The 60,177-nt window shown below is 33.0% G+C and overlaps 5 protein-coding genes across 10 annotated transcripts; all 5 read right to left on the reverse strand.

Annotated features, from left to right (window-relative positions):
• Positions 1 to 930: 930 nt before the first annotated feature.
• On the reverse strand, positions 931 to 4,848 carry LOC132275896 (probable caffeoyl-CoA O-methyltransferase At4g26220). Of its 5 annotated transcripts, none has more exons than XM_059777088.1 (7): positions 4,695 to 4,848; positions 3,412 to 3,483; positions 2,933 to 3,043; positions 2,741 to 2,820; positions 2,002 to 2,146; positions 1,746 to 1,877; positions 931 to 1,384 (listed from the first exon to the last, which is right to left on the reverse strand). In XM_059777088.1, exons 3-7 carry the CDS (start codon positions 2,999 to 3,001, stop codon positions 1,094 to 1,096), a joined length of 717 nt encoding a protein of 238 aa, XP_059633071.1. In that variant the 5' UTR covers positions 3,002 to 3,043; positions 3,412 to 3,483; positions 4,695 to 4,848; the 3' UTR covers positions 931 to 1,093. The 5 variants fall into 5 exon arrangements, with proteins under 5 accessions (XP_059633071.1, XP_059633070.1, XP_059633068.1 ...); XM_059777087.1 differs by having other exon boundaries at positions 2,933 to 3,056; XM_059777085.1 differs by having other exon boundaries at positions 2,933 to 3,007; positions 4,695 to 4,846.
• A 6,247-nt stretch (positions 4,849 to 11,095) lies between these two features.
• On the reverse strand, positions 11,096 to 13,010 carry LOC132275899 (probable caffeoyl-CoA O-methyltransferase At4g26220). Of its 2 annotated transcripts, none has more exons than XM_059777092.1 (6): positions 12,786 to 13,010; positions 12,484 to 12,574; positions 12,276 to 12,355; positions 11,906 to 12,050; positions 11,700 to 11,831; positions 11,096 to 11,560 (listed from the first exon to the last, which is right to left on the reverse strand). In XM_059777092.1, exons 2-6 carry the CDS (start codon positions 12,550 to 12,552, stop codon positions 11,270 to 11,272), a joined length of 717 nt encoding a protein of 238 aa, XP_059633075.1. In that variant the 5' UTR covers positions 12,553 to 12,574; positions 12,786 to 13,010; the 3' UTR covers positions 11,096 to 11,269. The 2 variants fall into 2 exon arrangements, with proteins under 2 accessions (XP_059633075.1, XP_059633073.1); XM_059777090.1 differs by having other exon boundaries at positions 12,736 to 13,010.
• Positions 13,011 to 16,901: 3,891 nt separating this feature from the next.
• LOC132275898 (uncharacterized) lies at positions 16,902 to 24,837 on the reverse strand. Its single transcript, XM_059777089.1, has 7 exons — positions 24,330 to 24,837; positions 24,026 to 24,158; positions 22,629 to 22,732; positions 20,833 to 21,004; positions 20,569 to 20,709; positions 20,230 to 20,455; positions 16,902 to 20,148 (listed from the first exon to the last, which is right to left on the reverse strand). Exons 1-7 carry the CDS (start codon positions 24,653 to 24,655, stop codon positions 17,261 to 17,263), a joined length of 3,990 nt encoding a protein of 1,329 aa, XP_059633072.1. The 5' UTR covers positions 24,656 to 24,837; the 3' UTR covers positions 16,902 to 17,260.
• A 7,381-nt stretch (positions 24,838 to 32,218) lies between these two features.
• Positions 32,219 to 42,063, reverse strand: LOC132275900 (uncharacterized). The gene is made up of 3 exons (XM_059777093.1): positions 41,797 to 42,063; positions 40,788 to 40,986; positions 32,219 to 32,621 (listed from the first exon to the last, which is right to left on the reverse strand). Exons 2-3 carry the CDS (start codon positions 40,967 to 40,969, stop codon positions 32,435 to 32,437), a joined length of 369 nt encoding a protein of 122 aa, XP_059633076.1. The 5' UTR covers positions 40,970 to 40,986; positions 41,797 to 42,063; the 3' UTR covers positions 32,219 to 32,434.
• Positions 42,064 to 55,788: 13,725 nt separating this feature from the next.
• Positions 55,789 to 57,411, reverse strand: LOC132275901 (uncharacterized). The gene is made up of 2 exons (XM_059777094.1): positions 57,122 to 57,411; positions 55,789 to 56,594 (listed from the first exon to the last, which is right to left on the reverse strand). The coding sequence occupies exon 2, from the start codon at positions 56,570 to 56,572 to the stop codon at positions 56,168 to 56,170; it is 405 nt and encodes a 134-aa protein (XP_059633077.1). The 5' UTR covers positions 56,573 to 56,594; positions 57,122 to 57,411; the 3' UTR covers positions 55,789 to 56,167.
• Positions 57,412 to 60,177: the final 2,766 nt, after the last annotated feature.

Genomic DNA, 60,177 nt, shown 5'->3' on the forward strand with positions numbered 1-60,177 from the left:
TCTCTCCTTATCTTCTCATTTTTTAGGAATAAGTAGCTATCCCTCTCTATCTCTTCCTATTACTCCCAAACACACTTAAGTCATATCATTTCTCTTCTTTTCTTTCCCTATCCCTCCAAACATCCCATCCAAACGCACTCTTAAAGCAAATTATATATATATATATATGAACAAGGTTTACAGAAGATTCAGCTCAAGCTGAACTGAATATGGCAGCCCGGACTAGCTGTTACAACAAAACATAGATACAAAACATAGGCCCAATCCATTCAGACGGACCCTAACTAAGTGGGATACATATGACTAAAGCCATAAACCTTGACATAAACTCAAACAATATTAAGGGCAAATAGTAAAGTTCAAATGGACCATGGCTCATGGTGATGGAATTCATAAAGCTCAAAATCATTCACTGAAGGCAAAATTCAAGACCGCAGATAGCACAAGCTTTTAATTTCTTATCATGCACTTTAATTGACCTGTTATTTGATTTTTTCTATTTTTTTTTATCAGGTTCAAAGTTTTCATTATAGGCTTCGTTCAGCTGCATGGATGTAGAATTTTAAAACTCGAATAGGTGGAAATGGGAAAAATAAATAAATAAATAAATAGTTTAATTTTGTGAATTGTTTTTCTTGAATTTCACAAATTCCAATTCTCATGCTCCAAACATACCCTACAAACACAAAGACGGCACTTTCCTTCTAATTCATCCTCCTCGACCCATCCCTTTTTTTCCTGAAACGGCAAGAAAGGAGGAGGAATGAAAGAGGAATATGCAGGTGTAGAAGAAGCTCAGCCCCATCTGGTGAAGGTAAGTGAGCAGAGGTAACACAATTCCGCTGAAGGAAGTTTTATTGGTGTTTGTCAGCGGCTTCGTGCCGCACTGGAGTTTTTCCTTCAGGATATTAAATTAAATTAAACACAAACTTAAAAGACACAAAATACAAAGTTATAAATAACCATGGTAGATACACAAGAAGTAGTCTAAGAGTCCAAAAGCCAATTTTCAAAACAACTGGACTTTCGGCTAGGCTACGTAGTCACCAACGTGGTGTGGTGTTGACAATGGCTGCCACTTCTGAGATTGGCATCAAGATATGCGCCTGCAAATCATGACACCATCACCCAAAGGAGCAAGAGAGACTTCAACGCGAGGGTCTGCAGTTATGGATTGATTGAACTCTATCGTACTCAACCTTAACTTTCTCTTGGCCGCCGGTACAGACTCTTCAGCCCAAGCAACCATTCCACCCCACAGCGTATTGTCGTAGATGATTATTGCACCAATCTTGCAGAGTTTCATCAGCCTCTCATGGTAATTCCAGTAATTGTCCTTATCGGCATCCACAAATGCAAAGTCAAAGCTCCCTTCGTTCTCTTGCTACAAAAAATTAATTAAACAGTAAGAATTTGAATCCTCACAAGTACATTGTTCTGCATAGGAAAGGATAGAGATCATTTCCGCGGTAAAGTAGGGTCCTCTCCGTTTGTGACGACCACACCTCATGTTGGTAATCTGCACCTTTTCCCTATGCACAACTTCCTAATAGGATCCTAATTCAATTTGTGGGGACCACACCTTTCCCCTATCACAATGAAGTGGGGTCCTCTCCATCTATGGGGGACCACATCTCATGTGTGTAATCTCTACCTTTTTCCCCATGCATAACTTGGTGATAGGATCCTAATTCCATAGTATAACGTCTACCATCAAAGCGAAGCTTAGAAGATTTAATACTTACATTTTCTAAGAGTTTATCAAGATATGGTAGAGCTTTAGACTCGATGAAGTTGATTTTGTGCTCAACACCAGCCTCTTGAATAGTCGGCAACCCTATCTCATATGATTTTCGGTTCACGTCTATAGCTATAATCTGCAAAAAAATGTATGTCGAACCGATGAATGATACATAAGACAAACACACACACACACACATATATATATGTGAATGTACGTATTAGTTAACAGACTAGAGATGGATGTTTGGCAGTGAGAACCTTGCCATCATCAGGAATGTTCAGAGCAGTAGTGAGAAGTGAGTATCCAGTAAAAACACCAATTTCAATGGTCTTTTTGGCATTCACCAACTTCAAAAGCATGGCCATTAACTGAGCTGCATCTGGTGAAGTACCAAAGAAGGCCCTGAACAATATTTAAACAAAGGTAAAGTTATTAAACCAGATGCAAAAATTTGCATACATATACATATATAAAGTCCAGTCTTCACAACTCATGTATATATGATGCCAAATGACCGGGATTGTGGTTTCTGCATCTTTTTTCAATCATCGTTTGAACCTTAATTTATTATAAAGCACATATTATTTTCATCTTATGTGAAATGCGGCATTTATATATATATTTGTGTGTGTGTATTGTAAGATTTGTTAAGCAATAACCAGATGCAAAAACTTGAACCTCAATATATTAGAAAGCACATATTATTCATATCATGTGAAATGCAGCAGTTAGATTTATACTTGTGTGCGTAAAACTTGTTAAGCAATATGCAGTTTTTCATAATTGCAAAGAATGACCTCCGATTTTTCTTTTCTCCCAAATTTTCTCAATAATTCAAAATATATATATAAATTGGGATCATTTTATTCTCTTTGGAGTTCCAAATAACCACCACTAAACGATATTTGTTAAATATCAGACAGAATATTAAGGGAAATACATGACTATGTTGGTGAAGCAATTGAGTAAATTGAAGTTAGAAAGAAGAATAATTACAAAGGGTGGCTTGCACTAGCATCCCTCAGGTCCTTGAGAGGCTTCGGCTCTCGCGGGTACACACTGGTCTCCAATATATACTGCTATGCCATAAGTGGAAGATTAGATTAAAAAAATTAATAATGATAGGAAAATAAATATTCAACAAGCATGAAGAAAATGTATATCTAGATAATGGACACAGAACAGTACCTCATATAAGTCCTCGCTTTGCAACAATATGGGGTTAGGCTTAATTGCTTCCTTTGGAGTGTGTTCCATTACTCTCTGATGTACAAGAATTCCGACAGGCGTAAAAAGGAGCTATTATATGCAGCTATTTCAAAACAACTTACAGGAAATCATTTTCGAATTTGCAAATTCAAACATGCTTTAGAAGGCACATCTAATAATAGTATCAATATATATCAACATAAATTCTTGGATTTTATTTAATTTAGTTCGCTATGATTGATTTTGATGTGGAGGTGATCTCCATGACAAATCTGTATCACTATTTTCTTTCCTGAATTGAAATGTTTCTCCAACAAAGAAGCTCGTAGTTAACAATACAAACGCAAATAGTCAAAGCCAAGGACAAGACAACTACAAATGTATATGCATATATGTTTGTGATCTGTGTGTATGTATACGTATATATCATGGGAAAAAGAAAATGGTATAAGATTTACCTTTGGTGTTCTGGAGTTGAAGAACTGGATCAAAACTATACTGGTTTTGCTTTAAGCTGCTGGCAAAAAGCCCTGGATGAACACCACTCGAGTTATTTTTTCAACCACAACTAGTATAGCTTCCATTATATTACCCAATTATTTCATGATAGTAAATTCATATTTTAATATCATCTATCATTCAACAAATACTTTATCATCTATCATTCAACTGATATCTTTGTTGATGGTCAAAACCAATTGGTGTATAATCAACAATTTCCTTTCTTCATATGAAGACTCACTAGTGTAATCTCATCCATATTTCAATGGTCTAATTCTTCAATAACGATATATAAATCTGTTTCCTTCTCTTTGAAACACAAGCTATTGTAACTTTAATATTTAAATCATTCAACAAATCTTGTACTAACACATAGTTTGCTTTATTGCATCCGGACTCCCCACTAGTACATTACATTCAACTCCGTAAGTGAAACCTAAGGCTCGTTTGGCAACTGTTTATGTTTTGTGTTTTTAGTTTTATATGATAAAGTATTTCCTTTTTTTTCATTTTTAGATTTGAGCTCTTTTTTTTTTTTAATGCAAATGTGGTAGTGTAAAAAAAATAAACAAACACTATCAAACATTATTTTAGCCATTTATTTATATCCTTTACTGATTTGACAAAAAAAAAAAAAAAAGAAAAATAAATGAAACAAAAATAGTTTGAGCCCTAATTTAGCAATATTCATGGTTTGGAGTGGCAAAACTTAAAGTATGTTATAGATTTTTAGTGAAGAGGTCTTTCTGACTTCTAAATTCGGGATGGTCCCCCAAACACTACCCAAACAGAAAGTGACGACGTTCTATTCACTTTTGGTAATTACGTGAAAGCGATGACGTTTCTGGTGGGATATAAATTATAATAGTTGGCTGTGTATAATTTCATAATTGACCCTATGAGGCGGGGTATACCGTGGACCCGTGAGATACATCCTCTTTCTTTCTCTCTCTATACATATTATACATATATATAATATATAGCATATGACAACATTAAAATTGTGCAAAAATTTAAAACTACGATTTTTTTCTTTCTTTCTTTTTTGATGTTAGAGCTTCTATAATTAAGTTTATATTTTCATTAAATATAATTAAGTTAATTTCAATATCAGAACTATGAATCTAAATCATTCAATGAATATATATATATATATATATATGAATGTAAATCTAAAAATTGAATATATATAGTGATCGATTATACTGAAAGGTAAAAGTAGTGATTGAGAGCAGCCTACCTTGGCATGTGGAACACTTCAAATCTGCCACAATTTCTCTCTCTAACCACAAATCATCTCTTAAACCCCCTCTCTCTCTATATCTATCTATCTCGACGAATTCTGAGTTTCTTCTAATCGGGAAATAGGAAATACGCAATCTGATTGTCCAATGGCACTCGGATTAAGTGGAGAGCATCGATATAAAGAGAGTGTTTCAATATAAATGGGTTGAACTTTGAAGAGGCCGAGCCAATTCTAAGAACATTGTGGGCTTGATCTCGGGCATACGGGTCACGGGTGGGCTGGTCCTTTAAACAAATTTGGGCTCAATTCATTGCCTACTTTCCACCACATTCTAGGTTCAAATTCTGTTTAAGATTAAAAAATAATAATAAGATAAAAAAATAAAAATTGAGTGTAACAGTTTCTTGCATGGTAATTAAAACATTTAAAAAATAAAAATAAAAAATTCAACAATGGAATTTAATTGGTGTGTGTCCATATATATACAATATTTGATATTAAATCTATTTGAATCACTTACCGTCATCTCCTGCTATAATGATACCATATTACACTTGAGAAAATTAGAGATAGTAGACTATTTAGAGACGTCAAGTAAGTAGAGAATATTAGTTGTAGGTAAAAGAAAAAGGACGAATAAAAGTAAAATGGAATGAAATTATTAAAAATAATTTTAAAAAGATATACACGACATTAAAATTAATATATAATAAATAGAGTGGAGAAATAATTCATGTAACCGAACCATATGAATGATTAAGAAACACTTGTTTAACATGGGACGAGGTTATATAATAGCATTATTGGTCTAATAAGCACTTGTCTCAATCCTATAAGAATTAATATGATTTATAGTTAACTTAATGTTATGAACATCATGGGAATGAAAATTGTACTAACAAGGCCGGCCAACCATCATTCTTCAACTAACTGAGGTTCTTTTTTCAGAAGTCCTATGAAAACTTATATATGTTGAGAAATATAATATACCCAAAAGAATTCTAATAAATTAGGTGTGGGTTGATCAGTCTTTATGTAATCTTCATCAAGCCAATTCAATATATAATTTCTTTATATTTAACAATGTTAGTACATATTATTAAAAAAATATTGTCCGATTATAAAAATTACAAACATGCACGGACTCATAATAGAACTAGTGGGAGCGAATGCGTGGATTTTTTAGAATGATTAACGAGTGAATTGTTTGGTTTGACTCTATAATGTGGAATCCTAAATCAATTTTTGCTTTCAAAATCTCTATTTTCCTCATTCTTGAAAATTCACATCTCCGTTTCTCTAGGCCATCATCAAGCAGATTTTTTATGTTTTTTTCTTTTCAAAATAAACTTTTTTTTTTCCTTTCTAAAACCAATGTTTTCTTCATTTTATAAAAATCATTTTTTCATTTCCCTAAACCGTTGTAAATGCCGAAATTGCCACATTGGCTCTAAAATTCTTAATTTCTTCATTTTTTTTTATAAATCTATTTTTCATATCGAAACTTTCTTAGCCTAAAATAAAATTAAAATTGATGAAATTTCCACTAAAATCATTTTAAACCAATTTTCAAAGTCAACAACTACCTATTCTTAATGTAGTCCTTTTTTTTTTATCTAATATAAATCTCAATTTTAAATAAAAATAAAATTTAAAACTTATCCTGCTCTAATATCATATTAAGTACCATCCGGGCCATCCAGTCTCTAAAACCTCCTCTTACTCACATGCATTATTGAATTTTAACATTATAAGGTGCATAAGATGTGTGTCCAAAGTCACAGGTCACATGTTCTTTCAATGCCCCTCTTTCCAATTCATAGATACTACTATATATATATATATATATATATTCGGAATTCCAATTCATATATTGATGTTGCGTCTCGAGGGAAAAGCATGTTCGTGCATAATGTTAAGCAGGTCCTCCAAAAGTTGTCTTGGTTGCAAAGAGAGTGGGCCTTTCTATGAGTGCTTGGGATATGTCATGTGATGTGGTCTTCAAGTGGGGGTGTTCCATTTATTGGTAAAAGGATGGCACGCTTCCCACTAAAAGCTACCTGACAATTAAAATAAATATTGGGACTAGGTATTCGGTGCACATCAGAACCGTCCATTCATTACACTCGGGGACGCGTGAAAACAAACGACTTTTTTAATGAATTTGTGCACAGTGCATTAAACACCCGAATATATATATTCTCTAATATTAGGTGAAAACTTTATTTATAATAATTTATTTAGTCAAATTAAGAAGGAGGAAGAGAAAAACGTCCATGTCTATATATATTTGGAGGACTGCTAAATGTAAATTAATGCTACTCCATGCACTATGAGGTTGAGAGTAAAATAAAACTAGGGGCAATTTAAATGCTTTAAATAAAACTAGGGGCAATTTCAGTACTTCACTAAAATTCTGTCAATGACTTGATGGGTGCTTAATAAATTAGAAGGAATATTTTTTGACAATTAATTAGGTGTCTGGTGCTACGTATTATATATATATATATATATATATGGCAAAGTACAAAAATAAATAAATAAATAAAAATCTCTTGACTTGTAGTCAAAAAAAATAAAAAATTCTCGGCTTGTAGTCATTCTCAGTAAATTTTTTTTATCTATTTTTTTACTAAAGAATTCCACTTGACTTGTATCATTTTTTCAATAAATTCTCTTGTCTAATTTTTTTATCAAATAACCCCCCTCAACTATGTGAGGAAGGTAAAAGAGTTAATATTTGGACCAAAATAACTTTTTATTTAAATCTTAATTCTCCTGTACTTTAAAAATTCATATCTCACAAACCATAAATTTAAAAATTGTAAATAATATACGGAAAGTTTATGAAATAAGAATTCCATAAATATAAGGTTTGTGCAACAAAACTTCATAACTAGAGAGAAATAGGCGATCTAAAAATCTACTCTAACAATTTTATTTTATTTTTACTCAATATATTTACAAGAAAATTTTAAGAATTATTCATTTATATATGGAGCAGAATATATAAAAAATTTAGTCTCAACAAAGATCGATTTCATGATATATCATATTTTGCGTCAAAATATTTTCATTCTTTTATAACCTCACCATTTAAAAAAAAAAAAATCAAAATGAATATTCGGTCTCTATTGGGGCAAATTTTTTTATATGTTATGCTCTATATGAAAATGAATAATTCTAAAAATTTTCTTGCAAATAACCCAAATATTTTTTAAAAATAAAATAAAATAAGATTGTTGCTGTACATTTTTAGATTGTCTATTTCTATCTGATTATTAAGTTTTGTTAAACAAATCTTATATTTCTGTACTCTTTGTTTTATAAGTTTTCCATACATATATTATTTGCAATATCTGGATGTACGATTTGTGAGATATAAATTTTTGAAGTTCGAAAAAATTAAAATTTAAAAAAAATTGTATTTTGATCCAAATATTAACTATTTTACCCCCTCAGAGAGTTGAGGGGGTTCTTTGATAGAAAATTAGACAAGGGGATTTAATGGAAAATGCTACAAGTTGAGGAGAGTTCTTTGATAAAAAATTAGACAAGAGAATTTAATGGAAAAAGTTACAAGTCGATAGGGGATCTTTGGTAAAAAAATTAGACGAAGAGTTTACTGGTAAAGATTACTGGGAGGTTTTCTGTATATTTTAAAACATAACTTTTCAACTTATCTGTCCCGTATTGTGTCTCTATCCATGCTACCTTGATATTAACGACCATATTGCACAATTAGTAATACAAGCACTTCAAACAATATTGTTTACAATTAAAGTATATTTAAAATATTTAGTAAAGTATATTTACAGATAAGTTAAAAAGTTATGTTTTAAAAAATACGACATAAGTACAGTTTGGATACAGTCATTTCTAGTTTTTGATTCTAAGGGTTGTTCTTACATGATTTAGAAAAAACTTATACTATTATTGTAATGATTTTTATATCCTATATTTTCATTCCACTACTTTGTTATTACAATGTCTTTATTTTAAATGAACAAGTACAATTTTATATTTCACTAGAGCCAATTTTCTTTTTTTTTTACAAAAAAAAAAAGTTGAACATTTTACAATGTGTTTATTATATTTTTTTTCAAGATTACCAAACATAACCACTCTACTTTTAGTATATAAGACTTTTTAGTGTTAGAAATGTCAAAAAGTGTCTAGTATTCAAAATAATAAAATTAAAATTTTAATTATGAACACGTATATTGAGTGTCGTGTTCGAGGAGTGCCTGGTATTCAAAATAATAAAATTAAATTTTTAATTATGAACACGTATATAAAGTGTCGTGTTCGAGGAATGTTGTAAAGTGTCACGTGAATACAAAACTAATAAGACTTCTTAGTAAAAGTTTCAATATTTTTTACGTCATTATATATTTGATAATAGCATAACTTTATATAAGGAAAGGATGAAATTGTCTTTATAAAATATAAAAAAAGATAACATTGTTTAATAAAAAAACAATTGCATAAAATATGAAACTTCTATTCAAAAATATGAAACTTCTATTCAAAGGACAGTATTACAAGTTAGAAATCTTTGCTTTATCCAAAAGTTTAAAGTTCTATGGTGCTAAAATGGTAATCATTAAAATTGTTTTTAATCATTACCAAATATATCTAATTATAATTTCAAAAAATAAAAGTATAGTGAAAAAACTATCCCAAGCAAGCTCTAAATGGAGGTGTGGCGGTGATGAGTGGTAAAGAGCCAGCCTTTAGAGCCCCCGCCCTATGGATCACATGTTCGAGTAACTATCACTAACTACTAATCATTTGAAGGAATAAAAAAATATATATATTAAAAAAAAGCTCTAAATGGAAAGAAAGTATTGCTTACTATATTGTCTATTGCAAGTAAAATTTTAGGATTAATTTCACTGACACTCCTCTTAGATATTATTAAATATCGCATTAAAACACATTTGAAAATTATTATTACTCATTGTGGATGGAAAAATCCCCACGTAGCTACAATAGAAATTTTATTTTTAATCTCTTGATGGTTACAAAAGTCTAGCCTGTTCAAGCCCAGATAAAGTCGCCGGCAACCCAAGAGCATCACGTCACAAACACTTAGTTTTTAACGGATGAGCCAAATGGGCATGCAGTAGTTTTTAACGGATGAGCCAAATGGGCATGCAGTATTTCAAACAACATAAAAATCAAAATTGCACAAAATATAATTTCATACTAATTAAATAAATAAATAAACTGAGGAGATCCAGAGCACCACGTCACAAACACTTAGTTTTTAACGGAGATGAAAGGGAAGGTGGGTGTGCAGAAGGTGGGAGATGGAAGAAGATGGAGTGAATTTTAGAGAGATAAATAAACGGGGGCAGTTTTGTCTTTTAAGTTAGTTGATATTTTAGATAAAAATAAATTAAAAAAATTAGGGACACAATTGTCTTTTTGCACATTTTTAACGGTGTCGAAAAAATAAAATTGAACTTGAGGGTCCGATTAGTTAGATGCAAATAGTAAGAAAGGAAAAGAAATGAAAAATTGAAAGAAAAGTGAGGTGAATAAAAGTAAAATTGATTTTCTAGTATATATTTGGTTAGAATGAAAATTTCTTTAAGAAAATATCATATTATAGTTTAGTTACCTAAATTATCCTAATTTTGTAAAATAATAAAATAAAAAAAAATTAGTAATATAATATATTAAAAAATGATAAAGTTTTTATTAATTTAAACCTTCTGAATTACAATTATTCATATATGATGAAAAATAACTAAGAATAGAAGTCAAGTTAATTACTAACGGGCCAGTGGCATAGCGGTACCAGGCTCCTATTTCCCAACGGGAAGTTAGGGTTCGAGCCTCGATGGAAGCAAGTGTGTGTGAGTACCAACTAGGGAAAAAAAAAAAAAAAAAAAAAAAAAAAAAAGTCAAGTTAATTAAAAATTTATCAATAATAAAGTTGTTAATGGATTCCAATTCTTTGAAACCTAGTAAAAAATTGTTGTTGAATAAAATAATATCAATGAAGTTGTTGTTAGTGGACTCCAATTCTTTAAAACCTAGTAAAAAATTGTTATTAAATAAAATAATATCAATGTAGTTATTGGATAAAATAGGAACACTAAATAAAAAGACATGAAAATAAAGGGTTACAAGAACCCTAATTTTCTAGAGTTTTTCCTTTTCTATCTAAAAAAAAAATTCTATTTCTTTTCTTTTTTCGTTGATTATAGTAATAATAATTTTGGGAAGATGTTTCAATATGATATTTGGCTAAACGGCTAGCTTGTCAATGAAAGTAACCCAAAATTGAATTACCAAAAATCAAAGCCCTAGGATAAAAAAATTTGAAGCCAGAGAGCAAAATGCCCAATCTAACAAGAGATGCCAATTCTCAAATCCCAGGATAAAACACAACCAACTCCGTTGAACTTTAATGATAAACTTGAAATTTTTACATAAGCTGCAAATTCCAATAATGTAAATCAACAAGCCTTACATTATTCAAGCCCAGTGCATACAACTATGATCACTCAATGGACATTATTCAATTCAGGCAAAAGGCAAACATGAATGGATGATCAACAGATGCGCCTGCAAATGGTGAGACCATCACTCAATGGAACAACACCTATTTCCACTCGAGGGTCTGCAGCCAAGGCTTCATTGAATTGGATTGTCTTCAGCCTCACCGCTCTCTTGGACGGCGGAGCGGCCTCCTCAGGCATAGCAACTGTTCCACCCCACAGTGTGTTGTCATAGATAATCATCCCACCAACCTTACACAGCTTTATGATCCTCTCATGATAATTCACATAGTTAGCATTGTCCGCGTCGACATATGCAAAATCAAAACTCCCTTCATTCTCTGGCTGCAATACACAACCAGATTAGTTAGGTATAGAACACAAAAGACTGTAGCCTAGTGATACTTTCTCACCTTTCAAAGTAAAAGGTCGAGGGTATATGAAAAGTGAAGCTCGGTTTTAATATAAGATGGTTAAAGCTCACATTTTCTAAGAGTTTATCAAGATATGGGAGAGCTTGGGACTCAATGTAGTTGATTTTGTGCTCAACACCAGCCTCTTTGATCATCGGCAGCCCTATTTCGTATGTTTTTCGATTTACGTCTATGGCTGTAATCTGCAAAAATGTATGTTAAACAGGGCATGATTCATAAGACTTGTATTTATATATATATACATGTATTTACTCACCTTTCCATCATCAGGAATGTTAAGAGCAGTAGTGAGAAGTGAGTAACCAGTGAAAACACCAATTTCAAGTGTCTTTTTTGCATTCATCAATTTCAAAAGCATCGCCATTAGCTGAATCGCATCGGCTGAAGTACGAAAGAAGGCCCTGAACAATATGCAAACGCAATTAAGTTATGCAATTTTCTCTATTATTATTTGAACATTAATATAAATTATCACAACCTACACATTATTTGTTTAGTAATACACAATTTAGGAATTGCAAAATTTGACCTCCACTTTCTTCTTCTTTTTTCTCCCGAACTCAATTATATGAAATATGAAGTGCAGATAATTTAATATTGCCAAGAATCGAAAGAGAACAATTTACAATGGGTGGGTTTCAGTAGCATCCCTCAGCTCCTTGAGAAGCTTTGGCTCGCGTGGGTACACACTGGTCTCCAATATATACTGCACATAATATCGGAAAATTAGATCAAATACAATTTAGGAACCTAAAATATTCAAATAACATGCATATATATAAGTTCAAAGGAAACATTCAAGATATATATATATATATATATGATGGATGGTACCTTTTCTAAGTCCTCACTCTGCAACAACAAGGCATTAGGAATAAGCATTTCCTTGGGATATTCTTCCATAGCTCTCGGGTACACAAAAAATCTGACAGTAGCAATTCCAGAAGTACTTTAGACAACGAAAACAACAACCAAACATTTTCGTAATTATTTGATTTCAATATAAATTCATTATTGGAAATAGTATGTGACAAGTGTGTGAGTGTGTGTAATATGGCACAAGAAAACAGTGTAAGATCGATGTACCTAGCTTGATCTGGTGTTGTGGATTATAGCAGTGGAGGAGCACCACTCACCTGAGTTGTTTCTTCAGAGTTGAAACCCAACTGGTAATATGTATAGACACTTGAACACTTTGCCCTGTTTAAAGTTCAATGAAGAATTGCTGATAAATTTTTTTAAATCCCATCTACCATTCAGCTCCAGTTTTCTATGTGTTACTTGGTTTAGTTCTTGATTTATATATATCTATAGTTGTCAATCAGAGGCAGGCAATGCTCTTGTCTGTTTTTGGTTGGAAGTTATTGACATTCAACACCATTGGATGCCCTTGAAGAGATGGAAAAAAGGAAATTACTAATCACAACATTAACATCAAGGACCCACCAAAATGATAAATCTTAACCTGAAATTACGAGTATAATAATCTCAATTTAATTCCCATGATGGAAATTTTGTGTAATAATACAGTTTTGTGTTATATGAATATCAGAAAGCAATATATATATATATATATATATATATATATATATATATATGTGTATATATATATATATATATTTCTCTCCATGAATTCTACAATGCTAGCTACATGTGAATCTAGTGTTGTAGAATATTGGATGTGAATGTGAATGTTTTGCAGCAAAATAGGACTTGCAAAGTTACAACTACACTAATCCAAGCACAGTGGTTAAGGGATTTCAAGAAGCTAGTCCTAGATTTGAATGTCCTGACTCCTGAGTGACTTAACAAGACACAAACAGACTTCATATGTGTGATGTGAGAGTAATTCTATATATCCGAAGTAGTGTGAAAATAAAATATTTTTCACCAAAAATATTTCCTTTTTTTAGATTATATATATATATATATATTCGGTGTTTGATAAAGATTTATTTTGAGGTTGAGGTCGAGTCTATCAGATTAGTCATGTAAAATAACTCACCAAATATTGATGAATAAATTATTTTTATTAAATTTTATTATTTTTTATTTTACCACAACCAAACAAAAATAAATAAAAAAATATTTTACATCCAAACAATACTTAATACCAAATTTGCTGATGGTTGGGCAAGCAATTCTTGCCATCATCAAAATTTCAAGAACTGTGAAAAGAATGGAGATTCCAGTAAATATACTTCATTGGTCTTTTAGCACTCAACAGCTTCAAATAGTTTATAAATCAAAGCACTAATAAGTACTAATAAAAAACTGCACCCAACAAAAAGTTAAGGAAGAAGATGCTGAACACAACCATTCCATTATGTATGTCAGCAGTACAAATAGACCATAAAATAATGATGAGGGAAAGACAAGTGTAACATGGGCCAATAATGCATCATTTATTTATTTATTTTTTTTCTTACCTTTCAAAAAAACTATATATATAAAAATACATTATTTTTTATTATTTTTTTCCATGTTGACGTTCAGGTCTCTCTCACTCAAAAATTTCATGTAAAAATATGTTGGGTTAATTTTATTTACCTTTCTTAAAGTTTGTAAATATTTATATAAATTTTTTTTGCATTTTATAATTCCACTTGACATAATTTCTCGATGTCAGTAGAAAAAAAAAATTGATTTAAAGTCAATTTTGTTCTTCTAATGCTTGAAATAATAGCAAATATTTCATGAACAAAACGATAAAATAACATAATCAAGTTAGACGGTGGTCCCTGACAAAGTAGGTAAATTAAATGGAATTATAAAATGTAAAGAGGTTAATATGAGATATTGACAAACTTCGAGAAAAATAGAATTAACCCAAATACAGTGTGGGTTGAACAGCAGATGAAAAATGGAGAGGTGATTATAATTAATGGCACGAGCAATTTAATTATTCTTTCATTAATTAAGTTGATTAGTATATCGCAGACCATCCAAAAAAGAACCTGTTCTTTTTTCTTTTTTTATTATTATTTGTGGGAGCAGGTTTGAATACACTGCACCGTTCGGACTGGTAGAAATACTTGTGTATGAGATTCCTGAATTGTCAGTTATTTCCAAATCTAAAACAATATTTAGATGGACAAATAGTAACAATAAATTTCCAAGTCATGGTATCAAAGTTTTGAATCTTAGACGTTGAATGGAAGATGAAAATGATTAATATTCTACTATTAATATTGTGCGTCCACAACTTTAAGGAGAAAGTTTAATGACTAGACTTTCATTTCATATCTTGATGATTGAGTGTTTGGATTTCGTTAAGACTATTTTCAGGTGTGTTTGGCTGCATAGAATTAGAATGTTAGAATTGATATTTGTGAAATTTGACAAAATTTTGGTTTAATTTTCTTAGTTGTTTTTTCAAATTTTATCAATTTCAATTTCAAGACACCAATTCCAAATAACCGAACACACTCTCAAAAAAAATTTCGATAATCACTTCGTGCATATAGAATAGAAGGATAGATCTAATAAACCCGACACCACCATGTTCCATATGTGTAGAGCAGAACATTCATTTATCAACAGTGTGATTTGAAACAAGCACATGACAGCCATTTAGGCCACAATAATAAAAGCAGACAAGACCAGACCATAGGAACAATTAAACAACACACAATTTGTAAGTCTAACCAACGAGCCAAACTTGAGACACTTCAATTATTTGCATCGTTTAGATTAAGTCAAAGATGTTGATTTGTTTCCTTAATCATTGACATGGTTTTATTTGAGTAGTTAAATGAAGACAAAATTGCGGTTTAAAGAAATAAGCCAATGCACATGGTTTCTTCTAAGTAGGGCCATGTTGGGTATTAAAAAAGACCAATTTGGTACAAGTTTGAGTTTTTTAAAAAAAGAAAATCTGATCAGATGGGGGAAAATATGGACATTGCAGGATAAATTTGATATCCACGTGAAATTTGATAAAATTTTCACAAATTTTGAAGACCTCATATAAATTGATAAAACTACCTCCAAAAGATTCACATGAAGAGGAATTAGATTATCTGAGTTATCTCTTCAGTTATATTGTCTTCTAACAACTTGACAATTGGCTGCCAACTTGTTATCTATATCATCAGATATCCTATAATATAGAAGAGGGAAAAAAAATTCATCTACACTTTTTTTTTAATCCACCAACAGATACATGCAGTCTCCCGACCCACATGTATCAGGATTCGGACAATTGCTAAAAAATTTGTCTGAGAATTAGGATTCGAATTCCCAACCTCCTATCTGAGATGATCATTTATACTGAACAAGCCCCAAAATGTTGGGCTTGCCATAGAAATAAAATTGGGCCTCTTTTGCTTTTTGTAGTATCAGGGGACAAATGTATGGGTCATAACTATGATTGATTGATATGAAAAACAAAATGGAACTAGGAAAAAAAAACAAAACAAAACAAAATGGAAAGCAATGCCATTTCAGTAAACTTGGAAATGATCCTCAAGAGATGACCTAAAAGGTTAAAAAAACAAACTCATTTCAAAAACAAACATGGAAATGATCCACATATCATAATGTTGGACTGATTTACTCTAGTCTGGGGTTTTAGAAAGGAGAGAGGTATTCAGTTGAACAAGTTAAGAGGCAGAAGTGCAGGACCAAAGCCGAGTGAATGGATTGGAAACTCTTGATGTGGCCACTCTACTGATACCTAACCTGACGCTGCAAAATATTTGTTTCAAGAGCATGGGAGTTGGCAAATTGGATTCCATCCTGCATATTCAACAAACGATCAAAATACTAAAGGGCAAACCCAGTGCACGAGGCTCCCGCCCTTCCCTCCCCGCATGCAGAGATACTATCTCTTTGTTTTGAACCCGTGACCTCCAGGACTCCATCCCCAAGAGCATGGGAGTTGGCAAATTGGATTCCATCCTGCATATTCAACAAAAAAATCAAAATATTAGTTAGATTACAAAAACATAATCCCCCTCACAAAGACCTAGTGCATTTGAAGCCATTTTTGCTATAAAGAAAATCTGATCATAGAGGGAAGTACATCCTAAGTACCTTCAGATCAGTACTACAGGAAAAGTGAACTGAACATGTAAACCTTCCAATTACAGCAGTGTCGATCGAGGGTCATCTCCAATATTTACACATTCAAGAGCATGTCTCGTATCATGTAGACAATATTTCCTTCACAATCCACTGCAAGCAAGTTATAAACAAAGAGTACTGCATTCATGTAAACTGGGTATAAAAAGTACAGACTACAGAGCACATATCAGGCTGAATAGAGCCATTTACATAATAGAATTCTTGAGGCCTTAACACAGCAGCTCATTACACAACTTGAATTTCCACTCCCCCAAATAAAAAATTTATTTCATTACAATACTTTATAAAAAGCAATGTAATCACGAATTCAGACTGCACAAAAGGAAAAAATATAAAAATAAAAAATAAAAGAATTATAAATAAATAAATAAAACATGCTCACGAATTTGCAGACTAAACCAAAAAAATAAAAATAAAAATTATACTGTCTTACAAAATTCTATAACCTTCGAGTTTGTCCGTTCACAGATGCAGTGTGTAAGAGAATACCACCATTGCATAGTCATGTGTGACTACCTAATCTTCATTGGCGGTTCAGCCGCATAGCCTGCAATTTGGCAGCTATTGTGTCATAGTCAGGAAGCTTAGGATGAACATGACTAGCTCTTTTTTCAGAGTTATCCCCAGGTAACGTCTCCCTGCCAGGAGTTGATGTCTTTTGACTTCCAGTGCTACCAGATGTCACTGTCTGTTGAAGATGGCTAGATGATTGTTTCATTGCTGATGACGGCAGCTTAGAATGAACACGGCTAGCTCTTTTTTCAGAATTATCCCCAGGTAACGTCTCCTTGCTGGAAGATGTCTTTGGACTTCCAGTGCTACCAGATGTCACTGTCTGTTGAAGATGGCTAGATGATTGTTTTATTGCTGATGCCTTGTCCTCACGTGATGAGGCCTTAGATTCTGTCATTAGCTCAGAGGCTGCTAGTTTCGTAGAGCTTGACTGCTCAGAACGACCCGAGTAACCTGAGATCACTGTCTGTGTCCTGGACTTAGGTGGAACTTCAGTACCATAGGTATTCCTGCGATTCCTTTCATCAGAATTTATCGATGCCTCAGATCCAATTTTAACCTTAGAATAAGAACTTGTTTCAGAATTAGAAGAAAGAGCTTTTGTCCTTCGAGAAAGTCCACTTCCTGAACGGCTTACGCTGGTAGAAGTTTGTTTGGGGAGATCCCCCTCAGAATCACCATTATCAGAATCAAAATATGTAACTTGAGTTCTTAAGCTTGATTTTGTTTTTACTTCCTTTTCTGCTTTCTGATTGTACGGTTCTCGTCGTCGTTGGAATTCCTCCTCAGAACTGTCAGAGTCTGAATCATAATGTTTAATTGAGGCTCTTGAGCCTGCTCTGTTGTTTACTTTTGGCCTCACTCCAGAACCAAAAGAACTACTGACTGAGAAGGAAGCATTTGATTGCTCAATGGTGCTTGATTTTGTTTTTACTTCCTTTTCTGCTTTCTGATTGTACGGTTCTCGTCGTTGTTGGAATTCCTCCTCGGAACTGTCAGAATCTGAATCATAATGTTTAATCGAGGCTCTTGAGCCTGATCTGTTGTTTACTTTTGGCTTCACTCCAGAACCAATAGAACTATTGACTGATAAGGAAGTATTTGATTTCTCAATGGTGCTTGATCTATTATCCTCGGCCACTTCTTTGGATGAAGATGAGACACCACCTGAAGGACTCCTATTATAAGGTGGATGTCTATAACCCTTATTCCGAAGGCCACCTGTCAATATCCCAAAGCTCAACTCCTTTCCACCTTCTGAACTAGATTGGTTTGGAAATTCGTAATCTTTCAATGTATCATGTGATTGCGATGTGTGAACATTGTCCTTAACTTCATGGAATGATGAAAGCCTTGAAGATTGCGAGGCCTGCTGCCGGTTTCCTTCATCGAATGGACTCCGGAAATTTGATTCACTGCTCACATCATTCAAATCCAATCGCGACTTCCGTTGTCTGGGAGACTCCTGACTGGCGGACAACTGTCCCACACTTAAATTTTTCTGAATATCAGCATTTATTTCTGTTCCTGGATTGTTCTTTGCCTGCACGTCCACGGAGTCCAAATAATCAGAAGAGGGATATAACAATGGCTTTCTGTCAGACCTTGAATTTCCTTTATCTGCAAATGAGGATCCTGCTAATCCATGACTCACACTCTGTGTCGGTTCCGAGTTTCTGGAGTAAACATTCTGCTTCCGAGGATTCATACTAGAGTCCAGCATCCCACCATGCCTGCCCTTGTCCAATTCATCTTCACATTCTGAATTAGGACCATCTGAATCATCAAAAATTGCAGGCGACGAGTTATATGGTTTCAAAGGATCTGCAAAAAGGTGTGACCATGAAGTTGACTTTTCCAATGATCCACTCACACTTCTTCTGGGGCTCCAAGGGTCTACATTTGGTGAGAGATGGGTAGGTGATTTTTCATCTGGTGATGGGAAATACAATTTGGACTCCTGTCTGCCATACTTGGGCCCTATATCTAACCTATAATCATCTTCATCTGAACCACCGTCATCAAAAACTACACTAGCATTATCATATGAGCTTGTTTGTGTACTGTATCTATGAATGTTCTCTTGGTCAACGCCCACAGAAGAGGCCTCATCAACATCATTCCTGAAGTTCTGGCAGTTGGAATTTAAAACTGTATTATCACATCCTAAAGTGCTTGAACAGGAATGATAGGAAATGCTGGTGGGTTGTTTTCTAAACCTTTCTTCTCCAAAATAATTTTCCTCAGATTTTAAAGCATCCTGTCGGCCAGTCACAAATTCTACATCAGAGTTACTGGACTGCTTCTTTATACTCATTTCGGAAAAGGAGACACTCTCATTTGCTTTTACAGCCTCGTCTTCAGATGAGCAATCCTGAGAATATTTGTCTACCCTTTTGAAACTGTTCACCAATGTGTCACTGTCAGTTGAAGCTTTGCTCGGCCTCATGGAAGCAGATTGGCTAGATCTCTTTCTACTACCATGACCGTCACGGTGAAATCTCTCAGAAACATTCACCAGGTCATCATATTCATTCCCATAGATTCGCTCATTCTGTAACTTAGAATTTCTATCATTAAAGGAATTATTCACTGAATCTTTAGCATGATATTCACCTGGCAACTTTGAAGCAGCATACTTTCTAGGCCCTTCATCTCTTATACCATGAGCATTCGACTTCTGTGATTCTGTGGAATGTTGCCTGGTAATCCTCTCATGGCTTGACAGTTCCGCAGCAGCTCTAGCGGCCATACTTGCTCGTTCTGCTGACTCGGCAGCTGCCTGTGCTGCAGAGGTTGCATCCTTAAATTCCATATTCCAATTCTGCCTACCCATTGGAAAAGCATTCCCATCCCTGGAAAATGATTGCCTGACTTCCATCCTCTCAGGTCCAGTTCCTGTATGTAAACCAATTATATTAGGAGTAACAGGTGGACAATTAGGAACAAAAGGGGATGAATAGTCGGTGATTCCTGTACCTGAAGGTCTCACTTCAGGGTGAGAAGTAGGCATTGTTTTATTACCATCAATATCAGTGGAAGAATAATTTTGGCTACTTGGTGAAGATCTCGAGATTTGATCAAAGGAGTTTACAGATGAATCATGCTTTTGGTCATGACTGGGTGGAGCGTGGACATTTGGACCTCGAACATTAGGAAACTCTGCATTCATCTTACCAGCCTTCTCGAAAGAATTTGGTCCATTCTGCTCAATAATTGAATCAACTCAGTTGCTTCTTAATTAAATCTCACCTATGTTCTGTCATGACGAAAAACCAATAGCAAGAAATGAACCAGCTGAAATTGATCTGAACTCACCAGCAAATCACCAGGAAGCTTTGAATCTTTCTCTCCAAATGATGTAGGATCCCATTTGATGTTATGTTCCTCTGCAATGGCACTCAAGATCTTGATCTTAGTCTGCCCATCAGGTGCCATAACAGATAACTTCTCAACCAACTGAAACAAGAAATTGTGCATAAAAACATTATGTTGCTGTACTTTTACCAAGTCTACCTGGCAAATTCCTTAATGGGCCAAGGTCACCAATCAAAGAGAAATAAGCAAGCTGTACAAACGTACCATGCGGCTTACTCCACAATCTGGACGCAGCTCAACAGCAGCAGATGTGAACTCTTTTCCATATTTTGCTGTAAAATGCTTGCGGACATCCAGAAGTTCTGGTATGTCTGCACATCTTGGAGATCCAAATATTATGCTTGCAATCGCTTCCTTCAAGTCAATGGGGCAGCTTCTGCAGAAATATCAAACGAATAAATACATCGTGACATTTTCCGGAAGTTTCAAAGAGGTTAAGTATGCCCTGTGAAACCATGATTTTATGAGAAAAAAATGTATATAAATTCTGATGTATCACTACAAAATGAACAAACCATGTAACAGAAGAACATTGATGTTGGATTAGATATGAGATAGCTGAATATTGTCGATCACAGTTTTAGACATATCCAATGACATCTCCACATTGTTAGCAAGTTAACTCGATAGCTCCAACAAGAATAACATTTTTCCTCTTACTGTTTTAAAGTTTTGAAACATTACCATCGTTACCAGGAATAAAATGAATACAAAATTTTTAAGAAAAAAATCAAAAGAAAAATCCAATTGTTACTCCGTGTGAAAATAATTTATTTCCGCAACTATTATATTATCGTCCACCCAAACTGCCCTAACAAACAACTTACAGAAAAAAAAAAAAAAAAAAAATTCTCAACCACTGCTTTTGACAATTTATGTGCTTGAAATATATTTTCTATGTTTCAAATAGAAAATACCTCATTCACAAAACTTAACGTGAAACCTCCAAAATACTTGGACTCGCTGATCTTTCCATACACATTCCATTATGAGGCACTCAATTAAACCTACACATGTATATGTACTCTGAAGTTTGAACTTAAGATACATTTTCCTTTAGCAAATAAAAATAATCCATATATCTCAGGATGCCTTTGGAGTAGAAAAGGTTGAACTTTGTTGCATAATTTACTATAGTATATATTTGAAAATTCAGCTTAGACTGAAAAAAAATATTTCCCAATCATTATCCAGTCCTCCCCACCCCACAAAAGAAAACATATACAGTACACACACCAAAGGTTAACAATCTCCCCGACTTCCGATTTCCATTACTAGTGAATGTAGTGTTCTAAAATAAAAAGTTAAGTGTTAGAATACTACGTAAAATGCATAATTTGGTAATAACTAGTATACTATGTTGGCAACTGGGGCTGTAATGTCAAAAGAAACTGTTTTCTTTCAAGTTGTTATGTTAAAAACACATGAGAGCATAAAATTTCAAGTCACCAAATGCTTCGTGGCATCAAGCTGGATTGAGAAGTTATTAAAATATTTTAGCAGTCATTGAGCTACTATTATAAATAAATACAAATCACAAACAGAATGTCCTTACCCAGCCAGGGGAAAAAATTAAAATTAAAAAAATAATAATAATAAAATAAAATATTGGGCGAGGTTCAAAATCTAGATAAAATTTTATATCAGGCACCATTCAACTCCAACAATCATATTGCTTATTCCCTTTGTTCTTCTGCCTTTGACAATATTCAGAATAATTCCCAATTTCTGCTGAATGGATTGAGAATACATGCTATAGTACAGAGCAGCAAACATAATTTTTTAATCAATAATTTCCGGGAAACAAAGTGTTTTATGAATTTTTTAAAAATCATTTCTATTTATAATGTAATTTGCAATGTTTTAGGAAGAAGCAAAGTACCAGATGATACTTGCTTTGCTACAAAGACGAAAAGATTTACCAGTTAAAATATCAACCGACACTTGAAATTGTAAACTGGAAAATGAGGGGACCATTCAAGATTATATAATTTGCATACTTTTGTGACTCGATGATTGACAAACGTGCTGCAATAAGTTCACAATATATGGCGATAAGATCATATGCTGCCATCATCTTCTCTTCCCTGACTACGTGTTCAACCTGAGATGCAAAATGAAAAAAAATATTAGAATAGGGGAAGAAGAAAAAAAAAAAAGAGGAAAATAACTTTTAGCCTGCCATCCCATAAGATATAAACAAATAAGTATCAATCAATGGCAAAAGTTCAAAAATAATACTAATAATATAAATTAAAAAGATATTGATATTGATTTACCACTAAGATTTAGACAGAGCATACATGCCCAGACATATAGCCGGATCTCATTAAGCAAATGATTCTCTATTTAGCCTCAAACAAGCAAAAGCTGAAGGCAAGGATGACTACAAAAAACATAAGGAAGCGTTTTGAGGGGTCTATTCACAATCAATGCACTTTTTGCACTAAATTCACTTCCAAATAGTATAAATAACAATTTTTTTTTTTTGTTTTGATAAGTAAATAAATAAGTAACTAAATTGATCAAACTTAAGAAGTAAAACAGAAAGGGAAAAAACAAAAAGTAGACGTCGTCAACTTTCAGCGATATTTTTAAAATTCTTCTCGACTTCTGAATGGCTACAAGCATCATGACACACGGTGGGAAGTGGCAAAACAAACCAATGGGAAAATGCAAGAGTATCATGTATGTTCCCCTCATCCAAGATAGAAGGATAAAGAGATTTTGTATTCCCTCCATTGACAATGGAATATCATTACAGTTCCATCATTTCACTACTTATTATCCATTGGCAAACACTTAAGTTAAATCCAACCTCCTAATGCAATTTTCTAATTCTCCATGATCACGCAGCATTACCTCGTATTCCAAGAAAAATGGCTTCTAATTAGCAATAGTGCTGATGGGAACCGTAACTTTTATGTTGCCGTCATACTTTTAAATCAAATATAGATTGCCAACAAAGAGTTCTCTACAGCATATAGCATAAATTTCAAAAAATAAAATAAAAATATCAGCTTTGAGATCTGGAAACTAAAAATAATGCTTACTACTATCCAAAGACTCTATGCAGCACTTAAAAATCCCAAAAGTTAATACAAAACTGTAGGTTGATGTGGATTTTCTAAGTAGTCCATCATCCTAGTTATTCAATTCTCTCAATAGCCGTCACCGCCAAACCAAACACATAAACAATTCCATGTAATAACTTCTCCACGATTAAATTCAATCTCAATCAAGAAAAACCTAATTTTACATGCATCAGCTACTTGTTTTCACAATGATCACATCTCATTTGCAACCAAAGAAAAAAGTCCATAAAAGAAATTAGAAAGTCAACACAAATATTTGAAGAACAAATTGACTAGCACAGATCTATATGTACATATCATACCCGAATTCGAGCATTCTGGTCTTGCCCAGACTCGAGCAATTTAGCCAATTCCCTCTTCAGCTGATTCACTTGTGCTTCCTTCTTGTTCTTTAGTAGCTTTATCCGAGCCGTCGCCAGCTTCAACGATGTCTTGCTGCATCAATCATCCAATTCAAATACATAAATACATACACAACTATATTCCAAAATCACAGGTTTCGTCGACAGAATCAGAAAATTCGATATAATCAACCAATACATATATGCTACTCTGTGTGTGTATATATGTGTGTGTGCATGAGTTCGTGAAACTGACTGAGATTACCATTTGGCGGGTTTAAAGCTCTTGTGAAGCATTGTGTCTTCGAATTCTACCAGAAAAAATCTGCGGCTTTGATTATAAAGAATTGATTTGCAGACCAACCGACCAAGTTGGTGGTTATTGTTGTTGTCACTTTGTGTATTGAATGATTGAATAGGGAGAGAGAGACTTCGATATGAAGTATTGAGATCAATCAGAAGAAGAAGATGAAAGGATTGATTGATATGCTTCGAGGTTGAGACGCGTTTACCCAAGACTCTTCTTCTCCGAATATAAGCATACAAAAAAGGAGGAAGAAAATTGCAAAGCTTTGGGATTAAGAAGAACATGGAAATCGACAAAGTTGACTTTTTACTTTGACCAAATTACCCCTTTGGACTGCTTCTAGATTGAAAGCTTCATGATTAATTGGCAGTCACCTTCCAAAATACGTTAGAATAATTATTAGATCCTCCAATTATACTGTATCCAAGCTCCATGATCTGATTGTTAGCGATTCTCAAGGCAAGTCCTTGAGCTCTTCGTTTTAAGTTATACTCTAAACTTAAATAATGTGTATTGTAAGATTGATACATAGTATCAAAAAAAAAAAATTATATTGTATTCAAATTCCAAAACAAAAATCTCATTGCATAATAATTATTATAATTATGAAAATTTTATCATTATAATAAATATGTATATGTATAAATATAAATATATATATATATATATATAGTAGGATTAAGAGAGATGAAGAAAAGAAGAGAAAGGAAATAAAAAAAAATTCATTTATATGTTTTCTTAATAGTTTTTCAAATCAATACTTATATGCCTATTCATTGGCTCAGAATGAGGTTGCCTCTGTAAGCCTTAATATGAAGCTTCCACTGTAAGCCTTAGTTGTGATCTTCCTCTTCAAGCCAAGGGTGTCATCCTGGATGACTTAAACCATTGTGGATCCCACACAAACATATATATATATATATATATATATATATATAACACTCCCCCTTGGGATTTACAATACTACATTAAGAATATGTCTCGTTAAAACCTTGCTAAAGAAAACCCAGTGGGACAAAACCCCAGCGAAGGAAAAAGAGTACAGTATTCTTGTGTATCTGAAAATAGTATTGCATAGATTAAAATTACCTCATTAAAACCTTGCCAAGAAAATCCTGTGGGACAAAACATGGACGAAGGAAAAAAAGTACAGTATGCCAATACCTCTTCGATCAATTGCTCCACCTTATTGTTGCATTAGTTCATCCCTAAAGATCCTTTAGTTGACGCGTTCCAATGTTGTGCTCTAGCTTCTTGAATGTTGTAGTTGGAAGCGTTTTAGTGAATAGATCTACTAGATTTTCACATTAACGTATCTTCTAAATATCAATATCACCATTTTTATGGAGTTCATGTGCAAAAAACAATTTTGGTGAGATGTGTTTGGTCATGTCACTTTTAATATACCATTCTTTCATCTGTACAATGCAAGCCGCATTATCTTCATATAATACTGTTGGGCTATCTTTTATTGATGAGAGACCACGTGTTGTTCGAATACGTTGGATCATTGATCTCAACCAAATACATTCCCTGCTTGCCTCATGACTTGCGAGTATCTCAGAATGATTTAAAGAAGTGGCAATCATTATTTGTTTCATCGATCACCATGATATAGCAGTGCCGCCACAAGTAAACATATATCCTGTTTGTGAATAAACTTTATGTGGGTCAGAGAGATAGCCGGCATCTGCATATCCAACTAATTGAGAACTTGGTACTTTTGAATAAAATAATCCCATATCAGTTATGTCACGAAGATATCGCAACATGTGTTTGATTCCATTCCAATGTATGCGGGTTGGTGCAGAACTGAACCTTGCTAATAAATTGACTGGAAAAATTATGTCAGGTCTTGTGTAATTTGCAAGATATAAAAGAGCACCAATCGCACTAAGATAAGGCACTTCAGGACCAAGGAGTTCTTCATCATCCTCTCGAGAACGAAAATGATCTTTCTTGATGTCAAGTGATCGGACAATCATTGGAGAGCTCAATGGATAGGCTTTATCCATATAAAAACGTTTCAGGGTCTTTGCTGTATATATTGATTGATGGATGAGAATATCGCTCGAAAAATGTTCAACCTGTAGCCCAAGGCAGAATTTTGTCTTTCCGAGATCTTTCATTTCGAATTCTTTCTTTAAGTAAGTGGCCGTCTTTTCGATCTTGTCTAAAGTTCCCACAAGATTCAGATCTTCAACATATACTACAACAATAACAAAACCATATTCTGATTTGTTAAATAAAAATGCATGGACAAATATGATTGTTCGAGTAAGTAATCGCTAAGGCGATTGTACCACATTCGTCCAAATTGCTTCAATCGATATAAAGATCGTTGTAATTTTATCGAGTACATATTACGTGGTTTTGTTTCAGGCATTTTAAATCCTTCTGGGGTTTTCATATAAATATCACTATCTAGTGATCCATATAAATATGTTGTAACTAGGTCCATTAAATGCATATGCAATCTTTTTGTAACTGTCAAATGTATTATAAATCTAAATGTGGGTGCATCGATCACAGGGGAGTATGTTTCCATATAATCAATACCAAGTCTCTGTAAGAAACCTTGAGCTACCAGTCGGGCTTTGCGTATCACGATTTCATTTTTCTCATTACATTTTCGTACAAATACCCATTTGCACCCAACAGGATTAACACCCTCAAAGGTCTGGACTACAGGTCTAAATACTTCACGTTTAGCTAATGAATTTAGCTCTACTTGTATTACTTTTTTCTATTTTGGCCAATCATTTCTTCGTCAACATTCTTCGACGTTTTGAGGATCCGGATCCTCATTATTAATATCAAGAGCAACGACATATGAGAATATGTTATCGACAATAATTTCATTTCTATTCTATGTCGTTTCATAATTTAGTGAGATCTCATCATTTTCAGGTACATTTGCCTCATCAAGGGCATGTGCCTCATCAAGGGCCATATCATCATCTGTTGCCTTTGCCACATCAATATTTATTATTTTATCATTTTTAGGTACCTGGGCCTCATCAAGAGCCTTTGCCTTATCAAGGGCTATAATCTCAAATTGATCAATAATATTTGTTGCTCCTTTTGTGGCCTCTTCATGAGTGCCAATTTTCTTTGTGATTTTCTCTTACGAGAAACGATATCTTTTGCACCGATTGGTCTGTCACGCTTCAAGCGTGTTTTAGATGCATTCGTTGCATTACTGACAGAAGTTCCCTTAGGGACAGCAATTCGTGTTGGAATATTTGCAGCTGGTATATGTGATTTTATTATTTTCTTTGTATCAGTAAATGCATCAGGTAATTAATTTATAATATTTTGCAAGTGAATGATCCTCTAAACTTCTTGTTTACATTGATTCTTGCGAGGATCAAAATGAGACAATTCCAGCCTCATCAAAATGACAGTCAGCAAATCGTGCTTTAAAGACATCACCTGTCAGGGGTTTACATTGCTGCTGTGCCTTTTCTCCCCCTAATGGTGGGAAAACAGCCTCATCAAAATGACAGTCAGCAAATCGTGCTTTAAAGACATCACCTGTCAGGGGTTCAAGATATCTAATAATAGATGAAGAATCAAAACCAACATAAATTCCAAGTCCATGTTGAGGACCAATTTTAGTGCATTGTGATGGTGCAATTGGAACATATACAGCACAACCAAAAACTCGTATGTGAGAGATATTTGGTTGTTGACCAAAAAAAAATTGCAATGGTGAGTACTTATGATAAGCAGTTGATCGTATACGAACTAATGATGCAGCATGTAATATGGCATGTCCCCAGACAGAAACAAGTAATTTTGTTCGTATAAGCAAAGGGCGACCAATTAACTGAAGTCTTTTAATAAAAGATTCAGCCATACCATTTTGAGTATGAGTGTGTGCAACAGGGTGTTCAATATTAATTCTAACTGACATGCAATAATCATCAAAAGCTTGAGAAGAAAATTCAGCGGCATTATCAAGACGGATTGTCTTAATTGGGTAATCAGGAAAATGTTCCCGTAATTTGATGATTTGAGCAAGAAGTCTAGCAAATGCAACATTACGAGTAGAAAGCAGATAAACATGTGACAATCATGTTGAGGCATCAATTAAGACCATAAAATAGCGAAATGGTCTACAAGGTGGATGAATTGGCCCACATATATCCCCATGAATTCGTTATAAAAATAGGGGAGATTTAACAATGACCTTTGAAGGGGATGGTCTAATAATCAACTTACCTTGTGAGTAGGCAGTGCATAGATGATTATTTAGTAAGATGATTTTTTGATCCTTTAGTGGGTGTTTATGTGAATTTTCAATAATTCGACGCATCATTGTACTCCCCGGGTGACCAAGTCGATCATGCCAAAGTATAAAAAGTTTTGGGTCACAAGATTTTTTATGTATCACAGCATTTGACTCAATTGTCCTAATAGTTGTATAGTATAACCCAGAAGAGAAAATAGAGAGTTTTTCAAATATCAGTTTCTTGCATGATGTAATGGAAGTAATGTAGAGATATTCCATATTTCTTTCATTTGCGGTCTCAATATGATACCCATTACAATGCAAGTCTTTAAAACTCAATAGATTTCTTCGAGATCTTGTAGAATATAATGCATCATTAATTTGTAATCTTGTTCCACGTGCTAAAATAATGTTGGCTTGTCCAGAGCCTTCAATCAAGTCGGTAAGACCTGATATTGTACTGACACAAGCATTTGTCAAAACTAGGTGAGAAAAATATTTTTGATCTCGAAGGATTGTGTGTGTCGTTTCACTATCAGCAAGACATATATCTTCACCATTTATTATGGAACCAGTTAGATCCATTCCTATTCATGCAAATTTTTAAAAAAAATTGTTATAACAAAAGAAACTTTAATATAAGGAAAATAAAAATATGTTGAAGATAATATAGTAGAAAGAATATGAAAAATAAAAATAAAAAAATAAGATTAATTGGTGTGGACATTTCCATCACCAATCAGGTGGTTTATCTTTCCATCACGGTCCTCAAAAAAATCTGATACATCCAGATTTGTGATGTCAATTAGCTCATCATAATCAATGAAATTCATTTATCTCCATTTCCCCTTTTCTTTCATTGGGGCTTGGTAAAGTTCAGCCAGATGCTTAAGTGTATGACAAATGCTTTGTCAATGCCTTGTCATTCGATAACAAGTATTATCATATGTCATAGAAGGTTGAGCCACATCCTTTCCTTTTATTTGCTTCATTTCATTATAATATCGATCTTATTTGGGGATATGGTGTGGATCTCTGATTTCGAAATTTTAAGGATTGATATTCTTCACGGTAATAAGAGTGATTTTTACCACAACCATATTCCTTATTGTAGCCATTTCTACCAACACGATTATGTCTATTATCATGTCCACGTCCACGTGATGAGGCAACTATGTTTCAGGGATCGGTATCGATCCAGTTAGACGGGACTTGTGGTTTCTTAACAAAAACTTATTATTTTGTTATGCCACAAGTAAACATGATATCAGCTCTGAATATTTTTCAAATCCATGCTCTCGATATAAGTGTACATTCGAGACGTGAAATGTGGTAAATGTTTTTTCCAACAAATATTCACAATGATGGTATCACCACACAATTTCAGTGTAGAACTGATTTTAAATAGGGCAGAGTTGTATTCAGCCACAATTTTTAAAATCTTGCAACCGCAATTGCTGCCAATCAGCCCGAGCTTTTAGAAGGAAAACTGATGATCATATCTTTCTTTCAAATTTTTCCACAAACTCAGTGGATCTTTTTCAGTGATGTATTCAGTTTTTAGCTCCTCACTAATATGTTGACGAACGAAAATCATGGCATTTGCTTTATATAACATAATATGAAGTATTAGTATAATTAAATAACAAAGGCGGTAAAACCAGTCATAGTGAATAAATTATTAAACAATAAAGGCAGCAAAACCAGCTATAAATCATTAAATAATAAAGGCGGTAAAACTGGTCATAAATCATTAGATAATAAACGTGGTAAAACCGACCATAATTAGTAGATCATTAAATAATAAAAGTGGTAAAACCGACCATAGTGTAAGCACATATATTATTTAAGTGAACAAATTTATTTTATGAATAATAATCAATAATTAAAATTTTCTTACCCTTTGAAGTCAGAAATACAATTTTCTTCTATAAAGTTAACAAACCCAACAATCTATCAAAACTAATATCACAAAAGAGATATATAGTTGAGATAGAAAGAGGGAGAGAGAGCTTCTTCTTCAAATTTGAGATGGATAGAGTTCGTGATAATGTATAATAAATATATGTATATATATGTAGTAGGATTAAGAGAGATAAAGAAAACACGAGAAAGGAAATTAAGAGTAATTAATTTATATGCTTTCTCTAATAGTTTTTCAAATCAATATATATATGCCTATTTATAGGCTCAGAATGACGCTTCCTCTGTAAGATTCAAAATAAAGCTTCTACTGTAAGCCTTAATATGAAGCTTCCACTGTAAGTTTTAGTTGTGATCTTCCTCTTCAAGTTAAGGGTGTCATCCTGGATGACTTAAATCATTGTGGATCCTACACAAAACATAGATATGTATATATATATAACAATCATATTATTTTAAAATCATAACACTAAATTCCCTTCATATTGTCAACATCGGTTTTTTCTAAAATAAAAGATCAAAACTTTTTTCTTAAAACAAAAAATTGCTCTTCATTTTATTGTTGTTATTATTGATGTTTTTTCATTAGCTACTTTTGTATTGTTGTAGTTGTATGCTAAAGTCTATTAGAGAGAGATGTGGATCATTGGAGATTATTTTATTTTCTTTAGGTGCAAATAATATATTTTAAAAGTAATATTGTGTCACTATCGATGGGCTTCTAATAAAACACGCCTTATCTTTAACATGCCGTCTTGCCTCGGTCACACAAATTAAATGCATGAACTTGTATCTATCTGGATTGTCGCCTTATGGTTGTGAATCAATTATTAAAGACAAATAGGCTCTAAAATAGAACACTAATCATTAATGTATTTAGGAGTAATCACAATGACATAACAGATTTTTTATCCAACTTCCCAGTTTTGCCCCTATACCAACCAGAATATACAACCCATACTATAGGGACAGATTCTGACACCTAAAATGACCCTTCCAAAATACTCCGTATTTGATAAGTCGATTATTTTAATCACATTATTGTGTATTAGTTGGTCTAAAATTTAAGTAGGGGGGGTAAGTAATTCATACCTTCTGTAAAGTATCTTTCTATCCTTTTCGTTTCACCACTCGAGACATTACTGATCAGTGAGTGAGAAAAGAAAATTTTCTCAGTATTTGATTAGTCGGTGATATCATATTTTTTTAAAAATAAAGTTAAAAAAAAATTAATATTTTTAGGGACATAATATACAAATTTCTATATATATATGTAAAAATAATTTAAAAATTATAAGGCAAGCCAGGCCAAAGGGAACATGCCCCCCAGACATATGCTGGCCGCCCCAGTATTATGGGACGATATTCAGGGCAAGTTAAGCCATTTGCAAGTTTAGCCATTTGCATTCGTTATACAACCATACTTCAGTAATCCGCGAAGAATAAGAACAATTCAAAAGAATACTTTATAAATAGGTTATCTGAAAAAGAGTGAATCAAATTCTCACAGGTGAAGAAAGTAAGAAAAAAAAAAAAATGGCACAGGATACCATCAAATGTTAGAATCATTCCTGTGATTGAGGAGTGAAATTCAACCATCCAATCAAACCAGTTTTGATTCAAGCCATCGATTAATTTATTAATCATGGACAGTGCTCCATCAATTATGAGGGTAAAGCAGTAACACTGAGGAAAACAACAACTACAGTGTTAAAGTGACGGTAAAATTGTATGTGGATTATTAAGGCAACAATACATACCCACTGATTCCTCATCTTAGAAAAATTTTGCAGAAAAATGAAATCTAGAATATAGAGTTCCAGTTGACTCAAATCACCTTAAGAACGATGAAACACTAGTAAATATCAATCTCCCCAAAACACTTTCACTCGAGTGATAATGTTTAGACATAGTAACCGGTGAATGTAAATCCCCTTCCCACAATCTCTCCTGCGCAAAACCACGCGAAGCACTCCAGCCCAAACAAAGCAGCAGTGGTGGCATCACCAACATTCAAATCCTGCCTGTTCTTCCACATATTCTTGACATAATCAACTTCCTTCCAAAATGTCTCGTAACGACCAGGAATGCTGTAGTGTAAATAAGAATGGGTGAAAAAATAATTAGCAAACACATACATGCATAGACAGGCAAATTTATATAGGTTATCTTACTTCAGATGGTAACTATAACATATTCAGAAGTTAATTGATTAGAATGTATTACTACTTTCTTTCCCACTATAGCAAAGAACTTGATCCACTACAATAAGAAACTTAATATCAACTGCAAGGGGAAAATAAAGAACAATTTTTATTTGTATTTTTATTTTTTCATTTTCTTTTTTATTTTTCGGTGGGTGGGTGGGTGACTCAACCCACTCTAGTGAGAGAAAGAAATAAAGTATAAAGAATCACCGGAGTATACATCTCAGAACTCCACATAAGTCCAAAAAGATATTAATGAACTTGCCTACAACAATAAATATATATATATATATATATATATATATATATATATAAATTGCAGGAACCCTGCAGAATAGCTAAAAACATGAACAATATCAACATCCATTTGCTGGCATGATCAAAATACATCCCTTGCACAGGGTTGCGTCTCATAAATATGAAGGTAGTTTACATGGGGAGGGAAGAAGGATGTACCAAGTACCAACAAAGAGAGTAAACAACATAAAAGTCATAAAATAAGGCTCAAGTGGGTCTTTTAATGCCGCTGAATTGTTTATTAGCAAGATTTCTACAGTGTTTATTAGCAAGATTTCTACAGTGTTTATTAGCAAGATTTCTACAGTGTTTAGCATTTTCATTCCTTAATAGGCTTTACTCACACAATGAGCATAAAATCTTATCCGCTCTTCCAATTTCCTTGAGCAGGTTGAGGAGCAGAGCAATTATAAACTTTCCACATGATTATAGAAACTAATCAAGTTGTGATAGAGAACAGTGGCAGCAGCCTTTTAAGGTTTATAAAAGGCGTGGCAAGGAGGGTTCTAAGGCTCAAACCTTAATTTGGCACATGCTAGACGATGGGTCCACTTGGAGTCTTGCATAATTAGGGGGATTTGGTCAAATTGCATAATTATGGTAGCTTCCACTTGGAGTCTTGCATAATTAGGGGGATTTGGTCAAATTGCATAACTATGGTAGCTTGCATCAATTTCGATCAAATTACATCCGTCCATAGTAATTACTTTTATTATGCTAGAGTCAAATATTGATTACCTCAATTACGGGGTGATTACTTTTATTATGCTATAGAGTCAACTTTTGATTACCTCAATCATGGGGTAATTTGAGGGTCATAAGTTACTATAAGAAGGGTATGATGTAAACTTGCTGAGGCAGTCAAGGAATGAATAAAAATATCTTTGAGATTTCTTTGTGAGTGATTCACAATTTGTGAGGGTGTGAGGCCTTCTCTAGGTGTGATACCTGGACCTGTTGGTGTGATTCCAGTAGGTTTTTGTTGTTTTCAATCCGTTATCTCTACTAATATTTTGAACCATAGCTCTGTTTATTTTAATTAACAACCACTTCTCCTTTGGTTTTCTAAATTTCTACTATCAAACTCCAAATTTCTGCCCTAGTTCTTGAACTTTCAGACTCTGAATTCTTTGAGTTCTTAGCTATTTAAGGCTGCTCTCTTGTCCTACATCAGCTTTTGGTATCAGAGTTTGAGTTGACATCATGTCGACACAATCAGGAAATGAAAGATCGGGTATTAATCAGCAAGATGAGCTGATATCTAAGCTTGTGGAGCAGCTCAATGGGTTGAATGTCCGATTCAATGAGTTAGAAGCTCGAATGTGTCAGCCTATTAACAATTTTGCTCCTGCTGCATCCAGTACAAATGATGGCAGTGGTCGAGAGCAATAACATCCTTTAAATATGCAGCAAAGGCAGAATGTGAGGGCTGATCCACCACCACACCAAATGTTCGAGTTTCCGAGAAATCTGCTGGGAATGAATTATCATGTGCCACATGATAACGCTGGGGATATCACAAAGAAAATTAAAATGGAGGTGCCAGATTTTGAAGGTAAGGTTGATCCTACTATATTTTCGGATTGGCTTGCTTCGATTGAAGAATATTTTGATTGGTATGATATGAGTGATGATCGTAGAGTGAGATTTGCTAGAATGAAGCTTGTGGGCCTATCAAAAATATGGTGGACTGGTGTTGAAGGGGATATTAGGAGGCTGGGACAACCACCAATCAACACATGGCAAGAAATGAAGGCAAAGCTTCGAGAGAAATACATGCCAGGCCAATTACCATGACAAACTGTGTGATCAACTTATCAATCTAAAGCAGGGCAGCCTGTCAGTCGCAGAATATATGCAAAGATTTGATGAGTTAAAGACTAGAAGTCAAGTTGTGGAAGACCCGCGGCAAACACTTGCAAGATCAAGGCTGGTCTAAGGTCTGATATCAGAAGGGAATTGCTTCGCCAGTCATTATATGGTGTTGAACATGCTTTTCAGGTTGCATTGGACATGGAGGAATACTTGAGTTATCAAACGGCTCGATGATCTGGATATCAAACCTGGGATGCAGCACCCAAGAAGTCCAGTGATGGAAATCGCAGCACACAATCAGTAACAACGCAGCCGACTGGTGGAAATGCTGGATCAAAACTGCCCTTTTCTAACATGGTTGATCCTAAAGGGAAGAGTATTGTGGCAAACAAAGGTAGTGGAAGGAGTAACAAGTGCTTCAAATGTGGAGAAACAGGTCACATGGCATACCAATGCCCAAAGAAAAATTTACACATTGGGATAATGCCTAAAGAAGAGCCTGAAGAACATGGGGGAGAGGACAATGGGAACATGTTTGACTATGGGATCTACAACCCTGATGATCTAGAAGAGGATGAAGGTGTTCCATCAATCTCCGTTGTGAGGCACATCCTTGCAGCCCCTAAAGTTGAAGATGAAGATTGGCGGCGCACATCTATTTTTCAAATGCTAGTTCGTTGTGGAAATCAAGCTCGAAAGGTCATTATTGATGGCGGAAGTTGCATGAATGTTGTGTCTGCAGCCACGGTTGAGCGCCTCAAGCTTTCAGTCCAACCACATCCACAACCATTCAAAGTGGCGTGGATGGATAGTACTTCTATTCCGGTAACTCAACGTAGTCTCGTTTCTTTCTCTTGTGGAGCTTATAATGATTCTGTTTGGTGTGATGTAATTCCCATGAAAGTGACACATATTCTTCTTGGGCGGCCTTGGATTTATGATCGAGATGTGTATCATTGTGGGAAGGAGAATACATACACTTTCTTGTTTAACAACAAGCAAATTATTTTGAAGCCTATGTCCTCAGCTGAAATGGAGAAATATAAAGGTGGACAGGCTGTAGATGATGCAAAAAACAAGAAAAAGCCCCTCAATCTCCTTTCCAAGAAGAGGTTTCAATTGGAAAGTAAAGAGATGGGTGTTGTATATGCTGTTGTAGCAAGGGAAATCAAAGAAACTGCTGCTGTTCATGATTCTTCAATGCCATCAGAGGTCGCCAATTTGCTGTCAGATTTCTCAGATTTATCTCCCTAATGAACTCCCTCCTCTACGTAATATCCAGCATGCGATCGACTTGGTACCGGGATCTCCATTGCCTAACCTTCCAGCTTATCGTTTGAATCCAAGCGAGCATGCCGAGCTTCTGAGGCAAGTTAATGAGCTGTTGTCCAAAGGATTTATCCGGGAAAGCTTAAGTCCTTGTGCTGTCCCAGCTTTGCTCACACCAAAGAAGGATGGTAGTTGGCACATGTGTATTGACAGTCGCGCCATCAACAAGATTACAATCAAGTATCGGTTTCCTATTCCTCGAATCGATGATTTGCTAGACATGGTGGCTGGTTCTTATATATTTTCAAAGATAGATCTGAAAAGTGGTTACCATCAAATTCGCATAAGGCCCGAGGATGAATGGAAGACAGCTTTCAAGACAAAAGATGGACTCTACGAGTGGCTTGTTATGCCATTTGGTCTTTCCAATGCCCCTAGTACATTCATGCGCTTCATGACTCAGGTATTGCGGCCCTTTATTGGTCGTTTTCTGGTTGTTTACTTAGACGATATTTTAATCTACAGCAAAACGAGGGAGGAACATATTTCCCACCTTCAACAAGTTATGAGAGTTCTCCACCAAGAGAAGCTTTACATGAACTTGAAGAAGTGTTCCTTCATGTTGCCGAGTGTGGTGTTTTTGGGCTTTGTTGTTTCTTCCAAAGGGGTAGAAGCTGATCCTGATAAAGTGAAAGCAATTCTAGATTGGCCAATTCCCAGCACATTGCAGGAAGCACGGAGTTTTCATGGGCTAGCTTCATTCTATCGGCGATTTATTAGAAATTTCAGCACAATAATGGCCCCTATTACCAATTGTATGAAGAACAGCCAGTTTGTTTGGACAAAGGCAGCAGCAGAGGCTTTCGAAGAAGTGAAGAAAAGAATGACTGCAGCTCCTATTTTACGCCTTCCAGACTTCTCAAAAGTGTTTGAAGTTGCATGTGATGCTTCACAGGTCGGAATTGGAGGCGTACTCAGTCAAGAAGGACATCCGGTTGCATATTTTAGTGAGAAACTTAATGAAGCAAAGCAAAGGTATTCCACTTATGACAGAGAGTTTTACGCTGTGATTCAAGCACTTCGCTACTGGCGTCATCACCTTCTTTTTAGGGAGTTCGTTTTTTATTCTGATCACGAGGCCCTCAAATATATCAACTCCCAAAGGAAGTTAAGCCATTCTTGCAAGAGTACTCATTTGTCATCAAACATAAAGCTGGTGTTGAGAACAAGGCAGCCGATGCACTTAGCCGAGTTGTTCATATTCTTGCCTCCATGGCTGTTCAAGTTCTTGGTTTCGATATGCTTAAACGAGATTACTTATCTTGCACGGACTTTAGCATCATACATGCTGATTTGATAGCTGGACAGCAGGGTACATATCCTGATTATTCGGTACATGATGCTTTTCTTTCAAGAAGTTGTTCGGCTTCATGTATTGCCAAACACCATTGTTTCTGATCGAGATACAAAATTTATGAGTTATTTTTGGCGCACATTATGGAAGATGCTGAATACAAGGCTGAAGTTTTCCTCTTCTTTTCACCCCCAAACTGACGGCCAAACTGAGGTTATTAATCGCAACTTGGGTGATTTGCTTCGCTGTCTTGTTGGTGACCATATAAGCTGGGACCAGATTCTTCATATGGCTGAATTTGCCTACAACAGTTCTGTAAACAGATCCACAAGGCGCAGCCCGTTTGAGATTGTGACAGGTTTATGTCCTCGGAAACCAATTGACTTAGTTCCTTTACCAATTGTGGCACGCCCTAGTGCTGAAGATGATGCTTTTAGTAAGCATATCAGAGACATCCATGCAAAAGTTCGAAGGAAGATTGCACTGAGCAATGAGACTTACAAAACACAAGCTGATTTGCGGAGGAAGATTGCTGAATTTGAGGAAGGAGATATGGTTATGGTGCGAATAAGACCTAAACGATATCCTAAAGGTGCTTATAAGAAGCTTCACGCAAAGAGTGCTGGCCCATACAAAGTTCTCAAGAAAATTAGCTCCAATGCTTATGTTCTTGACCTACCAGAAGAGATGGGTATCAGTAAAGTCTTCAACATTGAAGATCTCACCTTGCATTCAGGCCATTTTGCTAATCCATTTCTTGTTGATCCTACCACTCGCCTTCCCCCAACCCCACATGTAAAGGAGGAAATAGAAGATGTTGTTGATCATCAACTTGTTTCAACAAGGGCTGGCGGTTATCAAAAATTCCTCGTTAAGTGGAAAGGACAGCCACTTTCTGATTGTACATGGATTAGCGACAGTGAGTTCCAACATCTAGCTCCAGACCTCTATGAACAATTTCATGCATTTACCTTGCCGGGGTCGAGTTTTTTCAAGCCGGGGAGAATTGATAGAGAACAGTGGCAACAGCCTTTTAAGGTATATAAAAGGCGTGGCAAGGAGGGTTCTAAGGCTCAAACCTTAATTTGGCACATGCTAGACGATGGGTCCACTTGGAGTCTTGCATAATTAGGGGGATTTGGTCAAATTGCATAATTATGGTAGCTTGCATCAATTTCGATCAAATTACATCCGTCCATAGTAATTACTTTTATTATGCTAGAGTCAAATATTGATTACCTCAATTACGGGGTGATTACTTTTATTATGCTATAGAGTCAACTTTTGATTACCTCAATCATGGGGTAATCTGAGAGTCATAAGTTACTATAAGAAGGGTATGATGTAAACTTGCTGAGGCAGTCAAGGAATGAATAAAAATATCTTTGAGATTTCTTTGTGAGTGATTCACAATTTGTGAGGGTGTGAGGCCTTCTCTAGGTGTGATATCTGGACCTGTTGGTGTGATTCCAATAGGTTTTTGTTGTTTTCAATCCGTTATCTCTACTAATATTTTGAACCATAGCTCTGTTTATTTTAATTAACAACCACTTCTCCTTTGGTTTTCTACATTTCTACTATCAAACACCAAATTTCTGCCCTAGTTCTTGAACTTTCAGACTCTGAATTCTTTGAGTTCTTAGCTATTTAAGGCTGCTCTCTTGTCCTACATCAAGTTGTGAGACTGCTAATTGCCAAATTCTCACCATCCATGGTGCCTTAAGCAATACTTTGATGGCATAACACAGCTGCACCAATTCCTTCCACAAATCCTATTAGTCTTCAACAACATGAACTTATGCTACATTCCACATGCAATAATGGGTTGAAATGGAATAGTGTGAGAAAGATGCTGCAGTGTAATCACCATTTCAATCCATTGTTTGGTTGCAAAATTGTAATGATGCATGAATGAAATGATCGTTCATGTTCCAGCGTTTGGTTAACCTAGTTAATAGAATAAGTCCTCAAACTTATTTCCCCCAAAAAACACATTCTATAATATATAATGTATTATGTACTATAATAGAAATTACATATAAAATATGTATAACATGGCATTATGTTATAATTATATAACAAAAGTAGTCTAACATATTATTATGTTTGTATAATATAATATGATATTTATTAGTAGTATAGTATATTGTATACAATACATCATGATATATAATATATATTGGTATACATATTTCTTCTAATTTTCTCTGGCCTATATTTTTGTGTTTCTGCTTCAAACTGGTGTATATGTGCATATATATATATATATATATTGATAAATAAAACTCCTGTGTTGTTTTTGTTCATTTTTTTAAATTTTCTGATAGAATGAAATACCCATTCCCTAAATCAGGAGGAATGATGAACAATCCAACATGGTCATACAAAGAAAATGGACGAGAAACTTCCATTGTGGCTGCAGTTCCATCGTACCAAGTGTGACATGGAGGACACATATTCCATAGGATTACTCTAGAAACGTAGTAAGAATATGCAGTAAGATTGGCAACACAACACTAAGATTATCCCATCCAAATTTTTTTTGTGAAGGTAAGCAATAAATATATTGAATTACTCTTCAAAGGCGATGCGTAGGCATTAACTTGCCTTTCTATATCTTATCATCCATGCATCACATAAATGCTTTCCTAAAATTGAGCTCCATGCAACACAAACTACCAATGTTCCAGTAATTCAGTAAGACTATATGACGAATGGTGCATCATGATACTCCCAATAGGAAAACAATTCAAAAATCAAGAAATAAGAATGTCAAAACTATTGTATGCCGACCACAAGTACATTAGTGATTTAGAACTCATATAAAGTCACAATTAGCAAAATTTAAACAAACTGAGAACAACTACCAAAACACAAACCTAATTTAAAGCATGCCCAGGCATCTAAAGAAGACTAATTTGGTTCGTTAAGTTTGCGGCATAACCAATGTATAATTTCAAATGAGACAATTATGGAAAATTTTCCGCAATCTTCACAAATGAAGTTCCAAATATGCAAGTTCACAACTATATGCCATCAGTTGCAACCATAGCACCAATTATTTGTGATGCACCTTTCTGCATAATAATAGGACAACAGATTTGTTTGTCAAAATCCAAGGACATCCAAGTACACCGTTAAAGAACTCAACAAACCGTGCCTTGAAAATTACAACAGATTAATGTGTATATGTTTATGTATGTATTTGTGTGTAAAATGCATGAGCCGCCAAACAGATATGATCAACCCTATCACCCTGAACCAAGTCAAAATAAACTCAAGGGCCAAGTCAACAAGGGTACAGAGAGAATAACCTAGCAAGGCGAGTGTAGAATAACTGCTTGGACAACAGGTTCAATGTGTCCACGGTAGGTGGCTGCTGAATGTAATGCTTATTCTGCTCCATCAACTGATTGTGGTAAGCAGTTCCATGCTTGGCCACAAATTGCGACGCTTGACGCACCTTGGATTGCAATTGTTGTAACTTTGCCGCCATCGAATCCCAAATTAACCCTGAAAACAGTGAGTAAAGACTGAAACATTAATAAATCAAACAATGCACCCATTAACCAGAGAGGGATAAAAAATAAAAATAAAAATAAATAAATAAATAAATAATAATAAAATTTGACAGAATTCAATGCATCAAAGCAACAAAGAAAATTAATTAAAACAAAAATAAATAAATACATAACATCCAACGCTCAGACTCCATTAATTCGACATTGTCAGAAGTCCCCCAATCATTTCGCAAGACCCTATAACAGAATATCTAAGCTACAAATGCTACATGTAAGTACCTAATCGGCATTGTCTGGAAACAGACATATAGTTACAAAATGAAAAGGGCTTATTTCAATCCAACTAAAAAAAGCTCCTTCAGTTCACATTTTGAAAAACTTATCTCCCCCTTCAGAGAAAAAAATCAAAAATGAGTCCTTATCTCCCCTTAGAGAGCAATTTTTGCTCTGAAAAAGCAAAATGAGCGTTCTTGGATATGTTATCCAAACAATGCCTACCCTTCTCATGTTGCCCTTCACAGATCAGGACACCACAATGAATAAACACAACAGTGTCAAACAGCTGGAAAGAGCAAATCAAACCCTAACTACCAAATCACGGACCAGAATGTAAACATATTCACAAACACACACACAATAGATATACAGAACCTATAATTGGTGTAATAGCATATATGGCGATAATTCAGAGCACGGGATCTGAGCCAAAGTGGAGGCAAACCTCAAAGAGAAACAGATAAAAACACAATTGGAATTGAATTGCAAATCAGAGAAGAATGAGTGAATTTGAATGCTTCCTTACGTTCTGTGAATTCGAATGAATGTTGAGACGCGACGAGAGTGTCTTGTCCTTCAATTCTCTCGCCGCTCAGCTTTTGCGCTTTGTGATTCCGCAAGTTCTCAATAGTGAGGCAACGTTTGGATTATCACTACTTTTTCAGCTACATGCTGGTCACTTTTGACTTGGGACGATTTTGGTATTTCACAAATTTATAAATATTATTGTGAATAATTTATAATAAGGAGTTGTTATTCACGCTGCTGCAAAATTTTACTAGGGCTATCCAACTACGTCTTCATCTTCTTCTATTTCATGGATTCTCTCTGGATTCCAAAATATATAAAAAGATATATACTATATATATAATTGTAATTGAGGTACGTTATATATAAAAAGATATAATTTTAAGAAACTTTGAAGATTCAACCAAATATATATATAAGAAATATATACAGTGTGTAATTGTGGTACATTATATAACATATTTATAATCTCTAATACTAAAAGGAAGAGATCAATTATAAATCAAACTCAATAATTTTGAAAAACTTTCAAGCTTCAACGTTAAATTATACTGTTAACAATCAGTTTCAATACTAATAGAGGACTAATCCAAAGTTCACAAAAAATGAGCAATCCCAAGATTTTCTTAGTTTTGCTGTTAATTCTTTTTTCTTTTTTTAAATCCAATTCTGCTTTTGTTCATATTGGTCATGCAACCATTGTTGCAAATTGTAATAGAAAATTCCACTCTTGCTCTCTGCAATAACTTAATGCTGTAAACAAAAAAAAGTTTACTTATTCTTCTAGTTGAAAACTTGATTCTAACATTTTTACAAGCATTTGCCTGATCAAACTTCATATGTTTAATTTTTATTATTATTATTTTTTATTTATGTACTATTGTAAAGAAGGAATGAGACAAATGGTGAATTATAAAAATATGAGCAATCTGGAGATTTTTTTAACAAGCTTTGGAGTTAATGCTAATAATATACATGGTCTTTGATGGTTTTATTGAGAAAACGTTGTTGAGGCAGTGAAGGTTATTCTTGTCATTTTATTTATAAATATATAGAAATGCAGTGCCTAAAAATGATTTTGGAGCACCAATAACACATCCCTTTTATAATATCATTGCTTTCTCTTGGCTATTTGTATTACAAAAAAATTTTTAACTTTTGCAGCTTTTGCTTAACGTGCTTTGTCATTTTGACTCCTCAACAATTAGCGTTAAGTGAAAGAATAAAAGAAATTGGTATTATATAATTTAATTTTACTAAGGCAAAAAAGTTTTGTTATTTGATTTTGTTAAATTTTAGTAAAAGATAATTTTTTAAAAAAATATTAATAATATGGAAGATCATTGTAATCCTTGAGTCAATTGAAAAACTCGTGTAATTGTACACACTTAGGCGAGTGTAATTTATTTATTTATTTATTTATTTGATCATGAAAATCGAAACAAGTCTAGAATTCATGTGAGAGGTCCGGCATCAAGTGTGTTGCTATCTTAGCCAACTAGAGAAGTAATCACATCCTTACCCTCAAACTAGCACACAAATCTAGTCCCAATCATCAAGATAAGAAGTGGACATTTTATTAAAATTTTATTGTTCTAGGTGCGCTTATTCTTTTCACTCTATTTTTTTTCTTTTTTTTTTTTCTTTTTTTTATTGAGGATCAAAGATGGAAATATTGTGCAATGTGTTGATCTCTTAAGCTTTCTAGAAGATTCATGTAGCGAGCTTTAGGTCAATGACTCCCAAACCAGATGGCTTTAGGACATTAGGTGTTAAGACACCCCTACGGACTTACAAACTCAAATCAACTAGGCTACAAATCAAGACAACAACCATCTAATCATTTCTACTTCTCACCTTTTGGGAGAAGTCCTCACTTTTATTACTTTTGCAACTTTCTTTTTTTTTTCTTTTTTTTTTATTTTTATTTTATTTTTATTTTTTATAATAATCAATTATTAACCTAATCTTTGTGGATCAAGGCGAATAAGAGGTACGAAATACTCCCCTCAAGTCTTAATATGTCGTAAACAAACGACTTTGAGATGAGTAATGATACATTTTTCGAATGTTGCCTAATAATTACGTAAATAGAGATGTCGATCTTACACACTTATATTAGTATAGTAGACATGGGCCCACGTTCACACTTCCACTCAAATCAACCCCTCAAAAAATTATTTGCACTCAAAATGAATTGAATTTTAAACTCACAATACACGCACCATTCAAATTTCGAAAGCAAGACCTTAAGGACTTATTTCCTGAATCCCTACTAATGCTGTTATATCCTTGAAGATATATATATATATATATATATATATATATATATATATATATATTATATAATCTCTTAAAATGATTTTAAGTTTGTTAGTTCTTTATTTTATAACATAAAGAATAAGTTGCTTATTTGCTGCTAATTTTGGCTCTGATTCTGTTTCTTAGGGGCCGTTTGGCAATCATGGTTACAAGCATTTGCCTGATCAAACTTCATATGTTTAATTTTTATTATTATTATTTTTTATTTATGTACTATTGTAAAGAAGGAATGAGACAAATGGTGAATTATAAAAATATGAGCAATCTGGAGATTTTTTTAACAAGCTTTGGAGTTAATGCTAATAATATACATGGTCTTTGATGGTTTTATTGAGAAAACGTTGTTGAGGCAGTGAAGGTTATTCTTGTCATTTTATTTATAAATATATAGAAATGCAGTGCCTAAAAATGATTTTGGAGCACCAATAACACATCCCTTTATAATATCATTGCTTTCTCTTGGCTATTTGTATTACAAAAAAATTTTTAACTTTTGCAGCTTTTGCTTAACGTGCTTTGTCATTTTGACTCCTCAACAATTAGCGTTAAGTGAAAGAATAAAAGAAATTGGTATTATATAATTTAATTTTACTAAGGCAAAAAAGTTTTGTTATTTGATTTTGTTAAATTTTAGTAAAAGATAATTTTTTAAAAAAATATTAATAATATGGAAGATCATTGTAATCCTTGAGTCAATTGAAAAACTCGTGTAATTGTACACACTTAGGCGAGTGTAATTTATTTATTTATTTATTTATTTGATCATGAAAATCGAAACAAGTCTAGAATTCATGTGAGAGGTCCGGCATCAAGTGTGTTGCTATCTTAGCCAACTAGAGAAGTAATCACATCCTTACCCTCAAACTAGCACACAAATCTAGTCCCAATCATCAAGATAAGAAGTGGACATTTTATTAAAATTTTATTGTTCTAGGTGCGCTTATTCTTTTCACTCTATTTTTTTTCTTTTTTTTTTTTCTTTTTTTTATTGAGGATCAAAGATGGAAATATTGTGCAATGTGTTGATCTCTTAAGCTTTCTAGAAGATTCATGTAGCGAGCTTTAGGTCAATGACTCCCAAACCAGATGGCTTTAGGACATTAGGTGTTAAGACACCCCTACGGACTTACAAACTCAAATCAACTAGGCTACAAATCAAGACAACAACCATCTAATCATTTCTACTTCTCACCTTTTGGGAGAAGTCCTCACTTTTATTACTTTTACAACTTTCTTTTTTTTTTCTTTTTTTTTATTTTTATTTTATTTTTATTTTTTATAATAATCAATTATTAACCTAATCTTTGTGGATCAAGGCGAATAAGAGGTACGAAATACTCCCCTCAAGTCTTAATATGTCGTAAACAAACGACTTTGAGATGAGTAATGATACATTTTTCGAATGTTGCATAATAATTACGTAAATAGAGATGTCGATCTTACACACTTATATTAGTATAGTAGACATGGGCCCACGTTCACACTTCCACTCAAATCAACCCCTCAAAAAATTATTTGCACTCAAAATGAATTGAATTTTAAACTCACAATACACGCACCATTCAAATTTCGAAAGCAAGACCTTAAGGACTTATTTCCTGAATCCCTACTAATGCTGTTATATCCTTGAAGATATATATATATATATATATATATATATATATATATATATATATATATTATATAATCTCTTAAAATGATTTTAAGTTTGTTAGTTCTTTATTTTATAACATAAAGAATAAGTTGCTTATTTGCTGCTAATTTTGGCTCTGATTCTGTTTCTTAGGGGCCGTTTGGCAATCATGGTTACAAGCATTTGCCTGATCAAACTTCATATGTTTAATTTTTATTATTATTATTTTTTATTTATGTACTATTGTAAAGAAGGAATGAGACAAATGGTGAATTATAAAAATATGAGCAATCTGGAGATTTTTTTAACAAGCTTTGGAGTTAATGCTAATAATATACATGGTCTTTGATGGTTTTATTGAGAAAACGTTGTTGAGGCAGTGAAGGTTATTCTTGTCATTTTATTTATAAATATATAGAAATGCAGTGCCTAAAAATGATTTTGGAGCACCAATAACACATCCCTTTTATAATATCATTGCTTTCTCTTGGCTATTTGTATTACAAAAAAATTTTTAACTTTTGCAGCTTTTGCTTAACGTGCTTTGTCATTTTGACTCCTCAACAATTAGCGTTAAGTGAAAGAATAAAAGAAATTGGTATTATATAATTTAATTTTACTAAGGCAAAAAAGTTTTGTTATTTGATTTTGTTAAATTTTAGTAAAAGATAATTTTTTAAAAAAATATTAATAATATGGAAGATCATTGTAATCCTTGAGTCAATTGAAAAACTCGTGTAATTGTACACACTTAGGCGAGTGTAATTTATTTATTTATTTATTTATTTGATCATGAAAATCGAAACAAGTCTAGAATTCATGTGAGAGGTCCGGCATCAAGTGTGTTGCTATCTTAGCCAACTAGAGAAGTAATCACATCCTTACCCTCAAACTAGCACACAAATCTAGTCCCAATCATCAAGATAAGAAGTGGACATTTTATTAAAATTTTATTGTTCTAGGTGCGCTTATTCTTTTCACTCTATTTTTTTTCTTTTTTTTTTTTCTTTTTTTTATTGAGGATCAAAGATGGAAATATTGTGCAATGTGTTGATCTCTTAAGCTTTCTAGAAGATTCATGTAGCGAGCTTTAGGTCAATGACTCCCAAACCAGATGGCTTTAGGACATTAGGTGTTAAGACACCCCTACGGACTTACAAACTCAAATCAACTAGGCTACAAATCAAGACAACAACCATCTAATCATTTCTACTTCTCACCTTTTGGGAGAAGTCCTCACTTTTATTACTTTTGCAACTTTCTTTTTTTTTTCTTTTTTTTTTATTTTTATTTTATTTTTATTTTTTATAATAATCAATTATTAACCTAATCTTTGTGGATCAAGGCGAATAAGAGGTACGAAATACTCCCCTCAAGTCTTAATATGTCGTAAACAAACGACTTTGAGATGAGTAATGATACATTTTTCGAATGTTGCCTAATAATTACGTAAATAGAGATGTCGATCTTACACACTTATATTAGTATAGTAGACATGGGCCCACGTTCACACTTCCACTCAAATCAACCCCTCAAAAAATTATTTGCACTCAAAATGAATTGAATTTTAAACTCACAATACACGCACCATTCAAATTTCGAAAGCAAGACCTTAAGGACTTATTTCCTGAATCCCTACTAATGCTGTTATATCCTTGAAGATATATATATATATATATATATATATATATATATATATATATATATATATATATATTATATAATCTCTTAAAATGATTTTAAGTTTGTTAGTTCTTTATTTTATAACATAAAGAATAAGTTGCTTATTTGCTGCTAATTTTGGCTCTGATTCTGTTTCTTAGGGGCCGTTTGGCAATCATGGTTACAAGCATTTGCCTGATCAAACTTCATATGTTTAATTTTTATTATTATTATTTTTTATTTATGTACTATTGTAAAGAAGGAATGAGACAAATGGTGAATTATAAAAATATGAGCAATCTGGAGATTTTTTTAACAAGCTTTGGAGTTAATGCTAATAATATACATGGTCTTTGATGGTTTTATTGAGAAAACGTTGTTGAGGCAGTGAAGGTTATTCTTGTCATTTTATTTATAAATATATAGAAATGCAGTGCCTAAAAATGATTTTGGAGCACCAATAACACATCCCTTTATAATATCATTGCTTTCTCTTGGCTATTTGTATTACAAAAAAATTTTTAACTTTTGCAGCTTTTGCTTAACGTGCTTTGTCATTTTGACTCCTCAACAATTAGCGTTAAGTGAAAGAATAAAAGAAATTGGTATTATATAATTTAATTTTACTAAGGCAAAAAAGTTTTGTTATTTGATTTTGTTAAATTTTAGTAAAAGATAATTTTTTTAAAAAATATTAATAATATGGAAGATCATTGTAATCCTTGAGTCAATTGAAAAACTCGTGTAATTGTACACACTTAGGCGAGTGTAATTTATTTATTTATTTATTTATTTGATCATGAAAATCGAAACAAGTCTAGAATTCATGTGAGAGGTCCGGCATCAAGTGTGTTGCTATCTTAGCCAACTAGAGAAGTAATCACATCCTTACCCTCAAACTAGCACACAAATCTAGTCCCAATCATCAAGATAAGAAGTGGACATTTTATTAAAATTTTATTGTTCTAGGTGCGCTTATTCTTTTCACTCTATTTTTTTTCTTTTTTTTTTTTCTTTTTTTTATTGAGGATCAAAGATGGAAATATTGTGCAATGTGTTGATCTCTTAAGCTTTCTAGAAGATTCATGTAGCGAGCTTTAGGTCAATGACTCCCAAACCAGATGGCTTTAGGACATTAGGTGTTAAGACACCCCTACGGACTTACAAACTCAAATCAACTAGGCTACAAATCAAGACAACAACCATCTAATCATTTCTACTTCTCACCTTTTGGGAGAAGTCCTCACTTTTATTACTTTTGCAACTTTCTTTTTTTTTTCTTTTTTTTTATTTTTATTTTATTTTTATTTTTTATAATAATCAATTATTAACCTAATCTTTGTGGATCAAGGCGAATAAGAGGTACGAAATACTCCCCTCAAGTCTTAATATGTCGTAAACAAACGACTTTGAGATGAGTAATGATACATTTTTCGAATGTTGCATAATAATTACGTAAATAGAGATGTCGATCTTACACACTTATATTAGTATAGTAGACATGGGCCCACGTTCACACTTCCACTCAAATCAACCCCTCAAAAAATTATTTGCACTCAAAATGAATTGAATTTTAAACTCACAATACACGCACCATTCAAATTTCGAAAGCAAGACCTTAAGGACTTATTTCCTGAATCCCTACTAATGCTGTTATATCCTTGAAGATATATATATATATATATATATATATATATATATATTATATAATCTCTTAAAATGATTTTAAGTTTGTTAGTTCTTTATTTTATAACATAAAGAATAAGTTGCTTATTTGCTGCTAATTTTGGCTCTGATTCTGTTTCTTAGGGGCCGTTTGGCAATCATGGTTACAAGCATTTGCCTGATCAAACTTCATATGTTTAATTTTTATTATTATTATTTTTTATTTATGTACTATTGTAAAGAAGGAATGAGACAAATGGTGAATTATAAAAATATGAGCAATCTGGAGATTTTTTTAACAAGCTTTGGAGTTAATGCTAATAATATACATGGTCTTTGATGGTTTTATTGAGAAAACGTTGTTGAGGCAGTGAAGGTTATTCTTGTCATTTTATTTATAAATATATAGAAATGCAGTGCCTAAAAATGATTTTGGAGCACCAATAACACATCCCTTTTATAATATCATTGCTTTCTCTTGGCTATTTGTATTACAAAAAAATTTTTAACTTTTGCAGCTTTTGCTTAACGTGCTTTGTCATTTTGACTCCTCAACAATTAGCGTTAAGTGAAAGAATAAAAGAAATTGGTATTATATAATTTAATTTTACTAAGGCAAAAAAGTTTTGTTATTTGATTTTGTTAAATTTTAGTAAAAGATAATTTTTTAAAAAAATATTAATAATATGGAAGATCATTGTAATCCTTGAGTCAATTGAAAAACTCGTGTAATTGTACACACTTAGGCGAGTGTAATTTATTTATTTATTTATTTATTTGATCATGAAAATCGAAACAAGTCTAGAATTCATGTGAGAGGTCCGGCATCAAGTGTGTTGCTATCTTAGCCAACTAGAGAAGTAATCACATCCTTACCCTCAAACTAGCACACAAATCTAGTCCCAATCATCAAGATAAGAAGTGGACATTTTATTAAAATTTTATTGTTCTAGGTGCGCTTATTCTTTTCACTCTATTTTTTTTCTTTTTTTTTTTTCTTTTTTTTATTGAGGATCAAAGATGGAAATATTGTGCAATGTGTTGATCTCTTAAGCTTTCTAGAAGATTCATGTAGCGAGCTTTAGGTCAATGACTCCCAAACCAGATGGCTTTAGGACATTAGGTGTTAAGACACCCCTACGGACTTACAAACTCAAATCAACTAGGCTACAAATCAAGACAACAACCATCTAATCATTTCTACTTCTCACCTTTTGGGAGAAGTCCTCACTTTTATTACTTTTACAACTTTCTTTTTTTTTTCTTTTTTTTTATTTTTATTTTATTTTTATTTTTTATAATAATCAATTATTAACCTAATCTTTGTGGATCAAGGCGAATAAGAGGTACGAAATACTCCCCTCAAGTCTTAATATGTCGTAAACAAACGACTTTGAGATGAGTAATGATACATTTTTCGAATGTTGCCTAATAATTACGTAAATAGAGATGTCGATCTTACACACTTATATTAGTATAGTAGACATGGGCCCACGTTCACACTTCCACTCAAATCAACCCCTCAAAAAATTATTTGCACTCAAAATGAATTGAATTTTAAACTCACAATACACGCACCATTCAAATTTCGAAAGCAAGACCTTAAGGACTTATTTCCTGAATCCCTACTAATGCTGTTATATCCTTGAAGATATATATATATATATATATATATATATATATATATATATATTATATAATCTCTTAAAATGATTTTAAGTTTGTTAGTTCTTTATTTTATAACATAAAGAATAAGTTGCTTATTTGCTGCTAATTTTGGCTCTGATTCTGTTTCTTAGGGGCCGTTTGGCAATCATGGTTACAAGCATTTGCCTGATCAAACTTCATATGTTTAATTTTTATTATTATTATTTTTTATTTATGTACTATTGTAAAGAAGGAATGAGACAAATGGTGAATTATAAAAATATGAGCAATCTGGAGATATTTTTAACAAGCTTTGGAGTTAATGCTAATAATATACATGGTCTTTGATGGTTTTATTGAGAAAACGTTGTTGAGGCAGTGAAGGTTATTCTTGTCATTTTATTTATAAATATATAGAAATGCAGTGCCTAAAAATGATTTTGGAGCACCAATAACACATCCCTTTATAATATCATTGCTTTCTCTTGGCTATTTGTATTACAAAAAAATTTTTAACTTTTGCAGCTTTTGCTTAACGTGCTTTGTCATTTTGACTCCTCAACAATTAGCGTTAAGTGAAAGAATAAAAGAAATTGGTATTATATAATTTAATTTTACTAAGGCAAAAAAGTTTTGTTATTTGATTTTGTTAAATTTTAGTAAAAGATAATTTTTTTAAAAAATATTAATAATATGGAAGATCATTGTAATCCTTGAGTCAATTGAAAAACTCGTGTAATTGTACACACTTAGGCGAGTGTAATTTATTTATTTATTTATTTATTTGATCATGAAAATCGAAACAAGTCTAGAATTCATGTGAGAGGTCCGGCATCAAGTGTGTTGCTATCTTAGCCAACTAGAGAAGTAATCACATCCTTACCCTCAAACTAGCACACAAATCTAGTCCCAATCATCAAGATAAGAAGTGGACATTTTATTAAAATTTTATTGTTCTAGGTGCGCTTATTCTTTTCACTCTATTTTTTTTCTTTTTTTTTTTTCTTTTTTTTATTGAGGATCAAAGATGGAAATATTGTGCAATGTGTTGATCTCTTAAGCTTTCTAGAAGATTCATGTAGCGAGCTTTAGGTCAATGACTCCCAAACCAGATGGCTTTAGGACATTAGGTGTTAAGACACCCCTACGGACTTACAAACTCAAATCAACTAGGCTACAAATCAAGACAACAACCATCTAATCATTTCTACTTCTCACCTTTTGGGAGAAGTCCTCACTTTTATTACTTTTGCAACTTTCTTTTTTTTTTCTTTTTTTTTATTTTTATTTTATTTTTATTTTTTATAATAATCAATTATTAACCTAATCTTTGTGGATCAAGGCGAATAAGAGGTACGAAATACTCCCCTCAAGTCTTAATATGTCGTAAACAAACGACTTTGAGATGAGTAATGATACATTTTTCGAATGTTGCATAATAATTACGTAAATAGAGATGTCGATCTTACACACTTATATTAGTATAGTAGACATGGGCCCACGTTCACACTTCCACTCAAATCAACCCCTCAAAAAATTATTTGCACTCAAAATGAATTGAATTTTAAACTCACAATACACGCACCATTCAAATTTCGAAAGCAAGACCTTAAGGACTTATTTCCTGAATCCCTACTAATGCTGTTATATCCTTGAAGATATATATATATATATATATATATATATATATATATATATATTATATAATCTCTTAAAATGATTTTAAGTTTGTTAGTTCTTTATTTTATAACATAAAGAATAAGTTGCTTATTTGCTGCTAATTTTGGCTCTGATTCTGTTTCTTAGGGGCCGTTTGGCAATCATGGTTACAAGCATTTGCCTGATCAAACTTCATATGTTTAATTTTTATTATTATTATTTTTTATTTATGTACTATTGTAAAGAAGGAATGAGACAAATGGTGAATTATAAAAATATGAGCAATCTGGAGATTTTTTTAACAAGCTTTGGAGTTAATGCTAATAATATACATGGTCTTTGATGGTTTTATTGAGAAAACGTTGTTGAGGCAGTGAAGGTTATTCTTGTCATTTTATTTATAAATATATAGAAATGCAGTGCCTAAAAATGATTTTGGAGCACCAATAACACATCCCTTTTATAATATCATTGCTTTCTCTTGGCTATTTGTATTACAAAAAAATTTTTAACTTTTGCAGCTTTTGCTTAACGTGCTTTGTCATTTTGACTCCTCAACAATTAGCGTTAAGTGAAAGAATAAAAGAAATTGGTATTATATAATTTAATTTTACTAAGGCAAAAAAGTTTTGTTATTTGATTTTGTTAAATTTTAGTAAAAGATAATTTTTTAAAAAAATATTAATAATATGGAAGATCATTGTAATCCTTGAGTCAATTGAAAAACTCGTGTAATTGTACACACTTAGGCGAGTGTAATTTATTTATTTATTTATTTATTTGATCATGAAAATCGAAACAAGTCTAGAATTCATGTGAGAGGTCCGGCATCAAGTGTGTTGCTATCTTAGCCAACTAGAGAAGTAATCACATCCTTACCCTCAAACTAGCACACAAATCTAGTCCCAATCATCAAGATAAGAAGTGGACATTTTATTAAAATTTTATTGTTCTAGGTGCGCTTATTCTTTTCACTCTATTTTTTTTCTTTTTTTTTTTTCTTTTTTTTATTGAGGATCAAAGATGGAAATATTGTGCAATGTGTTGATCTCTTAAGCTTTCTAGAAGATTCATGTAGCGAGCTTTAGGTCAATGACTCCCAAACCAGATGGCTTTAGGACATTAGGTGTTAAGACACCCCTACGGACTTACAAACTCAAATCAACTAGGCTACAAATCAAGACAACAACCATCTAATCATTTCTACTTCTCACCTTTTGGGAGAAGTCCTCACTTTTATTACTTTTGCAACTTTCTTTTTTTTTTCTTTTTTTTTTATTTTTATTTTATTTTTATTTTTTATAATAATCAATTATTAACCTAATCTTTGTGGATCAAGGCGAATAAGAGGTACGAAATACTCCCCTCAAGTCTTAATATGTCGTAAACAAACGACTTTGAGATGAGTAATGATACATTTTTCGAATGTTGCCTAATAATTACGTAAATAGAGATGTCGATCTTACACACTTATATTAGTATAGTAGACATGGGCCCACGTTCACACTTCCACTCAAATCAACCCCTCAAAAAATTATTTGCACTCAAAATGAATTGAATTTTAAACTCACAATACACGCACCATTCAAATTTCGAAAGCAAGACCTTAAGGACTTATTTCCTGAATCCCTACTAATGCTGTTATATCCTTGAAGATATATATATATATATATATATATATATATATATATATATATATATATATTATATAATCTCTTAAAATGATTTTAAGTTTGTTAGTTCTTTATTTTATAACATAAAGAATAAGTTGCTTATTTGCTGCTAATTTTGGCTCTGATTCTGTTTCTTAGGGGCCGTTTGGCAATCATGGTTGCTTTGTGCTTTTGTTTTGACCCAAAGCAAAATTAACATTTTCACTTTAAAGTGTGTTTAATACTATTTCGAAACTTGTTTGGTAACGTAAATTTGTTACAAGATTTTTGGAAGTAAAAACGTGAAAGCAATTTTTTGTAAAAAGTGTTGCAAGTTTGAAAAATTGAATGGCTAGTTAAAAATGTTAATTTAGGAGAATTTTTTTATTGAACAGTGTTTTGTTGAAGCAAACAAAAGCATCATTTTGATGTTTCCGATTTTGGCATCAATTTTGAAAGTGTACTATTCAAAAGACAACAAATGTTACCAAATATACTTTGTGCTTTTGCTTTGTTATAAATATATTAGCAAAAAAAAAAAAAAAAAAGAAACAAAAGCATTAGCCAAACAATACCTTAATGTTAAAAACATTTTGCTTTTATACCTTATGAAAATGTTTCACATGATTAGGTTGTAAGAAATGACAAGGGGCTGTAGTGAGTTGCATTTCCTACTATGCAATATGATGCTTTTCATAAAAAAAAAATTTCCTCTTGTAGAGCCGTAAAAGAATTGAATTGTTCATGAATAATTTGGATTCTCTACCCAGCACATTTCTCTAATATAGTGCAAGTAAAAATACCTTAAATGTGTGTTTGTATATATATATATATATTGCTTTCTATTCTCATCGTGCAACTTTATATATTCAACTTTCTCCTGCTTCATTGAATTTCTTCATGTCGTTTGCAAATCTTTTCTTGCCTTCTCATTTATTGGAATTTATTTATTTATTGTCTCTGACATTTCAATGCTTTTTCTCAAACAATGCCCAATTGCATTGTAGGTCCTTTGAGATCTCATGTTTATTCTTAATATAATTATATTTATTTCATTCGATAGTCAAATCACCAATTTTACATCAAAAGAAATGAAACCTTGAATAATTTTAAGACAACTCAAACCACAAGGAAAACAACTTACTGAAACAAATAAACAAAAGAACTATTTCGAAATTCAATCCCAACAGGCAGATGATCGGTGATGGCTAAACAGTGATCGACTGTGTTGACGTCATGCTGAATTATGAATTTGTAATGAACCAAACTACAAAAGTATTGTTCCAAAAATTTAGAACCAGACAGAAGCGTTAAGATTTAGGAGAGCGGACTCCAATTCAACGACAAGAGGGATGGAGGAAATTCATCACATGTTAATGCTCATAAGAAAACAAAAGTAGTATGTCTTATACATGTAAAATTATGACAAGACCAGTCCACCTATTAGTATTTTGATCAAGCCATATGCCACAACTCAGACACATTTAAAACAACTAATAGCTTAAAAAAAAAATTAATAATATGTTTGGCAGTGAAAAGGGAATGAATGAGCCTCTTAACCAACCTCAGCACAGCAAAGCACCCGTCCTTTATTCTTCTAGCTTCACTCGTTTGCTACTCAACCTCTCTGACACCTCAACTCCTTTCCTCTTTCTCGCTTCCTTGATGTTGTCTAATTCAACCCATTGCTTGAATAGATTCCAGATTTTCAACGCTCGTTTATCAAATTGCTCTATTATAGAGTCGGGGCCGATATCAGTATAGGCAGATCGCCGAATTGCATTCACGATTTGAAGCAGTCCCTTATGATTGACACATAATCTGCATTTGTGGCCCTCCGTGCATTCTTCAAGGCATTCAAATTTCTCAAAATTAGGAATTGCACAGCCCTCCCCAATGGGAATTGCACAGCCCTCCCCAATGCATTCAAATTTCTCAGACTTGGGAATTGCACAGCCCTCTCCAATCCATTCAAATTTCTCAGGCGTGATAATTACTCCATCGCGTTCAACATTTTCGAATCGCTCGATTTGGTTTATGATTTCGAGTAGTTTCTCACGATTTGGGAAGTCTTTTGAGCTTTCAAGTAGTTTCTTACGAATTACACATAATATCGTGCATTTGTGGCCCTACGTCCATTCTTGACAAACATATTTCTCAGGCTTAGGGATTGCACAGCCCTCCCCAATGCATTCAAATTTCTCAGGCTTAGGAATTGTAAATCGCAGCGTAATGCATTCACAATCCTCATACTTATGAATTGCAAAAGACACAGACTTAAGAATTGCACAGAGCTCCCCAATGCATTCAAATTTCTGAGACGTAGGAATTGCTGTGAACACCCCACCAATGGAATCAAATTTCTCATACTCATGAATTCCAAAGAACACCCCAATGTTTTCAAATTTCTCAGACTTAGTAATTGCACAGCCCACCCCAATGTTTTCAAATTTCTCAGGCTCAGGAATCGCACGGCTCTTCATGCATTCAAATTTCTCAGTCTTCGGAATTGCACAGCCCTCTCCACGCCCCATCTTTTATCCTTTTTCTTCAATTCTATAAAAGAATTGGTTCAAGAAAAATAAATAAATATCACATCCTATCATTAACAAGACCATTCTTAAATTTAACAAAATATAAAATAAGAATCCTCATAAAGACAATGGAATTAAAAGTTTCCGACCTCAATCTTTCTTTATATCAGACTTCAAGACTATTTATCATTATTTATACATAATACATTCATAAATTTGTATATCTATATATGAAAACATCTACATTATGTATACATCAATAGTTGTATATCTATATATGTAAATATCAATTGGGAAGAGAGGCAGCGTGCGTAGGGATTGAAAATCTAACCCTATTCCACCCTGATTGAAAAGAAAAAAAAATAAATAAAAAGGTCAGACAGACAGAAGAAACTGAACTGTTTTTTTCTCGGTAAATTTGTTTAGATCTCTGTTTTACTCTCAAGAAACTGAGAGAAACTGATCTGTTTCGTGCCGATCCACAAACTAACACAGTACAAATAAAATTAAAAAAAAAAAAAACAGAAAAAGAAGAAGAAGAGAGCTTACCGGTGAAATCTGCTGATGCTTCAACAAAAAGATTCACTCCTTCGGTTCTCCGACCCCTTACAAAAACCCTCGTTTCTAAGGCCTGTTTCGGGCTCCCTCAACACGGGTTAAAAGTACATAATAAGTTTCTTTTCTTGGCTTTGTTTGGAATCAATTATTTTTGGATTTGGAAAAGGAATCAGAATTAGAAAAGGAATTGGAATTACAATGAAATTTCATTTCTATGTTTAGAACCAATTGAATTTGAAGTTGGATTTAAAAGGGAATTTGGAATAAAAATAATATTATACCATTTTTGCCCTTATTTAAATGATAAATAAAATATTTATTTTATTATCAAATATGCTCCAAAGTTACATCAAATAGACAAACAAAAAGAAAAACTAAATGATATAACTGAAATATAAAATTTACTTATTTAACAAATCATGTAAAAAAAGAGCAATTATTTTTTAATTAAAAAACTAATTTATTAAACATCACCAATATACTTAAAAAAAATCATTAAAAAGTAAAATAATCTTTGTAAACAGTTATATGAGAGAGCGGTATGGAGTTAGTTAAATAATGTTAGAGATATAGATATGCTAGTATATATTTAATAGGACAAGATTAAATGAGAAGAAGACGGTTGGAGATTGAAATAGGTTAAGTAGATATTGTACAAGGTTAATTAAGATAATATTGTATTTATATTCCAAATCCCGTCCTGTCGTTTTAGATTGGGATTGAAACACATCAAAAATAGTATTTGAAATCTTTTTACTTTAAAATCCCATTCACAATCTAATGATCCCAAACACTGTAAATCCTATTTCTAAATCCAAATCCCATTAAATCCAGCATTCCAAATACAGAAAATCACTGAAAAATATATAGGAAAATAATATTTTTGACGACTTCACGTGGTAATAAATTATTGGTATTTTCTAGCATATTAAATTAATTCCTTTTAGACAAAAATATCCTTTTATATTTGCCTTATATGTCTATCTTAATATATCAGCGAATCTATAATAATTTCTGGAATGATCCTTTCTTTTCTTTTCTTATAATTTTTTTCTTTTCTTTTTCTATTGTTTTCAACTAATATCGTATATGGCTAATTTGATTTTTACCCCAAAGAGAGAGGACAAAAACGAAAGGGAAAAAAAAAAAAAAAACAGAGAAAGAGGAGAAAGATTTGAAGTGGGATCATGGTTATAGGCTTTAACAGAGGTATGAAGTTGGCTATGATAGAAGACAACATTACAAAGGTATGTTAATGGAAAAGGCAATGAATTGTTGGTGGCTGAGCAAATTTCAATGGAATCGAACTGAATATGGGGTTTTCCGGCAACCAATTCACGCATGTCTCTCTCTCAATCCTCTGCACAGCCCACTCCCTTCTTTTATGACACGATTTTAGTTTTATCCCTAGTTCTTCTTAATTGAATTTTTGAAAGAGATAATATGTTTTCTTTGTATTTTTTGATAACTTTTTTATTTTATTTTATTTTATATATGCTCTCAAATGCAGATCCACAGTATGATTAGGCTTTGTTCACTCACTCCCTACATCCTCAATTTTTTAATTTTCTCAAACATTCTGATCTCTCTCACTCCCTCAATTTTCTAGCACAAACTTGAAGCCCTGACCAAATTGAGATTACTCCCATTTGTTGATCTTGGCTTCAAAGGCTAAAAAGATGTTTACAGTAAATATTGATGGTCGGCTAAAAAAGTATTGTTATTGCAGAATCAGTGTTCTAATGTATCAATCCTTTGGGAATGTTGAAATTAATCAACTACCCGGTTGATGAACACTTTGGCAATCGATAGATAATGAAAAGGATGTGATTTTGAAGACCAGGCTTTGCTAGGAATGAGAGAGAGATGCATGATTTCTTTAGTAGAAAATAATAAAAATTGTGATTTTGGTTGAGAGAAAAATGGGAAAGGAAACTTGTTAGTACACTCGTCTTAAAGTGGCCTCCACGTAAGAGAGTTGTATGATATCGGTTTTTGTATAGTCGGGTGAAATGAAAAACGACATAATTTGATGGCAAAGAACCTTTTTCAGTCATCACATCTTTCAACCTACACCAGTTTTCTTGAACTTTTTTTTTTTGAAGGACTTTTTCTTGAACTTCTCCCTACAGTTTTTTTCCATTATCCAAGAAAATGATGACGGACAGATTGTATGAAACGTTCTTTTTTTCCATAAGAATGGATTAAACAAGAAATTTTTATTCAAAATGCAATGTGGAATTTGAGAAATTATGATGACCCAAAAGAGAATTTGCAGCTACAACCAAGAATCAATGAAGATAAGGAACAAATAGAGAAGCCAAAAGTATATAATATATAAAAGTAGCGGTTATTAGATATCCTGGGCAATTAATATATATATATATATATATATATATATATATATATATTTTCTGATTGGGTATTTTTTTTTGTCTCCTAACTCTGAAAAAGGAATTGACATTCCAATTCCAGCAAAATCCTGGGCAATTAATATGTTCTATATATTAAAAATAAATAAAAAATTCTTCTTCACCCAGCGGTCGAATGGAGAGAGAGTGTGGTCCCCACCATTGTACAACATTGGAGGTAGGAGTGGGACTAACCCGGTTAATCTGATTCAACGAGAAAATTATAAATGTGTGGGCAAAGTATTGGGACCATGGGATTATGTTTTCATTTTGGTTTGGATAATAAAATTTTTGGATGAAATGAATATCGAAGGTATAATTTTTTTATTATTATTGTTTTTATTTATCACAACCCGAAGGTAGAATAAAATATTTTTATATTTGGCGAAAGAGATAACACCTTTTGTTATTAAAGTTATGTTCGGTACGGTGGGTTTGAAGGGGAAGGATAATATTAGCTATGAGGAAAAGGAAATGGAATAATAATTTTAACCCTCCATCGTATTTGGTTGATTAATGAAGGAAAAGAAAGAGAAGTATAGTAATCATGTTTGGAAAAAAAAAAAAAAAAAAGAGATGAAATTTACTATTATACCCTTTTCCATTTTAAAAAAGATAGATATATATATATATATA

This window comes from Cornus florida, unplaced genomic scaffold (assembly GCF_030987335.1).
Source record: "Cornus florida cultivar Cherokee Brave unplaced genomic scaffold, ASM3098733v1 CherokeeBrave_3.0.0_Hap2_Chr10, whole genome shotgun sequence".
Taxonomy (NCBI): Eukaryota; Viridiplantae; Streptophyta; class Magnoliopsida; order Cornales; family Cornaceae; genus Cornus; species Cornus florida.

Coding starts and splice junctions, on each gene's coding strand:
- LOC132275896 (XM_059777088.1), bottom strand. CDS start 3,001: ATGGAACACACTCCAAAGGAAGCAATTAAGCCTAACCCCATATTGTTG. Junction 1,878..2,001: donor ACATTCCTGATGATGGCAAG/GTTCTCACTGCC, acceptor ATTTTTTTGCAG/ATTATAGCTATAGACGTGAA. Junction 1,385..1,745: donor TTGATAAACTCTTAGAAAAT/GTAAGTATTAAA, acceptor AATTTTTTGTAG/CAAGAGAACGAAGGGAGCTT.
- LOC132275899 (XM_059777092.1), bottom strand. CDS start 12,552: ATGGAAGAATATCCCAAGGAAATGCTTATTCCTAATGCCTTGTTGTTG. Junction 12,051..12,275: donor GCTACTGAAACCCACCCATT/GTAAATTGTTCT, acceptor CATATTGTTCAG/GGCCTTCTTTCGTACTTCAG. Junction 11,561..11,699: donor TTGATAAACTCTTAGAAAAT/GTGAGCTTTAAC, acceptor TGTGTATTGCAG/CCAGAGAATGAAGGGAGTTT.
- LOC132275898 (XM_059777089.1), bottom strand. CDS start 24,655: ATGTTCTTCTTAATCCCAAAGCTTTGCAATTTTCTTCCTCCTTTTTTG. Junction 21,005..22,628: donor TCAATCATCGAGTCACAAAA/GTATGCAAATTA, acceptor ATATTTCTGCAG/AAGCTGCCCCATTGACTTGA. Junction 20,456..20,568: donor AGCTTCCTGGTGATTTGCTG/GTGAGTTCAGAT, acceptor ATTATTGAGCAG/AATGGACCAAATTCTTTCGA.
- LOC132275900 (XM_059777093.1), bottom strand. CDS start 40,969: ATGGCGGCAAAGTTACAACAATTGCAATCCAAGGTGCGTCAAGCGTCG. Junction 32,622..40,787: donor TTCTACACTCGCCTTGCTAG/GTTATTCTCTCT, acceptor TTTACACTACAG/CATTCCTGGTCGTTACGAGA.
- LOC132275901 (XM_059777094.1), bottom strand. CDS start 56,572: ATGGGGCGTGGAGAGGGCTGTGCAATTCCGAAGACTGAGAAATTTGAA.